Consider the following 72089-nt stretch of genomic DNA (forward strand, 5'->3'; position numbering starts at 1 on the left):
CGGTCAGACATAGGCATGCTCTGCATGCTACAGTATCTGATATGCGGCTTGCGTCCGGAGCTGGGGGAAAAGGTTAGATAGTAACAAAATTAGATTGATTTTTAACTTGTACATTGGCTTTTTGGCTCACTTATATAATAAATAAAACATTGCAATAGTGTTTTAAATTTCAATTTGGGGGCTAACAGTTACTCTTTAAGTGGTTAAAATGTGTTTATTAAAGAGGAACTTTACCCCAACATTGAGCTATATCCCAATCAGAAGCTGATACCCACTTTCCCACAAGAAAACTTTACCTTTTTTCAAATAGATCATCGGGGGAAAAGAGGGGGGAGGGGTCTGTATAGCTGATATTGTGGTTAACCCCCCCCCCACACACACACACACACACAGTGTGATGTCATGACCAAGGTCCTGACAGTTTGCTGTCTGTGAGCCTTGTTGCATTGTGGGAATTTTAGGGGGTATTTTTCCAACTGCCAAGTAAGCAGTATCTCCCTCTGTGTATAGAGCTCTCAATAGCGAACATTCCGTACAGATCACCGGCCAGAACTAAAGATGTCACCACCAGTAATAAATAACAGAATGTGATTTTACAATGGGCAAACACTGACTAAATAATCTATAAATGACTAATGTCAAAAAAACAAAAACAAAACAAAAAACAAGCAATTTTATGAATTATGTTATCTTTTCTACAGTTCCTCTTTAAATGTCTTGCTTAAATCTACATAAACCAAAGTCCACATTAGTCAGTAGGGCGTGTCCCTGAGGTGCAAATACATTTCAGATGACAGAGAATGATGCTAATTTATTATTCTGATACAGAATTATGCTAATTATTATGGGAATCTATTGAGAAATGGACTAGACAAATCTTGCAGTGACGTTTATTTTCACTCTGCGTAGATTTGCAGCTACATTCGCATTACATTCCACATCATCTTAGAATTATTTGTATATTTTAAAGTGGTCTGAAAGTCAGCATTTCTACTTAGCTCTAAAAGATGCCTTACGGCTTTAAAGCTACTACTATCCCAGAAAAAAAACTCTAGCAGAACATCACTGAAATGGTTAAACAAAGCACTTTGTCCTGCTATTCAGCTTCAAATCTGCATCCAAACTGGAGATAACAGTATCTTTTTTTCTTGTTAAATACTAATGTAGCAACACTGGAATGTGAACAAACTCTCTCTGAGAAGCTGTCTCTGCTTCAGGCACACACAGTGTTCAGAATAGCTCATTAGAAGATTTTAATATATAATAAAAAGCAGTTCTAATAGAAAAAGAATGAAATGCAATGGCAGTTTTCAGGGCAAGATAAACTACATTTTGGAAACATGTAATTTGTAGACAGACAATGTTACTTGTGTACAGAAGCAAATATGATAACTGAGTAATACAAAGTAAGAAAACACATTAATTGAATGTTATGTCAGAGTTTCAGACCAGAGGAACTGTAACCAAGGAGTGAACTTCATCCCAATCATGAATAGCTGATACCTCCTTTCCCATGAGAACTCTTTACCTTTTTCAGTCTGCATGGCTGATACTGTATTGTGATGAAACCACTCCCACACTGTGATGTCATGACCAGTTTCCTGTCTGTGAACCTTGTTGCATTGTGGGAAATAACAGCTGTTTCCAACAGCCAAGCAACCAGTATCTCCCTCTGTGCATATGTATATCTGTAATAAATATATATATATATCTTTGTACTTCTGTAATAAACAGGGGCGTCGCTAGTCACAAAAATCAGTGGCACGTGCCACGGATCTAATCTGGGGTGCCCCAGATGTCCCCCAGGCAGAGTCAGCTGTGCTGCCTCATTGGCAGGCATGCTGGGAGCTGTGGTGCTTCAATTGGGATACGCTGAGTGCTGTGGTGCCTCTATGTGGGCATTCTGGGTGCTGTGATGCAATAATGGGGGGTACGCTCGGTGCTGTGGTGCCTCTATGAGGGTTGTTGAGTGCGGTGGTGCCATGCTGGGTGCTGTGGTGCCTCTATGGGGGTTGTTGAGTGCGGTGGTGCCATGCTCGGTGCTGTGGTGCCTCTATGGGGGTTGTTGAGTGCGGTGGTGCCATGCTCGGTGCTGTGGTGCCTCTATGGGGGTTGTTGAGTGCGGTGGTGCCATGCTGGGTGCTGTGGTGCCTATATCGGGGTTGTTGAGTGCGGTGGTGCCATGCTGGGTGCTGTGGTGCCTCTATGGGGGTTGTTGAGTGCGGTGGTGCCATGCTCGGTGCTGTGGTGCCTCTATGGGGGTTGTTGAGTGCGGTGGTGCCATGCTGGGTGCTGTGGTGCCTATATGGGGGTTGTTTAGTGCGGTGGTGCCATGCTGGGTGCTGTGGTGCCTATATGGGGGCATTCAGGGAGCTGTGGTTCTGAAGCAGACGACAAGCAAATGGATCCGGCATCATGCGACCCCCGCTGGTGCTGGACATTGGGGAATCTGCTGTATATACAGTATATATCAGCAGGATGACTAACAGAGAGTCTGTCAGGAGAAATGTGCAGACAGTATCACCCTGGTTTCTCTTATTTACATATCTGGAGCTGTGATCTATTCCAGGAATACACATGCCTCTGTCATTAATTAGCATTCGGGTGGATTATGTTACATAGCTGCAGCTCACAGTCATTGCTCTGTAACTTGGGGAGCAGAGAGAGAGAAGGAGTCTGACTGGAGCTTAAGGGCCCGTTTCCACTTGTGCCGCATGCGTCAGGAAGACGCGCGGCGGCACTTCTGGGTGTGCGGGATCGCAGGCGATTCCCATGAGCCGTGCCATATGGGACTTGCAGCCTCCCCAGCGAATTCTGAGCCGCGGGCAGTACCGGCCGAATCGCCTGTTTCCCGTGCGATTTGTGTGCGGGGAAACTCTGCGGATTCGGAGCGGTTTCCGCTCCAGTGGAAACGGGCCCTCAAGGTTCCTTTAAAGGGAACCTAAACTGAGAAGGATATGGATTTTTTCTTTTAAAATAATACCAGTTGCCTGACTCTCCTGCTGATCCTCTGCCTCTAATGCTTTCAGCCACAGCCCCTCAACAAGCATGCAGATCAGGTGCTCTGACTGAAGTCAGACTGGATTAGCTGCATGCTTGTCTCAGGTGTGTGATTCAGCCACTACTGCAGCCAAAGAGATCAGCAGGGCTGCCAGGTAACTGGTATTGTTTAAAAGGAAACATCCATATCCCTCTCAGTGTAGGTTCCCTTTAAAGGGAATCTGAAGTGAAAATAAACTTATGTGATCATGAATTGTAGGTGTAGTATTGCTAGAACATTAGTAGCACAGATAGGAGTCTCATATTGTTTACAGTACAGGAAGAGTTAAGAAACTTAACTTGTTATCTATGCAAAAGAGCTTCTCTGAGCTCTCTGACTAATTTAGTCAGAGAGCAGTGCTATTTTCAGATGCACTTACATATCAAAGAAAACAACTTAAAGGGAATCTGAAGTGAAAATAAACTTATGAGATTACTGATTTGGTAGGCCAGTGTTCTGTGTCCCCAGTGGAGTTTCTTGCTGCTACCACATTGTCCTGAATAGCCTGAAAGTCCTTCTTAGGCTGGTAAACTGTTTTTCTTCCTTTTGTATTGTTGTCCTGTGTCCAGTTCACAGGTTACCTGTTGGAGACAGATCTGCTGGTCCTAGTAGCGCACTAACCATAACCCAATACTCCTTTACCACCACTACTGGCATCTAGTATCAACTACTTGTATAAGGCCTCGGTGCAGAATCAGTGTTTTTTGGTCTCTTAAAGGGGTTCTGTTTAGCTTTTTAAAAACAAGAACTGCCACTTAACTGGGGCTTCTATTGGCCCCCTGCATCCGGAATGTCCCGCGTCGTCCTCTTCCGATGAGCCGTTCCCCGCCGCCAGCACCGGTGTAATTATTAGTCTAACTAGACGAATAGAAGTACGGCTGCGCGGCGCGTGTGCTCGCTCACGTGCGCGTCAGCAGGAGCTTACTGTGCAGGCGCAGTACAGGAAAACTTCGTACTGCGCCTGTGCAGTAAGCCCCCGCCACGGCCGCGCAGCTGCACTTCTGTTCGTGCCGTCGGTGGGGAACGGCGCATCGGAAGAGGACGGCGCGGGACATTCAGGATGCAGGGGGCCGATAGAAGCCCCAGGTAAGTGTCAGTTTTTGCTTTTAAAAAGCTAAACAGAACCCCTTTAACTGTCAATGAACTACCTCAGCCTGACCATAGAGGCTCGAAAACCTCGATCGCCTGCACTGCCACGAAAGTGCGCACAAGCACGGTGGGCACCACACAAAGACTGCCATGGAGAAGACTAACATTTATGTCCTGGTGAGGTCAACTAGTAAAAACAATGATTTGCCCACCTGACGTTATCACTAAAGCTCTTTGCGGTTGTTTGCGGTGCGTTAAACAGAGAGTTTCGTCTGTCGGGGTGACCCAGGCACCACCCTTACACTACCTCATCACCGTGTACCCACGTCGGAAGTTTTAAAGCACTTAATTCCACAAATTGAGCAATGTAATGTGTTTTCTAATCAAAAGAAGAAAGCAGGTTGGCATTGCGCAGTGCCTCAGAAGACGCTCAGGTAAGCGAAACGTTTGTTAAGCGGTCCATCGCTCCCACCTCACCCCACAGCTTCTGGATTAGGTAGGAATTTTTATTACAAGCATGAACTGTATATAATGCTACAGCCAGGTACAATAAAGCTGCTTTTTATCACTACAAGCTGCAAGTGCCAACCTGCTTTCTCCTTTTGATTATATATTGCTATGTACATTTCTATGGGGGGTACATCCAGGGCCGGCCCGCTCATGAGGCGGGGTGAAACTTTTGCCTCAGGCGGCAAAGTTCTAGGGGCGGCATCCGCCCGTCCGTGGGTGCGGGGGTGCCGGCCGCCGAGCTGGAGGGGTAGCTGGCATGACGGGGGTATTGGGCCTAGCGGTGGGGAGGGGGGTCGGACCCCCCCTCCCTCGCCTGGGTCCCCCGATCTGCGCTCCCCTCCAGCTTTAAATGTAGCGTAAGCAGCCGACAGACAGTAAGAGGCACGGGCGGGGGATCACTCACCTCTTCCTCGTTCCAGCGTGCGTTCCACTGACGTCACTTCCTGCAACGCCGCCCACTGTATTGTACGTGGCCGGTGTTGCAGGAAGTGATGTCAGTGGAGCGCACGTTGGAACGAGGAAGGTGAGTGATCCCCCGCCCGTGCCTCTTACTGTCTGTCGGCTGCTTACGCTACATTTAAAGCTAGGCCCAATACCCCCGTCCTGCCAGCTACTCCTCCAGCTCAGCGGCCCCCCACATGGGGGCGTCAATGTTTTCAAAATTTGCCTCAGGCGGCAAAAAGTCTAGGGCCGGCCCTGGGTACATCAAAAAAGGGCGTCGGGAAAAAAGGGTGCAGTGGGTAAACGATAAGCAGTAATACCGTTTATAAAAATATTGTGCTGTATTTCGTTTACAAATAATGTTTTACAAATTTATAAATCATTAAATAATGTGTATGAATTCGGCAATTGTGAAAACGTTAATTTTCCCTGTTTCAAAAGTGAAACTTATAATTACGTTTGTTAAAAAACGATAATATATGTTTAATCGTTATAATTGTATATTACTGTGAATAACCTTCATTTATTGTTTCTTCTTATAATAAAATCTGAAAATATTGTTTATAATGAGGATATAAATATAACTACGTTCATAATAAGTGTATTAAAACATTAGTAAGTATTACTAAAATTATATTAAAACTATACCTAACCCTACTCTCACACAGAACCCTCCTTGTACCCCTAAGACCCCCCTGGTGGTGCCTACACCTAAGACCCCCCCTGGTGGTGCCTAAACCTAAGACCCCCCTTGTGTTGCCTAAACCTAAGACCCCCCTGGTGGTGCCTAAACCTAAGACCCCCTTGGTGGTGCCTAAACCTAAGACCCCCTGGTGGTGCCTAAACCTAAGACCCCCCTGGTGGTGCCTAAACCTAAGACCCCCCCTGGTGGTGCCTAAACCTAAGACCCCCCTGGTGGTGCCTAACCCTAAGACCCCCTTAGTGGTGCCTAAACCTAAGACGCCCCTGGTGGTGCCTAAACCTAAGACCCCCTTGGTGTTGCCTAACCCTAATACCCCCCTGGTGGTGCCTAAACCTAAGACCCCCCTGGTGGTGCCTAATCCTAAGACCCCCTGGTGGTGCCTAAACCTAAAACCTCCCTGGTGGTGCCTAACCCTAACCACCCCCCTTTAGTGATTACTTTATTATGTGGATAATAATGTTTTACAAATAGTGACTGTAAAAAATATATTACAATTTACGTTACGTACTGATCGCTTTATTTTGTAAATAATAATGTTTTACAAACAGCAAGGGATAAAATTTTAAATAATGTTTTAAATAGTATAAATATGTTTAGTATCTTTATAAACGTTATTTGTCACGGGTGCATTTTCTAAACGTAAATCATCACAAGCTCAGTTATAAAACATTAGAAATCTCCGGGCGCCGTTTGTAAAACTTTATTAATCTCCGGCGCCCTTTTTTCCTGTTCGGCGCACATTACACGATATTTATTATGAGAGTGAATGGCGGCGCCCTTTTTGTCCACTAGCTGCCTGCGCCCTTTTTTCCTGCTTCCTCTATGGGTTTGGGTACGCATCTCTAGTGACATAGTACCTGTTCTAGCCCTTAGTTCCTCCTGTATGAAAATTAAATCTGCAGTGCACTAGCGATTGTAGTGCCTGTTGCTGTGACTTTTTATCTTGTAATGTGATTTCTGCCTTTCAGCGATTGAAACACGACTCTGTGTCAACTCTGTAATTTTTGGTGGGACATTTTGCCATGGATCCCACTCCGGCATGCCACGGTCCAGGTGTTATTAGGCCCCTTGAAACAACTTTTCCATCACTTTTGACTCTAGAAACAGTCCCTACAGGTGTTAAAATTCACCTCCCTATTTAAGGCTATGGCGGTTTGCAGATTCGCTTTTGAGGAAATTCGTGTTTGAAGTTCGCAAACCTAAAATATGATGTTCGGACCATCTCTACTAACTGTCCCTCAGAGGGGCTCACAATCTAATCCCTGCCATAGTCATATGTCTATGTATGTATCATGTAGTGTATGCATCATAGTCTAGGGCCAATTTAGGAGGAAGCCAATAAACTTATCGGTATGTTTTTTGGATGTGGGAGGAAACCGGAGTGCCCGGAGGAAACCCACACAGACACTGGGAGAACATACAAACTCTCTGCAGACAGTGCCCTGCCTGGGATTCGACTAGGGACCCGGCACTGCAAAGTAAGAGTGCTAACCACTATGCCCAGATCACAATATATATATCTGTCTGTTTTTCTCCCCCTTGTCTGTCAGCGGTAAAGATGATGAACAGCAGGCTCATTGTGGATCAAAAAATATGAACAAATTCAGCAATAATGTCTTTGTCTATCTTCCATTTTTTAACTTCTCACTTTATTTCCTCTACTACTATCTTTCAGTAAAGTTCCCCTTTAATGTTATATACAATCTGTGAGCAATCGTTGATTTGAATGAGAGAAGGAAGGAGGATTGTCAATATTGACTCGGAGCGTTAGGTTCCTGCACCAGCCTGGCTAACTATTGTTGACTGTCGGCATCAGCTGAAGAGGCTATGCAAATTTACATAATTGATACCTTGCTCATGTCTTTTCTTTCATTGTGTTTTCTTTATACTCTGCAGTCTGTGTTTTTTAAAGAGAAACTCCGACCAAGAATTGAACTTTATCCCAATCAGTAGCTGATACCCCCTTTTACATGAGAAATCTATTCCTTTTCACAAACAGACCATCAGGGGGGCGCTGTATGGCTGATATTGTGGTGAAACCCCACCCACAAGAAACTCAGCAGCACATTTGCGGTGTGGTTCGTGGGGGGTTTGTAGGTTCATGGAGGATGAAGTCTAGGGTGCCAGGACATCTGTGACTATAGGCTCCTGTGATCTAAATCTGAGCCTGTGGATAGCACGCTTCTCTTGCACCACTGGGGTCTCAGGTTCAAATGTCAAGCAGGGCACTATATACAGAGATGTTGTATGTTCTCTTTGTGTTTGTATGGGTGTACTCCCTTCCCTATCCCATAATTGGATCTAGAGGCTTAACAATTGTGTGTGTGTGTGTGTGTGTGTGTGTGTGCGTGCGTGTGTGACCATGGGCATCCGCAGAAAATTTTCCGGGGGGGGGGGGGGGGGGGCAAAAATGGGGGGTGCACAGAAAAAATGGCCGTAGCCATGAATCACGGTGTGGGTGTGGCCGCGGGTGGGGCCAAATTTACATGAACTTAGAGAGGGGTAACAATGGGCGGGAGGAGGGTGCCAGTGGGTAGGAGGAGGGTGCCCATGTGTGGGGAGGGCAGCAGAAAGGCAGAGAGAGAAAGACTGAAGAGAGACACAGCTGAGAGGGAGAGTGACAGCTGAGAGGCAGAGAGATAGGGAGACAGCAAAGAGAGGGAGAGAGAGAGAGAGAGAGAGAGAGCAGAAAGGCAGAGAGGGACAGAAGGGAGGCAGAGAGAGAGAGCAAGAATGAGAAAAAGAGAGCAGAAAGGCAGAAAAAAAGAGAGACAGCAGAAAGACAGAGAGAGAGAGAGAGAGAGAGAGAGAGAGAGGCAGCAGAAAAGGCAGAGAGAGAGAGTGTGAACAGAAAGGCAGAGAGAGAGAGAGAGAGAGAGAGAGAGAGCAGAAAGGCAGAGAGAGAGAGAGCAGAAAGGCAGAGAGAGAGAGAGAGAGAGAGAGAGAGAGAGAGAGAGAGAGAGAGAGAGAGAGAGAGCAGATAAGCAGAGAGAGAAAGAGCAGAAAGGCAGAGAGAGAGAGAGAGAGAGAGAGAGAGAGAGAGCGAGAGAGAGAGAGAGCGAGAGAGTGAGCAGATAAGCAGAGAGAGAAAGAGCAGAAAGGCAGAGAGAGAGAGAGAGAGAGAGAGAGAGAGAGAGAGAGAGAGAGAGACAGCAGAAAGGCAGAGAGAGAGAGAGACAGCAGAAAGGCAGAGAGAGAGAGTCAGCAGAAAGGCAGAGAGAGAAAGCAGAAAGGCAGAGAGAGATCAGAAAGGCAGATAGAGACAGCAGAGAGCCAGAGAGAGAGCGGAGAGCGATCACAGAAAGGAAGAGAGAGACAGCAGAAAGGCAGAGAGAGCGAGAGACAGCATAAAAGCAGAGAGAGAGCACAGAAAGGGAGAGAGAAAGACAGCAGAAAGGCAGAGAGAGAGAGAGAGAGAGAGAGAGAGAGCAGAAAGGCAGAGAGAGAGAGAGACAGCATAGATGCATAGAGGGAGTGGAGAGAGAGAGAGGCAGCAGGAAAGCAGAGAGAGAGAGAGAGCGCAGAAAGGCAGAGAGAGAGACAGCAGAAAGGCAGAGAGAGAGCAGAAAGGCAGAGAGAAAGAGAGAGCAGAAAGGCAGAGAGAGAGAGAGAGAGAGAGAGAGAGAGAGAGAGAGAGAGAGAGAGAGAGAGAGCAGAAAGGCAGAGAGAAAGAGAGAGACAGCAGAGAGAGAGTTGAGAGGCAGAGAAAGAGAGACAGCAGAAAGGCAGAGAGAAAGAGACAGCAGAAAGGCAGAGAGAAAGAGACAGCAGAAAGAAAGAGACAGTAGAAAGGCAGAGAGAGAGAGAGAGAGTGACAGCAGAAACGGACACCAGAAAGGCAGAATGAATATAGTTGCCCCCAGTATAGCTAGTATAGTTGCCCCCAGTATAGTTTGTATAGTTGCCCCCAGTATAGCTAGTATAGTTGCCCCCAGTATAGCTAGTATAGTTGCCCCCAGTATAGCTATACTATACTATACTTAGTTGCCCCCAGTATAGCTAGTATAGTTGCCCCCAGTATTAGTATAGTTGCCCCCGGTATAACTAGTATCGTTACCCCCAGTGTAGGTAGTATAATCACCCCCAGTATAGCTAGTATAGTTGCCCCCAGTATTCGTTTTGTCACCCCCAGGATAGCTTGAATAGTTGCCCCAGTTTAGTATAGTTGTCCCCAGTATGGGGGAAGCTTGGAAGGAGGAACAGCGGCAGGGAGGGGGGCCAGACCCCCCCACCTTCCTCACATGGGTCCCCTCCTTCTTGTGCTTCCCCCCTCCAAATTAAAAGCAGCAAACAGAAGCGAGCATCAGCGGGCGGAGAGGAACTGCCCACCTTCTTCCTGCATTCCAGGCATTGGCACGCAGCTTCATCGTCACGTGACACTGATCTCTGACTTCTCCACCGCTCACTGTGCTTCCACTAATCAGAAAGCACAGAGCGGTGGAGAAGTCGGTGACCAGTGAGTAATTCCTCTCTGCCGCTGATGCTCGCTTCTGGTTGCCACTTCTAATTTGGAGGGGGGAAGCGCCAGAAAGAGGGGACCCAGGTGAGGAAGTTGGGGGGGTCTAGCCCCCCTACCTGCCGCTGTCCCCACTGCCCCTCTATTTGTGTTACTTCACCTACTTGCTAATTCGGGTGGCTGGGGGGGCAGCAGCTGGCCGGGGGGGGGCATGCCCCATTTTGCCCAACGTGCGGATGCCCATGTGTGTAACTCAGGCTGGGGGGGTTTTCTCCTCCTCTCCTCCCCATCTTAAAGGACACCCGAGGCGAAAATAAACTAATGAAATAAACTATTGTATCTATCTTCCTTATCCTAAAAATGACTTTTTAAGATATTCCACAGTTTTATATTATGTTTAAATCTACTTTTTTTAAGTTTCAACTGTTTTATTGTTTTTGCTTAATGACATGTTCATTAACGTATGCCAGAGCTAAACTATATGAACTATTGACCCTTTTTATCTCTTTCCTGCTCTCAGAAGCCATTTTTCTGCTAGGAAAGTGTTTTATGGCCGGAATTTCTTATCAGTGAGGGTCACACTGTAGTCACTTCCTGTCTGAGTCAGGACTGAGTCAGCCACTTACATGCCTGATATTTAACTCTTTCAGACAGAGAAAGAAAAAAAGGAACACAGCATAGTTATTTGTGTGCTAGGCACTGTACATACCCATGTCTATCTCATCATGTCACATGTCACCTTGGGTATCCTTTAAGGCGCCCCTCCTATGCTGCCCTGTACCTCAAATTGCACCCTGGTGCAGTGGGGCACGGTACCTGCTCCAGCAGTAGTCGGGTCTAAGTTGCTCCTCTTTATTAACTTGAGCTGGATGAACCCTTGTACTCCTTCCGGCTCCCGATGTATGTCACGTGACACCGAGAACCAGGCAACGGTAAGAGACTTAAAGGATACCCGAGGTAACATGTGACATGATGAGATAGACATGGGTATGTACAGTGCCTGGGACACAACTAACTATGCTGCGTTCCTTTTTTTCTTTCTCTGCCTGAAAGAGTTAAATATCAGGCATGAAAGTGGCTGACTCAGTCCTGACTCAGACAGGAAGTGACTACAGTGTGACTCTCACTGATAAGAAATTCCAGCCATAAAACACTTTCCTAGCAGAAAATGGCTTCTGAGAGCAGGAAAGAGATAAAAAGGTTCAATGGTTCATATATTTTAGCTCTGGCATGCTTCAATGAATGTGTCATTGAGCAAAAACAATAAAACAGTTAAAACGTAAAAAGTAGATTTAAACATAATATAAAACTGTGGAATATCTTAAAAGTCATTTTTAGGATAAGGAAGATAGATACAATTGTTTATTTCATTAGTTTATTTTCGCCTCGGGTGTCCTTTAACATCCAGTTATGAGAGGGGAGAAGTGTGGACCAACAGGTTACACTGCTCCCTGCACTACGCTGCATACTCTGCACACTGATACTGGGGAAAATCCTAGTGATGGACGCAAAACTGAAACAATGCACCTTTATTTCCAAATTAAATACTGGCACCATACATTGTGATAGGGACATCATTTAAATGGTGTAATAACCGGGACAAATGAGAAAATAAAATACATAGGTTTTAATCATGGTAGCGTGTATTATTTTAACGCTTTAATGGCCAAAATCTGAGAAATAATGATTTGTTTCTTAATATTCCTAGTGATAAAGTTATTGGCGAATGAATGGGAGGTTAAATTGCTCTGAAGGTGAAAAATCCCCACGGGCTGAAATGGTGAAAGGGAACATGAAGAGAGAGGGATACGGAGGCTGCCATATTTATTTCCTTTTAAACAATACCAGTTGCCTGGCATCCTGCTGCTCTCTTTGACTGCACTAGTGTCTGAATCACACACCTGAATGTTAATCTAGTCACACTTCAGTCAGAAACACCTAACCTGCATACTTGTTTAATAATGGGTACACACTATGATTTTTTAATGTTGATTTACTGTCAGATCAATTATTTACAACATGTCCGATTTTCTTTCCGATAGATTTCCGTCCACTTTAATAGGAAATCGAGCGGAAAATGCTCAGAAATCGATCGGAAAGAAAATCGGACATGTAAGAAATAATTGATCTGACATTAAATAGACCATAAAATCTCATAGTGTGTACCTAGCATAAGGTCTATGGCTAAAAGTATTAGAGGCAGTGGGTCAGCAGGACAGCCAGGCAACATGCACTGATTAAAGGGGCACTATGGCGAAAAATTGTAAAATTTAAAATATGTGCAAACATAGACAAATAAGTATGTTTTTTCCAGAGTAAAATGAGCCATAAATTACTTTTCTCCTATGTTGCTGTCACTTACAGTAGGTAGTAGAAATTTGACAGAAGTGACAGGTTTTGGACTAGTCCATCTCTTCATGGGGGGATTCTGAGGGTTTTGTTTAGTTTCAAAAGCACTTAGTGAATGGCAGTTGCTCCGTCTAACTGCCCAAAAAACTGTGTAGCGAGCAGGGAGGCTGGCCAGCATCATTGTTTAAATGCTTTTTAGGGAATCTATATATATAAAATCGGATGTGTGTATGTGTGTGTGTGTGTATGTATGTGCCACGATCACGCGAAAACGGCTTGACCGATTTGAACGAAACTTGGTACACAGATCCCTTACTACCTGGGATGATATGTTCTGGGGGTCTCGCAGCCCCCCTGCACACGTGGGCGGAGCTACAAACAGCTAATCAGATTTCACCCATTCAAGTCAATGGAAAAAATGTAAAAGGCTGCCATTCTCACAGTAATCAAGCCAGAGTCCCCACACATGGCACTGTTGGTCACTTGGTGACCGAGGTTACAAATCCAGGAAAAGTGGGCGGTGCATAAAACTGCCAATCAAATTTCAGCCATTCATTTTAAATGGGAAAATGTAAACTGCAGCCATTCTTAGACTGTTAATCGCAGGGTTCTCAAACTTGGTACACTTGGTCACTGGGTGAATACGATTACGATTCAAGAAAATGGGTGGAGCCTACAACAGCCAATCAAAATTCACCTATTGATTTTCAAGGGGAATATTTAAACTGCTGCTATTCTTACACTTTTAATGGCAGAGGCTTTAAACCTGCTACAGTCGGTCATTGGGTGACTGGGGTCCAAATTCACTAAAGGGGCGGGGCCACATACAGCCAATCAGATTTCCTTGGTGAATAAACTGCTTCCATTCACATATTTTTTATGCCAGGAACCTGAAAGCTCACAAACTTGGTCATTGAGTGACTGTGTGTGTCAAAGTTACAAAAAGTGGGCGGAGCCAAAAAAACTTTTATTGGGAAAATATAAACTGCAGCCATTTTTACACCGTTAATGGCAGGGTTCTCAAACTTTGCACAGTTGGTCACTGGGTGACTGAGATTAAGATTTTGGAAGGTGGGTGGAGCCTACAACAGCCAATAAAAATTCACCTTTTGATTTTCAAAGGGAATATTTCATCTGCTACCATTCTCTTATACTGTGAAAAGCAGATTCCTCAAACCTGGTACAGTTGGTCGTTGGGTGACTGGGGTCCAAATTCGGAAAGGGGGCGGAGCCACAAACAGCCAGATTTGTTTATTTTTCAATGGGAATATACAAAGTATTGATACCAAGGACCCGAAAGCCGATAAACTTGATAACTGAGTGACTGTATGTCAAGGTTAGAAAAAGTGGGCGGTGCCAACAACTAAATTTTTAACATGGCAGGGTTCCCAAACTTTACACAATTGGCCACTGGTTGACTGGGATGAATATTCAGAAATGTGGGTGGAGCCTACAACAGCCAATCAAAATGTACCTATTGATTTTCAAGGGGAATATTCCCATTGCTACCATTCTTACACTGTTAGTGGCAGAGGCCTCAAACTTGATACAGTCAGTCATTGGGTGACTGGGGTCCAAATTCACTAAAGGGGTGGAGCCACAAACAGCCAATCAGATTTGTTAGATTTATTTCAGCCATTCTGTTATTGGCAGGGTTCTCAAACGTGACACAGTTGGCCTCTGGGTGACTGGGACTAATATTCAGAAAAGTGGGTGGAACCTACAGCAGGCAATCAAAATTCACATTTTGATTTTCAAGGGGAATATTTACATTGCTGCCATTCATGCACTCTTAATGGCAGAGGCCTAAAATCTGCTACAGTCAGTCACTGGGAGACTGGGGTTTAAATTCTGAAGGGATCAGGTCAAAAACAGCCAATTAGATTTGTTTAATTTCAATGGTAAAATGCAAAAATGTTCAAATTCAGTAAAGGTGCGGAGCCAAAAACAGCCAGATTTCTTTGCTGGATAAACTGCTTCCATTAGCACAATTTTGATGCCACGAACCCAAAAGCTCACAAACTTGGTCATTGAGTAGTGACTTTGTGTCCAGGTTACAAAAAGTGGGCGGAGCCAAAAACAAATTTCACTGGGAAAGTGTAAACTGCAGCACTTCTTACACTGGTTATGGCTGGGTTCACAAACTTTGCCCAGATGGTCACTGAGTGACTGAGATTAATATTCAGGGAAGTGGGTGGAGCCTATAATAATATCAAAATTTACCTGTTGATTTTCAAGTGGAATATTTAAATTGCTGCCATTTTTACACTGTTAATAGCAGATGCCTCAAACCTGCTACAGTTGGTCATTGGGTGACTGGGGTTCAAATGCGGGAGAGGGGCGGAGCCACAACGGCCTATCTGATTTGTTTAATTTCTATGGGAATATACAAATTATTGATGCCAAGGGCCCCAAAGCTCACAAACTTAGTCATTGAGTGTTTGTGCGTTAGGGCTAGAAAGTGGGCGGAGCCCACACCAGTCAAATACATACCCGGGCAACGCCGGGTCATCAGTGGGTGGAGACAAATACAAATTTCACTGGGAAAATGTAAACTGCAGCCATTCTTACATTGTTAATGGCAGGGTTTTTAAACTTTGCACAGTTGGTCACTGGGTGACTGGGATTAATATTCAGAAAAGTGGGTGGAGCCTACAAAATTAGGCTTCACCTATTGCTTTTCAAGGGGAATATTTAATTGCTACCATTCTTGAACTGTTAATGGCACAGGTCTCAAACCTGGTACAGTTGGTTATTGGGTGACTGGGGTTCAAATTCAGAAAAGGGTGTGGAGCCACAAACAGCCAATCTGATTTTTTCATTTCAATGCAAATTATTGATACCAAAGACAGCAAAGCTCACAAACTTGGTCATTAAGTAATTGTGTGTTAGGGTTAGAAAAAGTATGCAGAGCCAACACCAGCCAAATACATACCCGGACAACGCCGGGCAATCAGCTAGTATCTTTATAAAGAATACAAGTCTTGCTGAGAATCCCCTATGAAGAAATGAACTAGTCCAAAATTCTGTCAGATTTCTACTACCTACTGTAAGTGACAGCAATATAGGAGAAAAGTCATTTATGGCTCATTTTACTCTGTAAAAAAAAATACTTCTTATTTGTCTATGATTGCACATATTTAAAATTTTTCGCCATAGTGCCCCTTTAAAAGGAAATAAATATGCAGGCCTCTATATCACTGTCTCTTTAAACATTCCCCTTGTCATGCTTTGGCTGCGTGTCGAGCTGCATATTTAATCTGATTTAATACGTCTAGATGACTCGTCACCGGAGATAGTAAAGAGTTTAAATCACTCATCAAGGTGTCACTCCGCCTTTTTCTTCCTCCTGTAATTATTATATTCCCTGTCGCTTCCTATTGGATTCATTCTAATAAAGCTCGGCGGAACGCACAGGTGATCTCGTAAGTACCTTTTATTTTACTACTAGTATAGCTACAAGGTCGCAATTACAAGTGAACATGGTTTATAGAACTGCAGCCAGAACTTCTCACTGATGCTTCCTGGTACCTCTTTTAGGTGAGATACTTTTAAAGAAAATATACATACAGTATATATTTTTTTACATATTATGTTATTTTAAAGGAAACCTGAAGTGAAAGTAAACTGAAGATCATCGATAGTCCTCGTACTAAATATATTTTGTGTTTAAAAACTAAAAATCCAAGTTAAAAGTTTGTATCGACTTTAAAAAAAAATAAATCTGTTTCCTGCACTCAGCATGGGCGGCAGTGGCGTAGCAATAGGGGGTGGAGGTTGCGACCGCAACGGGGCCCCTGGGCCACTAGGGCCCTCCCTCAACTGCAGTATTAGCTCTCTATTGGTCCTGAGCTAGTAATAATCACTTCTATAGATCTTTTAAATAGTAGTAATCATTAAACTGTTCCCCATTCCCTTCTTTCACCTCTGACACTGTGGTTGTCCTTGGCAGATTTTGGTGCGCCGTATCAATTGTTATGTAAAGAATGTCATTGTAAAACTTGCACCAGGGCCCATAGCCCCTTAGCTATGCCACTGATGGGCGGAGCAAAACTGGGGCACTGCCCCTCAGTGGAAATTTACTGTGGACCACTGGGTCCCCCTTCCCCCCTGCTTAGTAACATACAGTTAACTGTTCTAACATTGTCAGTCACCAGGAATAGAGCCTAAAGAAGGCTTACTAGCTGAAAGCTTACTGTTTAGCTATGAAAATTAGCCAATAAACAAGAGCTTGTATTTTACAGACAGGAGGTTTTGAATCAGGATAATAAACCTGATTCAAAATTATCCATCTGTACAATACAGGCTCTAGTCTCCAGCAATGCGTAGCTACTAAGATATGGAGTTACACACGCAGTGTTTCGCTCCCTCCTGCCTACCTTGCTTGTAGAGTTGTGAGACGCAGGTTGGGGGCTGGAATGATTTGTGTGTGATCTGTTCACACAGGAGCAGCTTGCTAGCAAGTAAGGCTTAAGGCCTCGTTCACATCATACGCGCTTCCGTGCGGATATGGAAGCGCATATGATGTGCTGAAACGCAGGAACGGCAGAAGGGCATAGACTGCCCTTCTACTGTTTACATCTACTGCACTGCGCAGCAGTATGATGCGCTGGGAAGCGCTTGCGTACTGCTGCCTGCATTTTGCCCGCACCGCAGAGCTGATCCAATCACTGTTAATGGATGGGATCAGCAGCGCAGCGGCGCAGATGGCGTGCAATCGGATGTGCTGCGTTCGCATCGCACAGCCATCTGCGCTCCTCTGATGTGAACGAGGCCTAAAACATGCCTGCCAACTAGCCAAGTACATCTGTAGGTAACTTTTCCTCACTAATAGCACCATCATTTGGACAATCTGCTTTGTTCAAAATCCTCTAAGTTTGGTTTGTGATGTTTACATTTGGTTCCTATCATTGCTGAACTAGTTAGCCTTAATTTTATCACCTGAGGCAAAAAATATCTAAAGCTCACTATACAAACATCGATTTTGATCACCCAAATGGGCCCTACTAGTCAGCCATTGAGCCCCCTTTGTGCCCCCAAAAATGTGAAGCTGGATTTGCCACTGGCACTCAAAAGCAGGGGGATAGCTACAGGGCAGCAGCCCCTGGGACCCAGAGCTGTAAGATGGCCCCGACTACTACAACACTTCCTCCAATGAAGGGGTCCATTCAGATAATGTTTGTGTGGCTAGTGGCTACGCTTGTTATGGGTGTGAAGAGTATGATGTCCTCACTTGTTTTATGTCCCTTGCAAGATGGAACCCCAAGCTGGGAAAGGGGTAGGCAAGGTGTAAACTGTGGGGGCCCCATCAAAGTTACTTCCCTGCTCAGAAGTGTTTCCCGGCCACTCAGAGTTTTAGTTTGGCGCTAATCAGTTATCAGCAGGCCCGGATTGACCTCACAGGAGCTTATAGGCACAGATGTTCTGGCACCTTAGACTTCACCCTCCATGAACCGAAAAAACCCCGCCGAAGTGCATTGTAAGTGCGCTGGCTGTCCCAGCTCTCAATTCTCCCCTACTTCCCTTGAACATCATTGCTAGCTACAGGTGCCCCTTAGCATAAGGTAGCCAGAGGTACCCTCAGTGAAAGGAGATCTGGTCAGTGGAATGCCAAGAGTTGAGTGAGTAACGTCTCATTTACACTCTGCTCGGGACTCTGCAGAGGGAAGTAAAGAGGGCGGCACTGGGGAGGGGAGTGGGCTGGCTTTCCATCATCAGGCGCCTGTAGGCACGAGCCTATAGACTCTGCAGAGGGAAGTAGAGCGGGAGGCACTGGGGAGGGGAGTGGGCTGGCTTTCCATCATCAGGCGCCTGTAGGCACGAGCCTACAGACTCTGCAGAGGGAAGTAAAGAGGGAGGCACTGGGGAGGGGAGTGGGCTGGCTTTCCATCATCAGGCGCCTGTAGGCACGAGCCTATAGACTCTGCAGAGGGAAGTAAAGCGGGAGGCACTGGGGAGGGGAGTGGGCTGGCTTTCCATCATCAGGCGCCTGTAGGCACGAGCCTATAGACTCTGCAGAGGGAAGTAAAGCGGGAGGCACTGGGGAGGGGAGTGGGCTGGCTTTCCATCATCAGGCGCCTGTAGGCACAAGCCTACAGACTCTGCAGAGGGAAGTAAAGCGGGAGGCACTGGGGAGGGGAGTGGGCTGGCTTTCCATCATCAGGCGCCTGTAGGCACAAGCCTATAGACTCTGCAGAGGGAAGTAAAGCGGGAGGCACTGGGGAGGGGAGTGGGCTGGCTTTCCATCATCAGGCGCCTGTAGGCATGAGCCTATAGACTCTGCAGAGGGAAGTAAAGCGGGAGGCACTGGGGAGGGGAGTGGGCTGGCTTTCCATCATCAGGCGCCTGTAGGCACGAGCCTACAGACTCTGCAGAGGGAAGTAAAGCGGGAGGCACTGGGGAGGGGAGTGGGCTGGCTTTCCATATTCAGGCACCTGTAGGCATGAGCCTATAGACTCTGCAGAGGGAAGTAAAGCGGGAGGCACTGGGGAGGGGAGTGGGCTGGCTTTCCATCATCAGGCGCCTGTAGGCACGAGCCTACAGACTCTGCAGAGGGAAGTAAAGCGGGAGGCACTGGGGAGGGGAGTGGGCTGGCTTTCCATCATCAGGCGCCTGTAGGCACGAGCCTACAGACTCTGCAGAGGGAAGTAAAGCGGGCGGCACTGGGGAGGGGAGTGGGCTGGCTTTCCATATTCAGGCACCTGTAGGCACGAGCCTACAGACTCTGCAGAGGGAAGTAAAGAGGGAGGCACTGGGGAGGGGAGTGGGCTGGCTTTCCATCATCAGGCGCCTGTAGGCACGAGCCTACAGACTCTGCAGAGGGAAGTAAAGCGGGAGGCACTGGGGAGGGGAGTGGGCTGGCTTTCCATCATCAGGCGCCTGTAGGCATGAGCCTACAGACTCTGCAGAGGGAAGTAAAGTGGGAGGCACTGGGGAGGGGAGTGGGCTGGCTTTCCATCATCAGGCGCCTGTAGGCACGAGCCTACAGACTCTGCAGAGGGAAGTAAAGCGGGAGGCACTGGGGAGGGGAGTGGGCTGGTTTTCCATCATCAGGCGCCTGTAGGCACGAGCCTACAGACTCTGCAGAGGGAAGTAAAGAGGGAGGCACTGGGGAGGGGAGTGGGCTGGCTTTCCATATTCAGGCACCTGTAGGCATGAGCCTATAGACTCTGCAGAGGGAAGTAAAGCGGGAGGCACTGGGGAGGGGAGTGGGCTGGCTTTCCATCATCAGGCGCCTGTAGGCACGAGCCTACAGACTCTGCAGAGGGAAGTAAAGCGGGAGGCACTGGGGAGGGGAGTGGGCTGGCTTTCCATCATCAGGCGCCTGTAGGCACGAGCCTACAGACTCTGCAGAGGGAAGTAAAGCGGGAGGCACTGGGGAGGGGAGTGGGCTGGCTTTCCATCATCAGGCGCCTGTAGGCACGAGCCTACAGACTCTGCAGAGGGAAGTAAAGAGGGAGGCACTGGGGAGGGGAGTGGGCTGGCTTTCCATATTCAGGCACCTGTAGGCACAAGCATATAGTGCCGTATGGTAAATGCAGTGCTGGTTATTAGGGAAAGTCGACCTTACAGTGAAAAAAAGAACACAGCCTACGTAGAATTGGGACTGTAGATATGTTACGGCCAGAACCCGATGTCTGGCCACTTCGGGTTGTGGCCGGTCAAAACTAGAAGCGGAATGGATGAAATTAATGGATTGTGGCGGCTCCGTTCCTCTCCCCCGGCTCCGGCTCCAGCTCCTCCCCTTGCCCCACCCCCCCCATTGGCTTCTGGCAGCCGGGGATACACGCAATGCAATCAGGGTCATTCGTTGCAGCAGAAAAGCAGGGATTTGTGCCGTTCGCTCCAGCAGAGCGGGTGCTGGCGGAAGCAATGTCTGCGGCGTTCCCGCTCTGCTTCCCTGCCGCAACGAACCACTCTGGCTGCACTGCATGTGTCCCCGGCTGCCAGAAGTCAATAGGAGCCAGAGCCGAGGGCGAGGCACAGAGCCGCCAGAAGCATTTCATTTCAGACATTGGCCGCAGTAAGATGGCCACTTTCTGGCCAAAGTGGCCAGGCTTCGGGTTCTGGCCGTAACAGATACATGTTTATCTCATGGTATATCACTTCAGCAGGTGCTCTTTACAATACTCTCACATCATTCATATTTTGATAGCATTTATATAAGAACATAAACATAACAGTATCAGGTCAAATTAAATGTACAATTGACCAGTGTGGGATATGGAAGCTGCCATGTTTATTTCCTTTTAAACAATACTAGTTACCTGGCAGTCCTGGTGATCAGATCTAGCCTCAGTAGTGTCTGAATCACACACCTGAAACAAGCATGCGGCTGATCCGGTCACACTTGAAGGACCACAATCCAGAAGAATTGTAAAATGTAAATACATACAAATACATTTGTTTCTACCAGAGTAAATTCAGCTATAAATTACTTTTCTCCTATGTTGCCGTTTTCACTCACAGTAGTTAGTATAAATCTAGTTTTTGACTAGTCCATCTCCTCATGGGGGATTCTCAGTATTTAATTTATTCTTTACAAAAGCAATTCCTAGGAAATGATCTATACAAAGATGCAGACCACTCCTCCTATCTGTTGCACACTATTCAGTCATTTGTACTGAGCAACTGCCTTAAAGTGCATCCGAGGTGAACTTTTACTCATTGCATAATTTTGTTCCTTTCCTATTGTTTATAGGGCATTCCTCAAGCCAAATACTTTTTTGTTTTTGTTTTAATACTCTAATTCCCTATAAACTAAATAAGCCACGCCCACAGGTTTTCAGAGAGCCTTGGCAGTAGCAAGGGCTCATGGGAGCTCAGTCTGGGCAGGGGGAGGAGGAGGTGTTACTAGCCATTGATTTCAGAGGCAAAGGGGAGGAGGGAGGAGGGGGGATTAGGTTTTTTGAGTGCTGATGATGCAGGTAAGCCTGCCTCTGGTTAATGTTTACAAACAACATGGCTGCTGTCATTGTATCACAGGAATAAATAATCATATTCTATTAAGGCTGTTTGCAGCTATATTTGCTGTGTAAACCATCTAAACTTTAGATAAGATATATAGACAAGTTACTTGTTATAGTTAGTTTTTCATCTCGGATCCGCTTTAACTACTGTGTATGCTTTTGAACAACAACAAAAAAAAAACCTCTTGAGAATCCCCCATCAGGAGATGGTCTAGTCCCAATCCTGTCATTTCTGTCAGATTTCTACTACCTACTGTAAGTGTCAGCAAGATAGCAGAAGAGTTATTTATAGCACATTTTCTCTGGAAAAGATATATAAGTTCTATTTATGTGTTTTCATGTATTTTAAATTTTACATTTTGTAATGATAGTGGTCCTTTAACCACTTAAAGGGGAACTGAAGTAAGAGGTATACGGAGGCTGCCATATTTATTTCCTTTTAATCAATACCAGTCTCCTGGCAGCCCTGCTGGTCTATTTCTGTGCAGTAGTATCTGAATAACACCAGAAACAAGCATGCAGCTAGTCTTGTCAGATCTGACATTATGTCAGAAACACCTGATCTGCTGCATGCTTGTTCAGGGGCTATGGCTAATAGTATTAGAGGCAGAGGATCAGCAGGGCTGCCAGGCAACTGGTATTGCTTAAAAGGAAATAAACATGGCAGCCTCCATATACCTCTCTCTTCAGTTCCCCTTTAAGGACCACAGGCTTACACCCTCCTAGTGGCCAGGCTATTTTTTACAACTCAGTACTCTGCAGCTTTAACAGCTGGCTAAGCCAAACAAATTAGCACACAAATACATTTTCCTCCTTTTCTTGCTACCAACAGAGCTTTCTGATGGTGGCATCTGATCGCTGCTGCAGGCTTTTTTTTTATTCATTTTTTTTTAAAATAAATTTTACTATTTTTTTATGTATTTTTCCTCCCCCCGAGAGCCAATCAGAGAGTCTCATAGGCATCAGCCTATGAGAGGGGATCACGTAGAGAGACACTCCAGGGGACAGCCAAGTGACAGGGCTGTCCCCAGTACATCGCTGCAGTAGATCGCAGCGCTGTACAAAGTAAATAAATCGCTGTCTCTTTTGTATACAGTCTGCCAGCGACGATCACCGCTGGCAGACTGCCGTCACTCAAGCGGATCCCCGCTAATCTCCTCCCCAGGATGTGACGCCTTTCAGCGTTAGGCAGTCCTGGGGGAGCCACTCTGTGGCCGCCAATCGGCGTTAGGTGGTCGTAGAGTGGTTAAGTCACACATTTGGGGCCTGATTCACAAAGCGGTGCAAAGTGTTTGCACGCGAGTGAAAACCCCTTTATCACGCCTAAACTCAGTTTAGGCATGATAAGAAGAAACCCGCGCGATTTTTCCTCGCGCAAAGTTTTGCGCGCGCAAGCGCGCAGCACCCGGCACCTCGCGCAAAGCTCCCATTAAGCCCTATGGGACTTTGCGCGCACGTTCGCGCGTACGCGCGGTAGCTTTGCGCGAGTTAGAGCACAAAGCGGTGATAACTTTGCTAGTGCAAAGGTAATCACGCCTAAAGTCTTTTAGGCGTGATAACTGAGTTATCACCGCTTTGTGAGTCGAGCCCTTGATCTGCATGCTTGGTCAGGGTCTATGGTTTAGCGTATTAGAGGCAGAGAATCAGCAGGACAGCCAGGCAATGTGCATTGTTGAAAAGGAAATAAATATGGCAGCCTCCATATGTCTCTTACTTAAAGTGGACCTGAACTCAGAACTTCCTCTCTGCTCTAAAATATACACAACAGCATAATAACCTTTAAACAAAAAAGATGTCTTTGTTACAGCTGATACAAATCCTAAAATAAATCTGCACACTTTCTACTTCCTGGTTCATGGAAGCAGACATATTATTTACAGCCTGTGCTTTCAAATGGGCTTATCTGCCATCTCTGCCATAGGCAGTCATGTGATGTGACACAGGGGAGAGATCAAATTACAACTAGTGATTAGACACAAATGAGGGGGGAATTAGACAGGCTAAACTCTTTAAAGCGGATCCGAGATGAAAAACTAACTATAACAAGTAACCTGTCTATATATCTTATCTAAAGTTTAGATAGTTTACACAGCATATCTAGCTGCAAACAGCTTCAAAAGTTTTTGATTATTTATTCCTGTGATACAATAAGGGCAGCCTTGTTCTGTTTGTCACATTGTCACAGGCTGAGGGCTGGAGATGCTATCAGCTTGCCTGTGTGTATATTCAGTCCCCTCTCCTCCTCCCTCCTCCCTCCTCCCCTCTGCCTCTGAAATCAGTGGCTAGTAACCTCCTCCTCCTCCTGCCCAGACTGAGCTCCCATAAGGCCTTGCTACAGTGCCAAGACACAAAAAGAGCTGTGGGCGTGGCTTGTCTAGTTTATAGGGAATTCGAGCATTAAAACAAAACTAAAAAAGGCATTTGGCTTGAGGAATTCCCTATAAACTATATGAAAGGAACACAATTATGCAATGAGTAAAAGTTTATCTCGGATTCACTTTAAATACATACAGGGTGCATTTCTATTATGTTTTCCTTGTGTCCTGTGCAAGAGTTCAGGTCCCCTTTCAGGTGTGCTTAAGAGATCTTGGGGCTCATATGCTGAGGTTCCATTTCAGTGGAGGAAAAAAAATATTAGAGTGAAAAATGCTCTTGCCCAGATGGCGAACCACAGATCCCTCTACAAAACACATCAGCAGGTTTTTCCATTTTTGTTTGTTTCATTTTATGGCCAAAATTCAGCCATTTCAATCCATGAGCTGCGACTTACCAATAGGTAGTGATGATCGTAACCAGCTAATAACGATTACGCAATTTTTTTGTAAAATTTCGCAATTACGCCTAGACTTAATTACAATTTGTAAATTCAATTGATTACGTACAGTCAATCGTAATTTTGCGTAAAATTTTGTGTAATTTTGTGCCGAATTTAGCAGTAAATAGCAAAGCCCCCATACAGGCCATTGACACCAAAATTGCTACATACTGTATGTTAAAGGAAATAGTGGGTATAAGTCAAAAAAAAAATTCCAAAAAGACCTTGTAGTTTTTGCGAAAATCAATTTCAAATATGCAAAGAAGAAATGGTTTTTAAACTCAGAAAAATGACAGTTTAAACACCATTTATCTTTGCATATTTAAAATCGATTTTCTCAAAAACGACAAAGTGGTAAAGCTTGACAGGTTATATTACTACTCAGTCTCTATGTCCCGATCTATTACTGTGGCTCTGAGCCCGACCCACGTCTTCACCTATACTTTTTCACACCAAAACAAGCGAGCAAGCATCACTAAGTAACTAATGTTACTAAAGTTGCCATAATAGGCTAGGGGACATAGGTCACCGACCTAAACCAATAAGCTATAGCACGTCTTCACCTATAGACACGCCCCCACGTGAACAGGACACACTACTTGTCTCCTGACTACGGTTACCCCCAGGTCTTAGGCCCCATTCACACTTAGAAGCGCAAAACACCGGCGATTTTTGCTGGCGTTTTGCGGGAGTGATTTTTCCGCGATTTTCACGTGGAAAAATCACTGGACAGTGCAGCGATTTCTCCGCGATCTCGTTTAGCGCTTCTATAGCACTGAAACGCGATCACCGGCAAATCGCCTAAAAATGGTGCAGGCTACGCGTTTGCGTTTCGCAATTTTGGGCGATTTGCGGTGAGTAGCGTAAATCGCCCAAGTAAGAACGGGCCCATAGGGTTTTATTACACTAGCGCTTTCAAAAGCGCTAGCTTTTGAGCGTTTTGCCGAAATCGCCGGCAAAACGCCAGTGTGAATGGGCCCTGAGCATGTAGGGCATATAGACTGAAGCAGAAAGATATAACCTGTTAGAGCCCTAATGAGGCTAGTACAGGCATGGGCAAACTTGGCCCTCCAGCTGTTAAGGAACTACAAGTCCCACAATGCATTTGCCTTTATGAGTCATGACTGTGACTGTAAGACTCCTGCAATGCATTGTAGGACTTGTAGTCCCTTAACAGCTGGAGGGCCAATTTTGCCCATGCCTGGGCTAGTACATAGTTCAAATAGTTCAGCAGTATTTCACAGGGTTATTACCTTGGTTCAGAAGGATGAAGCTATCAGCATTGTTTGTCAATGAAAGTGGAGATGATGAGGAAGCATATAAACTCCACATGCAATAAGCAATCTGGAAGCAACAGTTCAGGCAGTCTCATGCAAAGTCATTCAGCAGATATTCCAGATGATATACAGTTTGTGTGAAATGATAGATGATCCAGATGACAGAGTTCAGGGAATATGCATGCAAGATTATTTAGCAGATGATAGTTATTCCAAGTATAATGAAGTTCAGATAAGTTTGTATGCAAAGTAATTCCAATGGCAAAGGATGGCTCTGACAGTATGAGTATAGTTTATATGCAACTGTATTCAAGATTGTAGTTTGGTAAGAGTATACTTATCATCCAGATCAGTAGCATGCAAGAAGTATCCAAAAAACAGGCAGTGGTCGGTCCAGGCAGCAGACAAGGGATATCCAGGAAGCAAGCAAGGGTTAATCACAGCAGACAAGAATAGTCACATATAAGCCAAGGTCAATATCCAATAGTCAATTATCAAGAGTGCGCATGCAAGCAACTAGCTAAAGCTATGCTTATCACGGCAATGACCGGGAGCACTCTGCACATTTAAATATCATTCATCATCCAATCAGTGGCCGGCCACCCTCCGCACATCCAATCACAAAGGAAGGCCCTGTCAAAGTTTAGGTCAGCTGACACCGCCCTAGTCAGCTGAGCGGGTCAGCTATTGTTTACCTTTGCGGAGGGCGTACTGAGAACGTGCCCTTTGCCCATCAGCATTAGAAATGGCCTGAACCTCCAATTTTCAGTTCGCGAACCTCCGCAAACGTTCGCGAACATGCGAACTTCCGTGAACCGCAATTGACTTCAATGGGGAGGCAAACTTTGAAAACTAGAAACATTTATGTTGGCCACAAAAGTGATGGAAAAGATGTTTCAAGGGGTCTAACACCTGAGATTTTGCATAGATGAGTGGGATACATGCCAAAAGTCCCGGGGAAAAATCTGGATTTGACGCAAAGCAGCGTTTTAAGGGCAGAAATCACATTGCATGCTAAATTGGAGGCCTAAAGTGCTTTAAAACATCTTGCATGTGTATACATCAATCAGGGAGTGTAATTAGAGTTCTGCTTCACACTGACACACCAAACTCACTGTGTAACGCACCGCAAATAGCTGTTTGTGTAGTGACGGCCGTGCTGGACTGGTGCGCACCACGAGCGTGCAGGCCATGGTACACGTACCAGAAAAATTATTATAGCGGCCGCTGCTAGCAGCAGCCTTAAAAATTCATGAATCCGTCTGGAGTCCTGGACCCTGTTGGTGGTGGCGGAGAAGGCAATCAAGCGGCCTGCAGGCAGAGATGCTGTGTGTGGGGACCGACTTAGTCATGGGGCGGGCAGTAGCCCTCCGGGATCCATTCCTCATTCATTTTGATAAAAGTGAGGTACTGAACACTTTTTTGACTTAGGCACCTTCTCTTCTCAGTGACAATGCCTCCAGCTGCGCTGAAGGTCCTTTCTAGGACACTTGAGGCAGGGCAAGACAGAAGTTGAATGGCAAATTGGGACAGCTCTGGCCACAGGTCAAGCCTGCGCACCCAGTAGTCCAGGGGTTCATTGCTGCTCACAGTGTCTACATCCACACTTAAGGCCAGGTAGTCGGCTACCTGCCGGTGGAGGCATTGGTGGAGGGTGGATCCGGAAGCGCTAAGGCGAGGAGTTAGACTAAAGAATCATCGCATATCCGACATTACCATGAGATCGCTGGAGCGTCCTGTCCTTGCCTGCCTGGACATGGGAGAAGGAATTACTGGCAGTGGTACCTTTATTCCGTTGTGCTGTGACATCACCCTTAAATGCATTGTAAAGCATAGTTGCCAGCTTACTCTGCAAGTGTTGCATCTGTTCTGCCTTCTGGTGATTTGGAAACATCTCCACCACTTTGTGCTTATACCGAGGGTCTAGTAGCATGGCAACCCAGTACAGCTCATTCCCCTTGAATTTTTTCATACGGGGGTCCCTCAACAGGCTGGACAGCATGAAAGACGCCATCTGCACAAAGTTGGATGCAGATGTACTATCCATCTCCTCTTGCTCTTCCTCAGTGATGTTAGCTAAGTTCTCCTCCTCCCCCCAGCCACAAACAATAGCACAGGAAAGTTGAGCAGCACAAGCCCCCTGCGACACCTGCTGTGGTTGTTCTTCCGCCTCCTCCTCCAAAACAACACCTTCCTCATCATCTGACTCCTCTTCCCCACACGACTCTTCCTCCTCCTCCTCCTCCCCCCTCTGTGCTGCCGCAGGTGTTGAGGAAACATCTGCTTCTGCTGAGAATTGATCCCACAACTCTTCCTCCTGTTCCTGTTCATGCTCCTCCACAGCTTGATCCACCACTCTACGCACGGCACGCTCCAGGAAGAAAGCATATGGGATCAAGTCGCTGATAGCGCCTTCACTGCGACTCACCAGGTTTGTCACCTCCTCAAACGGACGCATGAGTGTCCAGTACTTTGGCCAGAACATCCCCATCTCCTCAGACTGTGTCCTTTGACTGTAGTTGTAGAGATATTGACGGCTTTCGCCCGTTGTAGCAGGGGGTTGAACATCAGGAGGGTCGAATTGCAGCGAGTCGGGCTATCGCAAATCAAGAGTCTCACCGGCAAGTTGTTTCTCCGCTGAATATCGGCAAAGCATGCCATGGCCGTGTTAAACCGCCTGATATGCACACCAGGGCCGGGCCGAGGCAGAGGCTGAAGAGGCTCCAGCCTCAGGGCGCAGTGTAGGAAGGGGCGCACAATTCATTCAGCTGTCATTCCCAATTGTGTTTGAAGCACAAAGAAGTAAGAAATGGGCATACATAGCAATGACTGCAAGCCAGATAACTAGAGATTAAGGTGTTGGGGGCCCTGGGGCGCCTCTTAGTTTAATAGCAATTAGTGTGTGCCCGCTGGGGTGGGAGGGATGGAGGGGCGCACTTTGCTGTCTCAGCCTTGGGTGCTGAAGAACCTTGTCCCGCCTCTGATGCACACACACCTTCCTGGACTGCTTTAGAACGTCCTGTACGCCTGGGTACTTAGACGCAAATCTCTGAATTACGAGATTCAGCACATGTTCCATGCAGGGTACATGTGTCACCTTTACCAAATTCAAAGCTGAAATGAGATTGCTGCCGTTGTCACACACCATGTTGCCGATCTCCAGTAAGTGCGGGATCAGCCACTGATCCACCTGTTTGTTAAGAGCAGCCAGGAGAGCTGCTCCAGTGTGACTCTCCGCTTTGAGGCAAGACATGTCTAAGATGGCGTGACAACGTCGTACCTGGCATGCAGCATAGGTAATGAGGAGCTGGGGCTGTGTAGCTGGAGAGGAGATCACAGCACTAGTAGAGTTGAACTGCCACTCAGCCAAGGAGGAGGAGGAGGATGACAGCGAAGAGGATGTAGCAGGAGGAGAGGAGGTGGCAGAAGGCCTGCTTGCAAGCCGTGGAAGTTTTAACTAGGTCCGCTGCACAGCCACGTACTCCCTGCTTGCCAGCGGTAACCAGGTTGACCCAATGGGCTGTGTAAGTAATGTACCTGCCCTAACCGTGCTTGGCAGACCAGGCATCTGTGGTCAGATGGACCCTTGACCCAACGCTGTGTGCCAGAGATGACACCACTTGCCTCTCAACTTCATGGTACAGTTTGGGTATCACCTTTTTGGAGAAATAATTGCATGGCGCCGGCGGACACTGCCACCAGCTGTTTCACGTAGGTAGGTAGGTGCACTGCACAGTGAACAGGTGCAGTGATTAGGATTTACAAATGTGCAGCTGCCTGTCACACACACAGGTAGTCACTGAATGTGCTGGGCATGGCAGTGGCACAGTAGGAATTACCACCAAGGGGCCAAAGGCTGACTGGGCTGTATATAATGCAAGTGGGCCACACAAAACAAAACAAAAAAAAAAATAGATCACAAAAACAAGATTCGCTCTCAAAAGAGCTGTTGAGGAGTGCTTTTTTAAGCAATAAGAATCAGCAAGGAGCAAGCTAAGAAGCCTACAAGAGCCTAACTAAGCTTTCCCTATGAGAGTCTGCAGCAGCTCCCCCTTCTCTAATTACTGCAGGCACACGAGTGAGTGAAAAGCCTGACGCTGCCTGCCTTTTATAAGGGGGGTGGGGCTCCAGGAGGGAGTGTAGCCTGATTGGCTACAATGTGCCTGCTGACTGTGATGTAGAGGGTCAAAGTTGACCCTAATGATGTAGTATGGGGGCGAATCGAACTTCCGGAAAAGTTCCCGGTTCTCCGCGGTCACGAACCCTGGAAGTTTGCCGGCGAACCGTTCAGGCCATCTCTAATCAGCATCTTCGGCCTGTTAGCCACCGGCAGGGTCACCAGCGGGGAACAAGCGCCGAGACCTGGAAGTGACAGATTCTGCCCGGGTCTCGGCAGCGCTCTCTGAGTTCACAGGTGGATTCCTTATAAAGGTCTATGTATATGGGCTTTGCTATTAACTGCTAAAGTCGGCACAAAATTATGCAAAATTGTTTAAAAAATTACAAGAAAAATTATGCTAAATTATGAAATATTACTATTACATACAAAATTAATTACGATTTTACCCAAAATTTCACATTACGATTATAATGTGTGTGATGTGTATTTTCTGCACATCACTACCAATAGGGGCTGCAGAGGCAGCAACCACACCAAGAGCCCCTGGACCAGAAGGGCCCTGTGGGGGCCCTCCTTCAACTGCTTTATTAGATCTTTATGAGTGCTAAACTGGTGAATATAACCTCTATAGACTTTAATAGACTGTTCTCCTCCAGTCCCCTGCTTACACCTCTCTGACACTGCTGCTGTCCCCTCCCCTGCTTACACTTCTCTGACACTGCAGCTGTCCCCTCCCCTGCTTACACCCCTCTGACACTGTAGCTGTTCCCTCCCCTGCTTACACCCCTTTCACACTGCAGCTGTCCCCTCCCCTGCTTACACCCCTCTGACACTGTAGCTGTTCCCTCCCCTGCTTACACCCCTTTCACACTGCAGCTGTCCCCTCCCCTGCTTGCATCTCTCTGACACTGCAGCTGTCCCCTCCACTGCTTACACTTCTCTGACACTGCAGCTGTCCCCTCCCCTGCTTACAAATCTCTGACACTGCAGCTGTTCCCTCCCCTGCTTACACCCCTTTGACACTGCAGCTGTCCCCTTCCCTGCTTACACCTCTCTGACACTGCAGCTGTCCCCTCCCCTGCTTAAACCTCTCTGACACTACAGCTGTCCTTGGCAGGTTTTGGTGCTCCATATCAATTGTTATGTAAAGCGCACTTGAGGGGGCCCAATGTAAGACTCACACTGGGGCCCAGAGCTCCTAAGCTATGCTACTGTCCCTGAGGATCATGGGAATGAAAGGAAGGCCCATGGAGGAAAGTGGGAGAGACAGTGCCTGGCATCTTGTTTGTCTGGAAAGTATTGTACACATAGGACCTTAGTTCCTGGCTCTCCCATTTGCATGTTGTGAGGTTTTTAGTGCATTTGTCATGCTGTATTTGGGAAGGTTGAATGCCGGTTTTACGACCTACATTCACTGCCACTGGTAATTACAACTTGGAGACCAATAAAATGTTCTTTTTTTATAGAGTTGTAATTAGCTCTATATAATATTACTACTTTCCTAAATGCATATTGTGTGCTCTGCAGACAAGGCTCAGCGCTGCTCAATGCCTGATCTAGTGTGCTAGTAGTGTACGCACCATAACACAAAACAATGATAAGGATGATGAACAGTAAAAGGTAGAATAGGGGTATACTTTGAAGATAATTAGCAGTATTTCTCAGGGGGGAGGGGGAGGCATACCATTTTTGCATTCTTTCAGCGGTTTTGGAGAGCCACAACTTGACAACCATAAGGTCCTATCCAGATATCCTTTTGCAGGGCCGGATTTACCATAAGGCACTGTAGGCACATGCCTACAGGCACCTGATGATTGAAAGGTGGCTCATTCCCCTCCCCTAGCACATCCTTACCTATGCAGAGTCCTGAGCAGAGCGTAAATGAGAGGTAACTCACCCAGCTCTCTGAATTCCACTGACGAGATCTCCCTTCAGTTTACCCTTTCGGGGGAACCTCAAGCTACTTCATATTGAGGGTTCCCCTGACTACCTAATGCTAAGACACACCTGTAGCTACCTATGACGGGCAAGGGAAGTAAGGGGGGGGGGGTGACAGCTGGGACAGCTTCCGATGAAGTTTGGCAGGGTTTTTAGGTTCATGGAGGGCAAAGTCTAGGGGGCCAGGACACCTCTGCCTATAGGCTCCTGTGAGCTAAATCTGGGCCTGTCCTTTTGTCAAAGAAGTGCACCCCCCCCCAAGCACATCCACACCTATGCATGAAAGGGACTGTGGCCCAGACCTTAAATCCGGTAAGCTCTTGTTGGATTACTTTTTGGGGTCCACAAGCAAAAGTTGGGGTCCCAAGGCAAAAGTTGGGGGCCTCCAGCACAGCCCCATTCACCCACACAAAATTCCCCACCTTGAGCAACCGAGCTGGCTGCCGGGCCCAATCCCACTCCCACAGTCACACAATATCATTGGTGTCCATTGTATGTCTCCGAAAGCATTGTTGGGGGCCTCATTATCCCCCTTCTCTTTTACGCTACAAATGCAGAGTGTACACATAGCAGGGTCTTATCTAAACCAGGCAGGACACAGGAGGCAGCACCACACTATGCTACACACAGCGGAGTGTTACCTAATCCAGGCAGGACACAGGAGGCAGCACCACACTCTACGCTACACACAGCGGGGTCTCACCTAATCCAGGCAGGACACAGGAGGCAGCACCACACTCTATGCTACACACAGCGGAGTCTTACCTAATCCAGGCAGGACACAGGAGGCAGCACCACCCAGTCTATGCTTCACACACAGGAGTCTCACCTAATCCAGGCAGGACACAGGAGGCAGCACCACGCTCTATGCTACACACAGCAGAGTCTTACCTAATCCAGGCAGGACACAGGAGGCAGCACCACACTCTATGCTACACACAGCGGAGTCTCACCTAATCCAGGCAGGACAGAGGAAGCAGCACCACACTCTATGCTACACACAGCGGAGTCTCACCTAATCCAGGCAGGACACAGGAGGCAGCACCACACTATGCTACACACAGCGGAGTCTTACCTAATCCAGGCAGGACACAGGAGGCAGCACCACGCTCTATGCTACACACAGCGGAGTCTCACCTAATCCAGGCAGGACACAGGAGGCAGCACCACTCTCTATGCTACACACAGCGGGGTGTTACCTAATCCAGGCAGGACACAGGAGGCAGCACCACACTCTATGCTACACACAGCGGGGTCTCACCTAATCCAGGCAGGACACAGGAGACAGCACCGCACTCTATACTACACACAGCGGAGTCTCACCTAATCCAGGCAGGACACAGGAGCAGCACCGCACTCTATGCTACACACAGCGGAGTCTCACCTAATCCAGGCAGGACACAGGAGGCAGCACCGCACTCTATACTACACACAGCGGAGTCTCACCTAATCCAGGCAGGACACAGGAGGCAGCACCACACTCTATACTACACACAGCAGTTTTACCTAATCCAGGCAGGACACAGGGGGCAGCACCACTATCTATGCTACACACAGCAGAGTCTTTCCTAATCCAGGCAGGACACAGGAGGCAGCACCACACTCTATACTACACACAGCGGAGTCTCACCTAATCCAGGCAGGACACAGGAGGCAGCACCACACTCTATGCTACACACAGCAGAGTCTTACCTAATCCAGCCAGGACACAGGAGGCAGCACCACAGTCTATGCTACACACAGCGGAGTCTCACCTAATCCAGGCAGGACACAGGAGGCAGCACTGCACTCTATGCTACACACAGCGGAGTCTCACCTAATCCAGGCAGGACACAGGAGGCAGCACCACACTCTATACTACACACAGCGGAGTCTCACCTAATCCAGGCAGGACACAGGAGGCAGCATCACACTCTATGCTACACACAGCAGAGTCTTACCTAATCCAGCCAGGACACAGGAGGCAGCACCACAGTCTATGCTACACACAGCGGAGTCTCACCTAATTCAGGCAGACCACAGGAGGCAGCACCGCACTCTATGCTACACACAGCGGGGTCTTACCTAATCCAGGCAGGACACAGGAGGCAGCACTACACTCTATGCTACACACAGCAGAGTCTCACCTAATCCAGGCAGGACACAGGAGGCAGCACCGCACTCTATGCTACACACAGCAGAGTCTTACCTAATCCAGGCAGGACACAGGAGGCAGCACCGCACTCTATGCTACACACAGTGGAGTCTTACCTAATCCAGGGAGGACACAGGAGGCAGCACCGCACTCTATGCTACACACAGCAGAGTCTTACCAACAGAGCAGGGACAAGGTCCTCCAGCACCCAAAGCTGAGACACCAAAGTGCGCCCCTCCATCCCTCCCACTCCAGCCGTCACACACTGATTGCTATTAGACTAAGAGGGCCACAGGGCCCACAACATCCCCAACACCTTAATATCTAGTTATCTGGCTTGCAATCACTGCTATGTATCCCCTTTTCTTATTTCTTTCTGCTTCATACACAATTAGGAATGACAGCTGATTGAATTGTGCGCCCCCTCCTACACTGCGCCCTGAGGCTGGAGCCTCTCCAGCCTATGCCTCGGCCCGGCCCTGCTTACCAAATCCAGCCAGGACACAGGAGGCAGCACGGCACTCTATGCTGCACAGTGCACACAGCAGAGTCTTACCAAATCCAGGCAGGACACAGAAGGCAGCACCACACTCTATGCTACGCACAGCGGAGTCTCACCTAATCCAGGCAGGACACAGGAGGCAGCACCGCACTCTATGCTACACACAGCGGAGTCTCACCTAATCCAGGCAGGACACAGGAGGCAGCACCACACTCTATTTTACACACAGCGGTGTCTCACCTAATCCAGGCAGGACACAGGAGGCAGCACCGCACTCTATACAACACACAGCGGAGTCTTACCTAATCCAGGCAGGACACAGGAGGCAGCACCGCACTCTATGCTACACACAGCGGTGTCTCACCTAATCCAGGCAGGACACAGGAGGCAGCACCACACTCTATTTTACACACAGCGGAGTGTTACCTAATCCAGGCAGGACACAGGAGGCAGCACCACCCTCCATGCTACACACAGCGGAGTCTTACCTAATCCAGGCAGGACACAGGAGGCAGCACCACACTCTATGCTACACACAGCGGTGTCTCACCTAATCCAGGCAGGACACAGGAGGCAGCACCACACTCTATGCTAGACACAGCGGAGTGTTACCTAATCCAGCCAGGACAAAGGAGGCAGCACCACTATCTATGCTACACACAGCAGAGTCTCACCTAATCCAGGCAGGACACAGGAGGCAGCACCACACTCTATACTGCACACAGCAGAGTCTTACCTAATCCAGGCAGGACACAGGAGGCAGCACCACGCTCTATGCTACACACAGCGGTGTCTCACCTAATCCAGGCAGGACACAGGAGGCAGCACCACACTCTATGCTACACACAGCGGAGTCTTACCTAATCCAGGCAGGACACAGGAGGCAGCACCACACTCTATGCTACACACAGCGGTGTCTCACCTAATCCAGGCAGGACACAGGTGGCAGTACCGTGCTCTACACTCTGGACTCCATCTCTCCCTCATTACCTGCAGGCATGAATAGGGTCACCATAGCTGGAGAAGAGAGGGGGAAGACACCTTAGGGGCCCCTACAGGTTCTGGGGCCCTGAGGCACTTTCTCCCTTTGCCTCTATGAAAGTTTCAGCCCTAGCGCTCAGGAACGGTGCTCTGGAGGACAGAGTGGGAAGCCTCTACAGGATCCAATGGCTACTATCTTCTTAGTTAAGTATCCATTTTTTGACCCGACATTTACCACGGGTGGCGATCTAGGGCATGTACAGCACTTCCAACATTGCCTAAAGATCCTGCATGCAGGATTTTTAGCCATCTGACACCAGAGTGAACCCCAAATGTATCGCTCTCTCCACTCACCCCACCCGCTGGAAACCCATCCCATTGCGTAGATCGGGGGGTTGGCCCTAGAGCTGCGCAGCCGCACTTGCGGCAGGTGCAGACTGCACAGCCGCGGCCAGCTCCGGCGGCCATATTGGCAAAGGCAGGAGAGCCCGACCCGGGCCCTGCGGTCGTGACAGGCCGGGGGGTCTATTGAGCGGCGGGGACCCGGCGGAATGACACGGAGGGAGCGGATGGCGTCCTCCGTGTCTTTTAAAGAGATGCAGGTACTTACCTTTTTTAACTTTTTTTTTAATAATTTGGCCTCGTAAGTCCTTTAAAGAAGTATTTTAAATATAAAATAAAACTGTGGGATATCTTTAAAAAAGTCATTTTTAGAAGGGAGATAGATACAACTGTTTATCTCATTATTTTATTTTCACCACGGATGTCCTTTAGGGTAGGAAAACGCCAGGCAGAATCACATATGTGTTTTCCATAGCACCTAGTGGAAAATGCATAGTATTATTATTATTATTATTATTATTATTATTATTATTATTATTATTATTGACTTTATATTCCGTGGCGCTGCACAAAGTAAGAAAGGGTACACAATTATACAGACAATAGTGTATGCCAATATTCAAGATACATAATTAGTGACAAAACAAAAAAATGATACAAAATACAGAATACTAAATACAGAATAAATGACAGTGATAAAAGTAACATGATAAATAAAGACACAAAAGGGGTAGAGAGCCCTGCCCTTGTGAGCTAACAATCTAAAGGGAATGGGGGGGGGGGGGGACAAGAGGAGGGGTAGCATACAACAAATCTACAGAGGCAGTGTGTTTTAGGACATAGGTTCTCAACATGTGGTACGCGTACCCCAAGGGGTACTTCTCATGGTTCCAGGGGGTACTCAGGCTTCATATACTTAACGAAGAATAACAAATTAAGAGTTTTAGAAAATGATGAATCTTATTTAAATAACACCAAATTAGTGTTTTAGCTAATTAAAAGTAACATTAACTGCTTGGAAATGGTTTAGAACCAATTATCATGTATTATGATTAAATATATATTTGTCAAGGGGTACTTGTGATAATGTTTACGATGCTACTTGGTGAGTACAGGGTTTTAAAAGGGGTACATGACAATAAAATGTTGAGAATCACTGTTTTAGGATACCTAATAGGAGTGCAATTTGGTCTTAGTACAAAGGGAAGTGGCCTAAGGTAGAGCATATGCTTGTCGGAACAAATGACTTTTTAGAGAGCATTTCAAGGCAACAAAGGTTGGCGAGTGACGGATGTGTTGTGGGAGGGCATTCCAGAGGAGGGGTGAAGTGCGTGCAAAATCTTGTAAACCTGAATGTGAGGAGGTGATTCTAGAGGAGGACAACAGAAGATCATGTGCAGATCTGAGATTGCGATTGGGTTGGTATCTAAAAATCTGGATATTAGTGAGGATAAGTACCGGGGAGACAGATTGTGGAGAGCTTTGTAGATTAGGGTTAGGAGTTTAAACTGGATCCTCTGGTTAATTGGCAGCCAGTGAAGAGCTTGACAGGGAGGGGCAGCAGAGGAAGATTGAGAAGAAAGATGAATGAGACGAGCAGCTGAATTCAGTACCGACTGGAGCACGGCCAGTCTGTTAGACGGTAGTCCACTAAATAGTATGTTACAGTAGTCCAGACGGGATATTATAAAAGCATGTATTAACATTTTAGTTGTGTCTTGAGTGAGAAAAAGTCTGATGCAAGATATTTTTTTGAGTTGAAGATGGCAGGAGCTGGTTAGGGAGTGAACATGAGGAATAAAAGAGAGAGATGAGTTGAATATTACCCCCAAGCACCGTGCTTTGGGAACTATGCATGTGCGATTATGCCTAGTGTGTTCCTACCCTTAAACAGTTGCTCGAGGTATCAAGCCCTCATACCTGCTGACGACAGTAATTTTAAGCCTTTAATCCACGACTGACCTCTCTGTATATGTGAAGAGGAAAGGAGCCTAAACCCCTTTGTTGGACAGAGGGAGCGATCTTGACAATACTGTGCAAGTCTGTGTAGTTGTCATCAGATGGTGCTGCTCTCTTGGGTGCCACTCTAGGTAGTATATAATCTGCAGTAGACAGTGGGATGTGAGGGATGGGTGGAAAAACAAGGCGTGGGGGGAGAGCGCACTCAGGTTGTCATTCAATAAAAATGGCCAGCTGGCCATGGAATATTCTCACCTGGATCTGTGGCTGACTGTCCCATACGGGGAGGCCAACAGAAAGGCTTTGTCCCACTTGGACCGGGGACCAAGTCTTGGCAGAAGTCCTCCTCCACAGACGATAGCCTCCTTCAGAGCTGTAGTAGCAGGCCGCTGCTCTGGTATATTTTCCACCTAGCCTGAGTGCTGTGATGCCGCTATAGGCGGCTGCACTGTCAGGCAGTCGTGGGTGGGTTGAGAAATGTAGGTTTAAGCAATTTGCCAGTGCAAGTGTATGCAAGTAGGAAATAGACGGCGGCTGCCGTGTGAATCAAAAGTAAAAACTTTTATTGTAGCTAAGCAACGTGTTTCAGATTGCTCAAACCTTTCATCAGGCTAGGTGGAGAATATACCAGAGCAGCGGCCTGCTACTACAGCTCTGAAGGAGGCTATCAACTGCACGCCTTGTGGAGGAGGACTTCTGCCAAGACTTGGTCCCCGGTCCAAGTGGGACAAAGCCTTTCTGCTGGCCACCCCGTATGGGACAGTCAGCCACAGATCCAGGTGAGAATATTCCACGGCCGGCAGGCCATTTTTATTGAATGACAACCTGAGTGCGCTCTCCCCCCACCCCTTGTTTTTCCACCCATCCCCCACATCCCACTCTCTGTATAGGTGTCATCTTTTAAATGATCTTGCTTTTTACCTTATCATAAATTATCTTATCTTATCTGCTGATGTCATGAGTCAGGAATTCTCTTTCTCTATCGTTGAGGTCAACCATGAGTAATACGAGAGGATTCTGGAGATAAGACTTGCTCTATGTAAATTTACCGTCTTAAAACAGAAGCTATTTGCAATTAGTCAGCTTTATGTACGCAGGCAGAAACTCCCAGGATGCATCACTTCTGCACATGAACAAGGGTTGACACGCATTGGTGGGACGTAGTCACAGAAACAGGCCATTTGGGCACAATTTGGGCGCTGCGATTGGCACTAACGATAATTAGCATCCAGGGTCGGTTCTAGAATCTTTGCTGCCTGAGGCAAGCTTTTGAGGATGCGTCCCCCCCCCACCCCCGAGCTGCAATGATCACACAGCACCCAAATATTTGCAACGTTATAGCTGTGGTAAGCCCCCCAAAAAACACCCTCAGTATAGGTAGGTAGCCAGGTATAGGTGCCCCCAGTATTGGTAGTTAGGTACAGTTGCCCTTAGTATGACCCACACAGTAGAGAGGCTGGGTGCACAGGACCGGCTATCAGATATCTATGGAGTGCTCAAAGCCCAATATAGTCCAACAATGTAAAGCTTAAAGAGCAAAGTGGCTGGGCATTTGTAGATATAACTCACATTTATTGAAAAAATCCATAAAATAGCATATACATCATACAGACCACAGCAGCATAGGAGAGAGAGTACAGCATGTACGGAGGTCGACAGCTGTTTCGCACCCACTCAAATGGGGCGTTTCATCAGGACCAATGATTAAGCGCTCCATTTGAGTGGGTTCAAAACAGCTGTCGATCTCCCTACATGCTGTACTCTCTCTCTCTCGTATGCTGCTGTGGTCTGTAAGATGTATATGCTATTTTATGGATTTTTTCAATAAATGTGAGTTTTATCTGGAAGTGCCCAGCCACGTTGCTCTTTGAAATTTACAGTTGCCCTCAGTATAGGTTAGCCAGGTATAGGTGCCCCCAGTATAGGTTAGCCAGGTACAGTTGCCCCCAGTATAGGTTGGCCAGGCACTCTCTTCACTTCCTGTTTCTGCCTGGTATATAGAGCTATGATTAAAGAGAACCTGTACTGAGGAAACATATTTAAAATAAACACATGAGGTAACTTCAAATGAACATTACATAGTTACCTTGCCATCAGTTCCTCTCAGAAGCTCACCATTTTCTTCTGACAACGATCACTTCCAGTTCTGACAACATTTTGTCAGATCTGAAATATATCAGTGGCTGTCAGTAAAATATCAGTTGCTGTCAGTTATAGCTGAGAGGAAAACAGATGTACCAGGTAATGTCCATGTTTCCCTATGGCTCAAGTGGACGATGTTACAGTTTAACTGTGTGCTGACCAGAAAGCTGTTATGGGTAATGGTCATTTTCAAAATGGAGGACGGAAAATCCCCTTGATCACAGTGAACAAACAGGATGCGGGACAGGAGAAAGACACTGAGGAGTAGACTACTTGGAAGGTTAGTATGACTTGTGTATGCTTATTTTGACTTTTAATTTTCAGTTCAGGTTTTCTTTAAGGACCAGCAGGTCCGAAACATGTCAGCTTGAGATTCGATGTTTTAATATTGGATATGTCCTAACAATAAAGAGGGTTCGTGGTGAATTGGTGCGGACCTTTCTTCTGTTGAAATGTTCCTGAGGTCTTGCTAACCTGGTCCAGCACAACCCTCCACTGGTGGGGTAGAGCGGTGTTCCTTCTACAAATGTTCTGCCTGGTGCTGTCCCCAGACTTCTGCCCCCTCACTTGGCATGATGGGCGGACCAGGTCTGTTAGCAGCAGCCAGGCAATTTGGGCGCCGGGTAAAATGTATTGTTAATATTATAGTTTATCGTTTATATCACATTTGTCGAACTCCAGGCCTGGAGGGCCAGATCCATGCCAGTGTTTAGGATGGACTGAGAAAGAGAGGAATGTGTTTTACCTGATGGACCACAACCTTTTCTGATCCAAACCCATCAATTCATTTGAGCTGTATCAAAAATGTGTGAGGATCTCGGCCCTCGTAGGACCGGTTTGACATACCTGGTTTATATCATTGCTTATGTAGTATTTAGCAATGGCAGGAACTGTTCGCTGGCAAAGAGTCCCTGTGTAGTGACCCTGGGGCTACCTCAGGGTCTGCAAGGTCCGTGAATAGTGCCCATGCGCTGGCCGGGTGGCACACATCCTTGATTGCATGGCCAGGAGCGCTCTCAGTGATGTTGTGCACTTGCGCAGAGTACTCCCAGCCACAGGCACAGCGTCGGCTTTTTCTTGGATCGATGTTATATAGTCCCACCGATACAAGACAGGACTCAGAGCAGACTCAAAGTTTGAGCCACTAGATTGCACTCTATAGGCAGTAGCCGTGTTAGGGAGTCTTGCCCAAGGACACCTTACTGGAACGGTGCTGGCTTACTGAACAGGAAAAGTCGAGATTGAAATCCTGGTCTCCTGTGACAGAGTAACCAGTACACTATCCAGCCACTACATGGGGCTGCTTCTTGGCACACTCCGAACACCATGGCAATTGAGCGCCGCTCTACTCCATCTGGCTTGTACGTATGTTTTGCGATTCAATATGGAGTTGAATAAATTGTGAACAGTACATATGTGTGTGTGCGTTCCCATCTTCTGATCACTTCAAGAAGCACAATAAACATTTAAAAAGGGAAACGAACATTCCGCAGAGATCACCTGCCAGCACTAAAGAGGTCACCACCTGTGATAAATTTCATAACGTAAACCAGGGAGAAGAGAGATTTCAGGTCTCGTTTCCATCTGCGTGTTTCTAGCCGTGCTTTTGGAAACACAACTAATACGCGATCGCAGGGGCATCAGAAAGTGCAAAGACTGCAGGGTTTGATGTTTCCATACATGCGTTGTAATTCACAGTGGAATCGTAATGCATGTTTGTACGCTTTTTGGTGCATTTGCGCAGGGCCAGTTCTAGACTGTTTGCTGCCTGAGGTAAACTTGTGAGGATGAACCCCCTCCCCTCGATTTGTAATGATCGCACGGCACCCTAAAATTTACTCTGCTTTATTAATGTTCTCACATGACATGCTGCAGCTCAACATACTAGCACACTTGCTGGCTGTGAGTCTGTGACAAACAAACTGCTCATCCTCAGCTACTCCATTGCTCCTCAGTCAGGACAGCAGTGCCACCTCCTCCCTTCTGCTGTGCAAGTCAAATGAAACACTGCTGCCTCCTGCCTCCCCCCTCCTCACTCACTATCAGACTCCATACACAGCACAACAAGCTGCTTTTCCCCAATGATGACCTCCTGCCTCCCCCCTCCTCACTTACTGTCAGACTCCTCACACAGCACAACAAGCTGCTGTTCTCCAATGATGACCTCTTTACCTCGCTCTCCTCTCACTCCTCCTCCTACTCTGACTGCATGCTGTAAGTGTAAACACAGTACAAACATGCCGTCCCTGTAATCGCTGTGCCTGATGCAAGGTTTTCACCTTGCTTCATGAGAGAACCAGCCCTGCATTTGCGCAGTGAACCCATCCATTATAATTGAACGGAATCGCAAGGGAGAATCGTGAGAGGGGAAACGAGGCCTAACCATGGGAAAACACTGACTAAATATTTTATAAAATAATATTGTAAAGTAAATAAATAAACAGCTTCATTCATTCTATTATTTTGACTACAGATTATCTTTAACCTTCCTACCTATTAGTATGCCAGCCTAACCTGAATCAGGAACCAGTCGGACCAGATTCCCATCCCTCAGTTATCAGCCAGTTGGCAAATTTAGCTTTGTTTTGGGTGCTGCCTGAGCCAGCATCCAAACAGGACGAAGATGATTAACATCAGTAAAGAAAAACAACCGTCTGCCTACAGGCCCGTACACACATGCAACTTTTTCACCCAACTATTGTCTAAATTTAGTCTGTTGGACGATAGGTAGGAGTGTGTACGACAAGATAACTGATAACAAGCCAATTGCCCGATCTATCCGGTGGATCAACCTGCCCAACTATCGTGCAGGTTGGCCGCGTGTGTACAAGTTGTTTAACCACTTTGTCTTCCCCGGGACGAGAACCTACGTCCCTGCAAAATCGCATATCTCCTTGCAGGGACGTGGCTACTACGTTCCTTCCCGCCGCACGCTCCCGCTCACCGATCGTTAGCCGGGAGATCAATGAATGGAAACACAGTTCTCATTCATTGTTCTAAGACCCCATGTGTATTTATTTATTTAATTTATTTATTTAATTTATAAAGCGCCAACATATTATGCAGCGCTGAATGACCGCCACCATCGATGAAACGGCGCCGTGATTCACAAAAGACGTTATGTACACGTCCTTGCATTACTTTCGGTTTGCGTAGTAATGCTACCGTTGCTACGCATAGGGAAGTTATGCGCAAGAACATTTTGTGGCCAAATAGTAAAACTACATCTAAAAACCTTGTTTTATTTTACTAACAGACTTTTATTCAGATTTAAAATTAACCCTATTACCTCCCTCACCCCCCAATAGTCCCCCCCCAAATTTTTTTGGTAAAACAAAAAAAATACAATTAATAAAAAAATACATAAATAGTTACCTTAAGGTCTGAACTTTTTTCTAATATGTATGTTAACAGGGTATATTACTGTTACTTTACAAATCATGGGCTTGTAATTAGTGAAAGACGCAAAACTGAAAAAATGCACCTTTATTTACAACTAAAATATCGGCTCCATACATTGTACTGGAGAAAAATTTTAAACGTTGCAATAACTGGGACAAATGGGAAATTAAAATGTGTGGGTTTTAATTACGGCAGCATGTATTATTTTAAAGTTATAATGGCCGAAAACTGAGAAATAATGATTTTATGCCTGACAGTTACTCTCTAACAATGAGTCTCAAGCAACCAGAAAGCCCACTTATACTGCATCAGCTGATCCCTATTGGGGCCAGATAACAGAGACTCTACTGTATATCAATCTGTCACAGGCAAACTATAGGGGTTTTAATAACTTCCTGTTGAAGGTGCACAATTTTCATATGTTTTTAGACTTCATCTAAAAGTACACACGCACATCCAATTTTGATTGGCCAAAGCTTGGCCAGTTTTACCATTTCCATGGTGCAGTAGGAGGGCCAACAGATTTTGAATTCCATGAACAGATTGTATGGTTAAGGAAGATACATGGAAGTGTATGAAATGGCCAAACATTGGCCAATCAAAATTGGCTGTGAGTGCATCTGAGCACATGCTAGCTCACTGTCTGACCCTGAAGATCGATTAAAGGACACCTGAAATGAGAGGGATATGGAGGCTGCCATATTTACGTCTCTAATACCGGTTGCCTGGCTGTCCTGCTGATCCTCTGCCTCTAATACTTTCAGCCATGGCCCCTGAACAAGCATGCAGCAGATCAGGTGTTTCTGACATAACTGTCAGATCTGACAGGATTAGCAACTGGTATTGTTTAGAAATAAATATGGCAGCCTCCATATTCTTCTCACTTCACTTGTCCTAAGTCCTTAAAGGAATACTGAGCAGGTTTTAAAAACACAATTTGGGTTTCAGGTGCGGATTTACCATAAGGCACTGTAGGCATGTGCCTACAGGCGCCTGATGAAGGAAAGTCGGCTCATTCCCCTCCCTGAGTGCCTCCCTCTTTCCCTATGCAGATTTCTGATGTGAGTGTAAATAAGGTTGCCCACTCAGCTCTCTGTATTCCACTGATGAGATCTCCCTTCAGTCAGAGGCACCTCCAGCTACTTAATGCTGAAGTTTCTCTAGCTACCTAATATTTGGGGTTACCGCTAGATATTGAGGGTACTTCTGGCTACCTAATACTAAGGGACACCTGTAGCTACCTATGATGACAGGCAAGGGAAGTAAGGGAGAAGTGACAGCGGGCCAGCCAGCACACTTGCGGTGCAGTTGGGCGGGGATCTGTAGGTTCATGGAGGGCAATGTCTAAGGTGCCAGGACATCTGTGCCTATAGGCTCCTGTGAGGTAAAATCCAGGCCTGTCGGGCCTTTAGCCCACTGTAGTCCGCGAGGTCCCCTAGTGTCCTCCTGGCTCCCCCGGTGTCCTCCTGGCTCCTCCTCCCCCTGAACCTTTCCGCAGGTCCGTTGACCTCCCCTGACCCTGTCCGCAGGTCCGGTGACCTCCCCTGACCCTGTCCGCAGGTTCGGTGACCTCCCCTTGACCCTGTCCGCAGGTCCGGTGACCTCCCACTGACCCTGTCCACAGGTACAGTCATCGGATAAATATAGTTTTGTTTTGTTTTTCGTGTGCCCAGGAGAAAGTCTAGCTGCCCTCCCCCCAAAGTAAATAAATCGTATATATTTATTTCTACCATTTAGTTGTCATAAGTACACAGCTAAGGCTACTTTCACATTAAAAGCGGTGTGGTACTCTTCCCTGCTGCAGCTCATCACGAGGGCAATGTACATCTATGGAAACTCTGCAGTGCGTTGTTGTATGATCCGTGCATACTGCACAGATTATGCAGCAATGCAAGTCTATGGCGATGCATGGTGAAGCGGTAAGCGTAAGCTTGCGATTACGGCAGTGTTGCGCATGTCCAGAACAACAGTAATCCAGTGACGTACTTCCTGTCCAAGAAGCAGTACATCACTGAGCGAGGGTTGGCGCTACGCATATTACACAGTCGGCAGTGGCGTAGCTAAGGAGCTATGGACCCCGATGCAAGTTTTACATGGGGCCCCCCAAGCACTCTATACATAACACTTGATACGGCGCATCAAAATCTGCCAATGGCAACTACAGTGTTATAGGTGCAAGAAGGGGACGGGGAACAGTTTGTTAATGATTACTACTATTCAAAGTATCTATAGAAGTGATTATTATGAGCACAGGACCAATAGAGAGCTAATACTGTAGTTGAAGGAGAGCCCTTCGGGGCCCCTCTGGCCCAAGGGCCCTGATGTGGTTGAAACCTCTGCAACCCCTATTGCTACTACACCCCTGACTGTCGGCACACACTGCCGCAGGGTAATGTGCAAAGGGAAATTGTGCAGTGCAATCGTTCTGCCCAGGGCTCTCCTGCCACAGGACGATCACACACCGCTAAACGTGTGAAACCAGCCTTAAAGGATACCAGGGCAGAAGTAAATAGGAGGAACAGGAGGAGCAGGCATGCATGGGGAGCCGTCATGATGCCCACCGCTTCCCCTGTTCTCCTTTCCACCCGTCCGATCCTACTAACTTCCCTCTGGCACGCTCTTCCGGGTCTCTGGAGTCGGGCATCACTGTGCCTGCCCTGGCTTGGCTGTGCGCGTCCTACAGCGCGCTTACGTCATACGCAGTCGCACGTTGTAGGATGCGGGGCAGTGGTGGGCATCAGGACGGCTCCCTATACATGCCTTTCTCCTATTTACTTTGCCTCTGCTCTGGTATCCTTTAAGCATCATAACTGTAGTAATCGATGAAACGGACGTGCTGGGGTTAAAGGAAACCAGAGATCAAATTATAGCAAAAATCGATACTTACCTGGGGCTTCCTCTCGCCCCACAAACAAGTGTGAGTCCCAAAGCGTCCTCTGGCGGTTTGCCGTTCAGCCCCGATCAGCCCTGGTAACAGGCTCAGTCGGGTCCAATCCGGGTCTTCTGCGCCGTAGACCCAGACTGAAGTCACTGAGCAAGTAACTGGGGCTGACCGCAGCTGAGCGGCAGACCGCCGGAGGACGGCGTGGAACTCACACGTGTTTATGGGGCGGGCAGGGCCGGCGCTACCATAGAGGCAAAGGAGGCAAGTGCCCCAGGGCCCCAGAGCTTGTAGAGGCCCCCAGTGGCTACAAGAGGAAAACATTTTTTTTCAAAAAGACCTTATAGTTTTTGAGAAAATCAATTTTAAAATTTCAAAGGAAAAAAAATACACATTTAAAAACCCGCCGACTTTAAGGGTTAATAGCAAATCCACCTTAAATGCTACAAACCCTAAATGTACAGGATATGTTAAGGAGATCATTGGGAATAAGAGGAAAAACAATTTTTCAAAAAGACCTTATAGTATACTTTTAAATGCGGTAAATGTCACTTTTAGTAGCAAACCTAACGGTAGTGTAATTTTACATGTATCAAAAGAAAGAGCAATACATTTCCTGACGGGGTTTCCAGGGGGTCCATACGCAGCCGCAGCGCTTTGTCCAGGGGTCGCTATACAGCCGCAATATGGCTGTATGAAGATCCCTGGCATTTTTTCCTATTTTCCCAATTTTTTATTTTATGTTTAGAGTGTGGGAAATGCTTTTTTTTTTTAATTATGTGGGGTCCCCCTCCTGAAACTTTTTAACCCCTTGTCCCCCATGCAGGCTGGGATAGCCAGAATGTGGAGCTCCGACCGATTGGGGCTTCTCACCCTGACTATACCAGCTGCAAAAAAGGTCCCTAGATGCCTATTTTTGTTCTGGGGTCTCTGTTGCCCCCCCCCCCCCCCCGGGATTATTTTGCCCTATGGCCCCATTGTTGCCTAAACCGGCCCTGGGGGCGGGAGGAAGTCCCAGGTAAGTATCGATTTTTCTATATCACTGGTACACTTTAAAGGGAACCTAAACTGAGGATATTTCTTTTAAAATAATACCAGTTCCCTGACTCTCCTGCTGATCATGTGTTTCTAATACTTTTAGCCACAGCCCCTGAACAAGCATGCAGATCAGGTGCTCTGACTGAAGTCAGACTGGATTAGCTGCATGCTTGTTTCAGGTGTGTGATTCAGTCACCACTGCAGCCAACGAGATCAGCAGGACTGCCAGGCAACTGGTCAGTGGCGTAGCTAAGGAGTTGTGGGCCCCGATGCAAGTTTTACAATGGGGCCCCCCAAGCACTCTATACATAACAATTGATATGGCACACCAAAACCTGCCAATGGCAACTACGGTGTCAGAGGTGCAAGAAGGGGTTGGGGAGCAGTTTGTTAATAATTACCACTATTCAAAGTATCTATAAAAGTGATTATTATGAGCACAGGGCCAATAGAGAGCTAATACAGTAGTTGAGGGAGGGCCCTCCGGGGCCCCTCTGGCCCAAGGGCCCCGATGCGGTCGCAACCTCTGCAACCCCTTTTGCTACGCCCCTGCAACTGGTATTGTTTACAAGGAAACATCCATCTCTCTCAGTTAGGTTTCCTTTAAAGTAATCACAGTCAAACTTACAAGGTATTGCAATTATGCCGTTGAACTGTTACTTCTGAATTAAAGTTACTGGGAACTTCTTACTTCACAACTAGTTCCAGGATAATATATCCTGCGTCATGATTGATGGAGTGTTGTCACACATCCTCATGTTTTTTGTTTGGCACTGTTCGAATTTTCCAGCATACTGTAAACAGTTACTATCTCTCAGCGATATCTAGAAGAGTGACGTGGGTTTTTAATCAAGTCTGGGCGTGGCTGGCATGTAGCGACTTGGCAAAAGTAGATTTTCAAGACATATCGCTCATTCAATCTTTAGTCTAGAACCAACATCTGATCTACAGGATTCAGCTAGTAACAGCCCTAAGAAATGAGCACATGTATAACTTCAACAGACTTACAGAATAATAAATGTATTATTGCATTAAATCCAGTATCCAGGGGATCTTACCATATTATTATTACGCATTTACTGTATATAGCACAGAGACAATCTTACCCCTACCATAGTCATAGTCTATTGTCCTATTATATTATTATTATTATGTATTTATATAGCACACTGACATCTTGTGCAGCACTTTACAGAATACATAGTCATGTCACTGTCCTCAGAGGAGCTCACAATCGAACCCTACCGCAGTCATAGTCTTTTGTCCTATTATATTATTATTATTATGTATTTATATAGCACTGACATCTTGTGCATCACTTTACAGAGTACATAGCCATGTCACTGACTGTCCTCAGAGGAACTCACAATCTAATCCTACCATAGCCATAGTCTTTTTTCCTATTATATTATTATTATGTATTTATATAGCGCTGACATCTTGTGCAATACATTACAGAGTACATAGTCATGTCACTTGACTGTACTTAGATGAGCTTACAATCCAATCCTTGCCATAGTCATAGTCTAATGTCCTACCCTATTATTATTATATGTTTAGCACTGACATCTTTTGCAGCACTGTACAGAGTACATAGTCATGTCACTGACTGTCCTCAGAGGCGCTCACAATCTTTTCCCTACGATAGTCATAGTATATTGTCATATTATATTATTATTATGTATTTATATAGCACTGACATCTACAACACCTTATCTTACTCTGGGAGGAAGGGTGGCCTGTCAGTTAAGTTATTAGTATGTTTTTGGAGTGTAGGGCAAAAGTGGAGAGCCTGGAGGAAACACATACACACACTTGGAGTATCACATGTGCTACTCTATAATGCATCATGGGAAATATGTAAATCATTTGGCCCTCTTGTGGTGGTGGATTTCAGAGACATCACTGGGTGAAATCTCTTCCTATTGGTCAGCCTTCCTGGCCAATTTATCAAGGGAAAAAAAAGAGTATTTATCATTTCCCAAAACATTGCTTTCATTTTGGGCACCTTTCCCACATCATCTCCTGCGCAACAATGAGGTGTCCTCCTGTGTGAGTTATCTGCGTGACTATAATTAGCTACAGGTATGCTGTGATGTCACATGACACACGTCACACCCTGGTTATGTCTCGCATTCCCCGATCCACTCAGCCCCAGTTTCGAGCTTTATATAGGAATAGATACATAGTATTAGTGATGTAAGGCATATGCTTGCGCAATCATTGCAGTGTGTCACATATCGCGTTTTACCAATAGTTGTTCTTTAAGGAGTGGTTCGAATGCATTATCATATTAATGAGGCAGAAGAAACAATGCCTTTTCATCAAGGGTAACAAAGAAAGGTGTGCACATCCTGGATTACTCTCCTTAAAGTGACACTGAAGCAAAAAAAAACATGATATAATAAAATTTATGTGTAGCACTGATAATGAAAGTGGCACTGAAGCGAGAAAAAAACAATTATGTAATAAATTGGTTGTGTATTACGAATAATTAATAGAACATTAGGAGCAAAGAAAATAACATTTTTATTTTCAGTTATATAATGCTTTTTATAACTGCATCATTCTCTAATATTTGCAGTTTACACACTACTCAGCATTCTAAATGATTTCGCAGAGCAAGCTAATGACCTGTTGAACTTTCCTCTGCAGAAAAAAAACAAAATACAGTGACAGACAGTTGAGATGATACAGTACATACACATGTCTATCTCATCATGTCACGTCACCTCGGTTGTCCTTTAACCAGCTTGGCGGTATGGACGAGCTCAGCTCGTCTATGACCGCTGCGCTGGTTTGCTCAGGACCTGGTGAGCCGATTTTCACTATTTTTTTTTTTTTTAAAACACGCAGCTAGCACTTTGCTAGCTGCGTGTTGTTATCGATCGCCGCCGCTCGCTGCCGATGCGCCGCATTACAGGCTCCCCCCCCCCCCCCCCCGAGACCCCTGCGCAGCCTGGCCAATCAGCGCCAGGCAGCGCTAAGGGGTGGATCGGGACTCCCTCCAACGCCATGACGTGGATGACGTCTTCCCGATCGTCGCCATGGCGACGGGGGAAGCCAAACAGGAAATCCCATTCTGAACGGGATTTCCTGTTTGCTCTGATTGCCGAAGGTGATCGGAAGGGGCGGGGGGATGCCGCTGCACAGCGGCTATCATATAGCTAGCGCTCGGCTAGCTACATGATTTAACCCAAAAAAATTTAAAAAAATGTGCTGCGCCGCCGCCCTGGCCGTTCTAACAGAACGTCAGGGTGGTTAAACAAACAAGAAACAGGAGAGAAAGGTTGAGATAAGTGCTTCCGAAAATATCATTGCTCTCTGACTAATTCAGCTCAGAGAAGCTCTTTTGCATAGATAACAACTGAAGTTTCTGAACTCTTCCTGTACTGGAAACAATATGAGACTCATATCTGTGCTAATAATGTTCTATTTTTTAACTGTACTACACATATACATTATCTCACAAGTTTATTTTCACTTGAGATTCCCGTTTACTAGTTCACATTCCATGTATTTTACCCTTTCAAGAGGAGCTGTCAGAAGAAAAAAACACATATATAAGTAGATAAATACTTGCTCTACTTACATAACATACGTATTGCACTGTCCACATTTTGATTTTAGAGATTTGTCTATAGTAAAAAAAAAAAGAGAAAATCCTTCTTATGGTTTTCCATTTTGACTATGTCTATCTTGAAGCCAATCTTGACATAATTTCCTCCCTTACTCTGTCTGTGTATCACTGCCTGCCCTCCTCCCAGTCTTCAGACACTCCCACCCAGCTCTGCAGTAGAAAGTGCATTGTCTCAGCATGAGAAATATTGGCCAATCAGAGAGGAACAGAGGTGTGGGAGGGGAAAACAGGAAGGACAGAGGCGTCAGCCAATCAGGCTGCATTAGCTATGTCTGAGGGGAAAGTAAAAAAGGAACAATGAACCAGAATAGAAAGGACTTATAAAACAACACATTTTTCTTTTGAAATCTTTATGGTATGCATGACTAGGGGTGTGCAGGGTGTGTGGTTAGGGGTGTGGTTTAAGTGTCCCTCTTTCTTATTTCAAAAAGTTGGGAGGTATGGTAATTGCACTTTTAACCACTTGTCGACCGCGTCAAGGCGATGGGCTTGGCCGCGGCGGCAGCCCCAGGACTGCCTAATGCCGATTAGCGTAAAGTCTTTATCAGAGGAAGTGAAGTAGTAGTTGAAGCCCCCTTACTGCTCTGGACTCCCCCTGCAGCCGCAATGGCTGCCCCCTGTAGCTACGGGGCGTAGCTACAGGGGGAACGATCTTCAGCAAAAATGACAAAGCATTACTTAATATGTTTAGGATTACCTTTTTTCTCTAACAATATTTCATATGTTTCAGAGCCATCATCCAAGAAATGAAGACATTGCCAACATGCCAAGAGAAAATAATATTTTAGCAGCAGTTCTATGAAGATCCCGTGAAGAGCTCATCATCATGCCTTCAATGAAAGGAGCCTGCAATCCCTGTGGAGCTAAAAATATGCTAAAACTTTTCCTGGCTCTTCTGACATTGACTTTGCTAAGCTTTACCTTTCATGTTATCTTTCCAAGTTTGGTTAGCACTGATCTCCAAAACAGCAATATATTTTCTGTGCTTGCTAAAAATATTCAAGTAAAGCAGTCAATCAGTTCTTCCCTTAATTCAGCATCTCAACCGGAGACTAAATCTACGGGACCAACAATCAATGTATACGATTACATCATCAACGAGCCTGATAAATGTCAAGGAGATGGACCTTTTCTGGTCTTACTTATCGCTGGAGAGAGATGGCAGAAAGAAGCTCGGCAAGCCATTAGGCAAACTTGGGGGAAGGAGGACTTTATACCTGGGGTGAAGATACTACGGCTGTTTATCTTAGGAAAGGATGACAAGCGGTCTGAGGACGCCCAACAGGGTCTGCTGAAAGAAAGTCAGGAACATCATGATATTATTCAGCAGGATTATTTGGATACCTATAGAAATCTGACTCTTAAGGTCCTCATGGGATTTTACTGGGTAGCTACATATTGTCCAAAAGCCTTGTATGTGATGAAAACTGACACTGACATGTTTGTCAATACTGAATATTTAATAAAGACAATCCTGAAACCAGACCAACCACCAAGACAGGACTATTTCACGGGTCATCTAATGAGAAATGCTGCACCTATCCGTGATCCAAACAGTAAGTGGAGTGTATCACAAGAAGAGTACCCAAGAAACAGCTATCCCTTATTTTGTTCTGGGACTGGCTATGTGTTCTCAGCAAACCTGGCCTCTAAGATAGTCAATATCTCTCCAACCGTTAGGTGGCTTCCCCTAGAGGATGTCTATGTGGGCCTTTGCCTGGAGAAACTGGGAGTTAAACCAGCGGCACCACCAAAGACCAGCGACTTCAATAACTGGAGTGTTCATTTCTCAAACTGTACATACAACCATATTGTTACCGCTCATTACGTGAACCCAGGGCAGATTATACGTTTTTGGAACATGGTACAGAAAAACAAACATACTTGTAACAAAAGCTACAATTTTACTTGGAACAGGTAAAACCATTGCAAGCCATCGTCCATCTTGGGTGCCTGTTCTACTGACATTCTGTTCTGCTACCTCTAGTGTCAGGGCCATTTTTAAACATGGACAAACCAGGGAGATACCTGGAGTGAGCTGCTTGAGCGGACACAAATGAGCTATTCTTGTTGTCAGATTGTTTAATGGAATTCCTATTACGAACTTCTAGTTCCATTCAGAAAGGGATGAATGGTAATTGTAACGCATAAATGTTCCACACACCTCTCAACATTTATAGGAAGGATTTGTTATGTGGGTTGAGCGAGTTTGAGCCAGTGAGGTGTATCTGGCCTGCTAATTATATCCTTATTGACTTGTTTTGAGGAACAATATTTTTGTACCTAACCTTTTTAAATGTCATTGCTGTCTGCAAAGACAACTAATGTAGACTATTGACTTCCTATTCATAGACTACAGACATCCTATTCATAAGTTTAGGGGTTGGAGGAAGGAAACAGCTGCCCTGCTTTGGGCACCAAAAGGGCCAGAAACGGCCCTGCCTAGTATTGGTGTACGAATTCAGGTGACCATCAGGTTTGACCCAAACGTTCGTCATTTGAAGAACATTTGAATATTGCTATTTTGCTATATTTGCTATTGCTTACAAATTAGGGCTCTGCAGCTTTAAGTGCTCACTGCAGAGCCATACTTCTTAGCACACAAGTGATTATTACCTCCCTTTTCTGCCCACCAACAGAGAATTCTGTTGGTGGGCTCTGATCCCTGCTGGCATGTTTGTATGTTTATTTATTTGTTTGTTTTTTATTACATTTTACTATTTTTTCTTTCTTTATTTTTTAACCCATCCCTTCCCCCACCAGCCAATCAGGGCCTTCCTCTCTCATAGGCTTCAGCCTATGAGAGGGGATCACTCTGTGAGCCTCTCCAGGGCACAGCCGAGTGACATGGCTGTCCCCAGTACAGCGCTGCCATAGATCGCAGCACAGTACAGACTAAATAGACAGCGATTTTTCCATCTAACAGTCTCCTAGCAGCGATCGCCACTGGGAGACTGATGGCGGAGCGGAGCTCTGTCATCCAAACGGTGATGTGCACGCATCAGCGCACGCAATCTTCTGTAAAACCCCACCCCAGGACTTGGCACCGTTAGGCGGTCCCGGGGCTGCCACCCTCTCGATGCTGATTGGCGTTAGGCGGGCTGGAGGGGGTTAATGTGAAATTTCTTGTAAAATCGTAATTCATTTTATTTGTAACCATAATCAGGATGCGGGAACAGTAATTCTACAATTTTACGTCATCTTTGCGTAATTTTGTGACAAATTTAGCCCCCATACATGCTATCATCACCAAAAATTGCTATGTATGTTAGGAGAATAGTGGGAACAAGGCAAACAAAAAAAAAGACCTTGTAGTTTTTGGGAAAATCGATTTTAAAAATCCAAAGGAAAAATGTTTTTTAAAAGGACAACCAAGCTCTGATACTTACCCGTGGCTTCCTTCTGCCCCATAAACACGTCAGTCCCACGCCGTCTTCCCGCTGTTTGCCAGTCAGCTGTCAGTGACGTCATCCAGGTCTACTGCGCATGTGTGAGAGGTCTGCGCATGCGCAGTAGCCCCTGACTGGCATCAACTGAGCCCGGTGATGGAGCTCACTGCGGCTCAACGGCAGACTGCAGGAGGACGGCGTGGGACTTAGACGTGTTTATGGGGCGGGAGGAAGCCCCGGGTAAGTATCAGAGCTGGGCTGTCTGTCGTCTCGGAGTCATTTTTTCTCAGTTTAAAAACCTTTTCCTTTGCATTTTTAAAATCGATTTTCTCAAAAACTACGAGGTCTCTTTGAAAAATTATTTTTTACCCACCCTTCTTAACACACGTAGCAATTTTGGTGACAATAACATTTATGGGGGCTTTGCTATTAACCTCTTAGGTCAGCACTAAATTATGAAAAAGTTACGCAAAATCAGGACTGTATTACACAACATTAGTAGAATGTCCAAATCGTAATTATGTATGGCCATTGTTGCAAAAATTAGCAGATTAAGGTCATCACTAACCATCAGACACAAATTAACAGCCCAGGAAATTCCTCTAGAGATGGTCGCAATTGGCAAATTCCATATCTGCAGAAACTTTGCATGGAATTCCAAACAAATTCCGATTTCACGGCTTGCAAGTTTGTTTTGTGAAATTGTAAAATTGCCCTGTGATTGTAGTTGATTGCTATTGTTCAGTGTGACGTCCCTCAAGCACACGCGGTAGACATGTCGCTTGCTTATGACGGTCCACAATTGTTTTTTGCTTACGGCGCTCCACAAATCTGTTTTTCTCTTGTTTTGGGTTTTTTTCACACTTTTTGAGTGAAGAAAAACATTTGTGCATTACACAAATTCCATTTTTAACCCTTTCTAATCCTTTTTTGGATCACCCACATCCCCCAGCACATAATTTATTCCAGCCAGGGTGCTGGGTGATCCGTAAAAAAAGATTGGTGGCAACTATCTAAAGGCTTCATAACTCCTTGCTCTAGAACAGGGATGTACATTTTTGACACAGCTCAAATTAATTGATGGGTTTGAATCAGGAAAGGTGTGGTCCATAAGGTAGAACACATTCCTCTCTTTCTCAGTTCATCCTAAACACTGGCATGGATCTGGCCCTCCAGGCCTGGAGTTCAACACCTGTGCTCTAGAGTAATGTCTTTATTAAGTGGCGATCAGTGCTCCTCGATGGGATCAAAGAGTCTGACTTTGTCTATCACTTTGGTCCACATAGGGGGTTCCGCATGGGACCCAGTCCAGCAGCAGAGCCCCTACTATGAAATGGCGGGGGTGATGGCCGGCAGAGATCAGAGTAACGGACATAGTTCAACACTCTCCTCTGTACAGGATAGTGCTGTCCCAAATGTTATTTGGCAAAACCGCCAACTAGCGATAGCAAGTTTTATTTTTTTTGAACAATGTCCCACATACAATAGAAGCCATGCAGGAAAATGGCAATGTCGGACAAAGTCCAACAAAGGAGTGGAAAGGGTTAACTGGAAGGTGCACAATTCTGGTGCACAAGGCGGAATTCTGCTAAATCTGTGCACTCATCCAATACCCTTAAAGGGGAACTGAAGAGAGAGGTATATGGAGGCTGTCATGTTTATTTCCTTTTAGGCAATACCAGTTGCCTGGCAGCCCTGCTGATCCTCTGCCTCTAATACTATTAGCCATAGCCCCTGAACAAGCATGCAGCAGATCAGGTGTTTCAGTGGTTCAGACTTATAAGTCTGATCTGACAAGACTAGCTGCATGCTTGTTTCTGGTTTTAATCAGATACTACTGCAGAGAAATAGACCAGCAGGACTGCCAGGCAACTGGTATTGATTAAAAGGAAATAAACAAGACAGCCTCCATATACCTCTCTCTTCAGTTCCCCTTTAAGCAGTCAATTGGAATCCAAATTCAGCTCCTAAATTAACCAGGGACTAATTTGACAGAACTGAAAACTATCTGTGTGTAATTCAACCAACACTAGTCTGCTCCTCTTGTATACTCTGATCCTTTGTGTTTACCTAGAGAAATACATCTTTTTTGGGTCACAGCCTGGGGCGTAACTAGAGGGCAGCAGTTCCTGCAATTGAAGGGGGTCAGAGCTGTGGGCGGCACCCAACTACTAACCTTCCCTTCCTCTGATACAGGGGACTATACTTCAGATTGGGTGTTTTTGTGCCAACACCTGTTATGGGTGACGATCATGATGGCCACACTTGTTAGATGGGCTCCAAGGCCATGAGGGCAACAAGGGGAAGCAAGGGAAGGGGTGTGAGCATGGGGGGGGGGGGGGCATCAAGTAATACCTATGAACCTCTTATTATTATTCTCCCCTTATGGGTCAGTGCAGTGCATATATTATTTTTTTTTTCCTCAGCACAAATTTAACGTTCTTTGTGTATCTTTTTTCAAGATAGACAGTATATATTATATATTTGTTTTTTATTTTTTATGCATTTTATAAGGAAAAGGAAGTTTGAAAAAATGAAGAAGTTCAATATTTCTCTCTTTTCACCCATTAAAATCTTAAAATGAAAAGTGTTACCGTAGATAAACTGTATTTAGATATTTCTCCTGTTTATGATAAAATGTGAAGTATGTTGCTGGTACAATATTTGGTGATGATGATATTTAACTTTAAATTAAAGGTTTATTTTTTACTGCATTGCGTACATTTTTTTTTTTTACATGACCTGTTAAAATATCGTAATTAAAACATTTTAAGAGATAGTAAGTGATAATTTTATAATGCAAGAGGCGTGGTCTCAACGTCGGGTGTGGGTTATCCATAGTTACATTAGTTACTTGTTTTGGTTTTTCTTTTGTTGTTATCCCACTGTTAAAGAGGAACTTTAACCCTCCTGGCGGTCTATTAAAAACCGCCAGGGGCAGCGCAGCCATTTTTTTGTAATTTTTTTTTTTTTAAATCATGATAGCCGCTGAGCAGCAGCATCCCCCTACCCTCTTCGATCGCCTCCGGCGATCAGGAGATCCCGTTCAAAGAAAGGGATTTCCTGGAGGGCTTCCCCCGTTGCCATGGGCGGGGTGGGATGACGTCATCGACGTCGTGACATCATCGGGAGTCCCGATCCACCCCTCAGCGCCGCCTGGCGCTGATAGACCAGGCAGCGCAAGGGGTCTAGGGGGGCGGCGCGGCGGATAGCGGAAAATTGGCGTGGGGCGGCGGCGATCGGTGTGCTCACGCAGCTAGCAAAGTGCTAGCTGCATGCTGCAAAAAAAAAAAATTGTGTAAATCGGCCAAGCAGGGCCTGAGAAAACCTCCTGCGCGGCTTACCCTACGTTCGGGGTTACCGCCAGGAAGGTTAACCGAGGATTGAACTTCATTCCAATCAGTAGCTGACACCCTCTTTCCAACAAGTAATCTTTTCCTTTCCTCAAATAGATCATCAGTGGGTGGGGGTTGATCTGTATGGTGGATACTGTGGTGAAACCCCTCCCACAGTGTGATGTCATGACCATGGTCCTGACAGTTTTCTGTCTGTGGACCTTATTGCATTGTGGGAAATAGCGATAGATTGATTGGGGCCCCTTTTTCAAATGTTGCATCACCCCCTTGAGGGTCCTCTGCACAGCCTTGAAGGGAATGCTACCACACAGAGCAACTCTTCCTGTTCCTTCAGATTCAACAGTCGATAAATTACCAGCACAATCTCCAGGTGTAATCTTCTCAATATCAACGGAGACCCTGATGAAGCAAAAGCGAAACCTGTGACAGCCGATGTGATATTTGTGTCTTTTGTCTTGATGCTCTGGTAGAGATTAAGGTTCATGAACTACATGGACCCGTTATGCAAGTCTGTGTATAATTGTGCAGAATAAAGCATGGTTTGGAGTTTTGAGCAGTCTATACTTAACCACTTCACCACTGAGGGGTTTTACCCCCTGAGCACCAGAGCAATTTTCACCTTCCAGCGCTCCTTCCATTCATTCGTCTATAACTTTATCATTACTTATCACAATGAAATGAACTATATCTTGTTTTTTTCACCACCAATTAGGCTTTCTTTAGGTGGGACAGTATGCAAAGAAGTATCTTATTCTAAATGTGTTTTAATGGGAAAATAGGAAAAAATGTGGGAAAAAATGTATTATGTTTCAGTTTTCGTCCTTTATAGTTTTTAAATAATGCGTGCTACTGTAATTAAAACCCATGACATTTATTTGCCCATTTGTCCCGGTTATAAAACCATTTAAATTATGTCCCTATCACAGTGTTTGGCGCCAATATTTTATTTGGAAATAAAGGTGCATTTTTTTCAGTTTTGCGTCCATCCCTAATTACAAGCCCATAGTTTATAAAGTAACAGTGTTATACCCTCTTGACATAAATATTTAAAAAGTTCAGTCCCTAAGGTAACCATTTATGTATTTTTTTAAAAAAAATAAAAAATTGGGGAGTGTGGGAGGTAATGAGTTAATTTTTAGTGTATAACGAATGTGTGTGTATATGAAAAATGCTTTAGGGTGTAGTTTTACTATTTAGCCAGAAGATGGCCACATTTGTTTATGCGACATGGAAGCGTCCGGAAGGACGCTTGCAGGAAGTGTTATGAGGCTGGGAAACTTTTTTTTTTTTTTCACAATGATCGCACTGTTTCTCGTAGAAGCAGCTGATCATTGCGGGGGCTTGGATCAATGAACGGGAACGTTTTTTTACCCTTCATTGATCTCCGGGCGGCGGCGTGCACAAGCGCGGGGGCACGCGGACGAGTGAGCGGGAGTGCGGACAGAGGCGGGAGCGGTGTCAGGTGCGGATTTCTCCGTCCCTGGTGTTAACAGGGTGGAAAAAGGGATGGAGAAATCCACACCGCTGGAGGTAAAGTGGTTAAAGAGGAAGTTTAGTGAAAAGGGGGGACAAAATCAATACATTGCAACATGAGAAGGTAAAATATAGAAGCGAGATCAAGAAATGATTGATATTCACCATGTAATCTGTTCATGTTGTTTGATGCACAATGAGCCTGCTAGTCATCATCTTTACTACTGGCAGGCATGAAAAAAACTAGATAGCAAGAACTGCCATTATCTATAACCACACCCCTAATAATAAAAGGTTTTTTTTGGTGGCTTGGCAGTTGGAAACAGCTGTTATTTCCCACAATGCAACAAGGCTCACAGACAGGAAACTGTCAGGACCATGGTCATGACATCACACTGTGGGAGGGTGTTTCACCACAATATCAGTCATGTCCCTCCTGATCTATTCGAGAAAAGGTAAAGATTTCTCGTGGGAAACGGGGTATCAGCTACTGAATGAGGTTGAATCCTTGATTACAGTTCCTCTTTGAAATGCTGCTTATTTTTCATGTGTATTTGATGAGAGACACCTGTCACTGAAATTGTTGGGTGAGCTTTGCCCATTTGGATGGGAATGACTGCTGGGGTGTTAAAGAGACTCTGTAACAAATTTTTCAGCCTTATTTCTTCTATCCTATAAGTTCCTATGCCTGTTCTAATGTGCTCTGGCTTACTGCAGCCTTTCCTAATTGCACTGTCTCTGTAATAAATCTTATCTCCTTTCCTCTGTCGTGTCTGTCGGGCTAAAGCTTGATTGTGTGGAATGTGCAGGGCTGCTTGTGATTGGTAGAAGCGATACACACCCTCTGCAGGCCCCCTGCATACTCTGAATGACTCATACACTATGCTTAGCTGAGCCTATTAGAAGCTGGTTAGTTTGTTTGTAAACACTGCCTAAAACTGTTAATTACAAGCCAGGATTGCAGCAGAGAGTGGCAGAAACAGCACAGAGGGGCACAGAAGAAAAAAATGAATAGAATGGTATGCTTTTTATTGTAAGAATATTAGAGTACAGATTCTCTTTAAATCCTAAAAAAGTGACTGATGCTCTAATGGCCTTGTAGTTTGGGTTGCTACAGTTAGGGTGAAAGTCCACTTATGTGTTGGTGAATATATCTACTGTTCTCTTGACTACGGTGAGATTGATATGATTGTACCTGGAGGTTTTTGTTTTACTGCAATAGATTTAGGCAGCAAATAGTGGAAGTCAAAGGTCAAAAAGCAGTGTCCAAGATAGAGGCCAATACAGCTATTGCTATCTGTATTATTACTATTTAGTATTTAAATAAGAGGAGCTAATCCCTCCCATAGTCATAGGCCTATGTATGTATCGTGTAGTGTTGTAGTTATTGTAGTCTAGAGCCAATTTTAGGGGGAAGCCAATTAACTTATCTGTATGTTTTTGGGATGTGGAAGTGCAGTCATCAAAGCAACAAACGTTGGCTAACTGTACATGGTTTATTGCAAGCTTTCCAGTTCTGTATATTGCCTGAAGAAGAAACTTAAAGGGATGCTTAAGTCATTAAAAAAATGGGTTTTACTCACCTGGGGCTTCCACCAGCCCCCTGCAGCCATCCTGTGCCCTCGTAGTCTCAATCAGATGCTCCAGTCCCCCGATGGCAGCCACTTCCTTTTTCGACGACAGGCCCAACATGCCTGGGAACGCGAGTGATTCTTCACGTTCCTGGCCGCAATAGCGCCCTCTATACTGCTATTGTGCACAGGAAAACGAAGAATCAGACGCGTGGCCAGGCCTGTCGCCGAAAATGGAAGTGGCTGCCGGCGGGGGACATTGGGTGCCGAGCGAGACTACGAGGGCACAGGATGGCTGCAGGGGGCTGGTAGAAGCTCCAGGTGAATAAAGCTCATTTTTTGGGCTGACTTAAGGGTCCCTTTAAAATTAACCTCCGGACTAAAAATCGACTTAGCAGAACTGAAAAGGCTTGTTGTTTCTTTAACAGTTTCACGGCATCAGAACTTTGTTTCTCTTATACAAGCCTCATTTTTAGCTGCACAGAAGAAAACTGCCCGGGCAAAGCATGATGGGATTGCTGTGCAAAGCATGATGGGATTTCTGATGTTGTTGTTCTCGTTCTGCTGTTTTGGTGCAATATTTTTTTTTTTTACACTTTGAATTTGACATTTGAAGCCTAGCGTGTGCAGCTGGGAGGGGTAATCAGGACACAGGATAGTTGGAACTGTGTCTCCTGCTCCTTGTCACCTCCTTTCAACCAAAAAGATGGCTGCCCCCTTGACAAAGATGGCAGCCCCCATGAATCACAAACATTTGCCTGTTCTTTTAAAACAGGGTGGGTCAAAAATTATACTACCTATCTATTCTAATTAACATAACTAATGTAACTTAATGACAGTATGTTTGTTTAGGCTGAAGTTCCCCTTTAACATTTTTAAAGCTTGCAATTAATCATGTACAGCTAGTTATTAAAGGTATCACCAGAATCAATCTTTGTTGGTTTGATGTCTACATTTCAGCTTAGGGATGTGGGAGGAAACCGGAGTGCCCAGAGGAAACCCACACAGACACGGGGAGAACATATAAACTCCTTGCAGATGCTGACCTGGCTGGGATTCGAATCAGAGACCCAGCGCTGCAAGGCGAAAGTGCTATCCACTATGCCACCGCGCTGCCCCATCTGTGTTCTTGTTGTAACAATAATAGTTCATAGGAATTGGTTATATGGTTTACTTAAAGAAGAACTGTCGCAAAAAATCTTAAAATTTAAAACTCATACAACTAAGAAGTACACTTCTCCCAGAGTAAAATGAGCCATACATTACTTTTCTACTATGTTGCTGTCACTTACAGTAAGTAGTAGAAATCTGACATTACCGACAGATTTTGGACTAGCCCATCTTCTCACAGGTGAGTTCTCAAGGTTTTTCTTTATTAGAAAGCACTTAGTGAATGGCAGTTGCTCCATTCAACTGCCAAAATAGTGTACAGCTAGCAGGGAGGCTGGCCAGCATCTTTGTATTAATTATTTCAGGGAATGTCTTTATAATGAACTAGCTGATTGCCCGGCGTTGTCTAGGTATGTCTTTGGCTGGTGTTGGCTCCACCCACTTTTTCTAATACTAACACACAATTACTCAATGACCAAGTTTGTGAGCTTTGTGGTCTTTGGCATCAATAATTTGCATTGAAATGAAAAAATCTGATGGGCTGTTTGTAGCTCCACCCCCTTTTCTGAATTTGAACCCCAGTCACCCAATGACCAACTGTACCAGGTTTGAGGCCTTTGCCATTAACAGGGCAAGAATGGTAGCAATTAAATATTCCCTTGAAAAGCAATAGGTGAAGCTTTATTCACTTTTGTAGGCTCCACCCATTTTTCTGAATATTAATCCCAGTCACACAGTGACCAACTGTGCAAAGTTTAAGAACCCTGCCATTAACAGTGTAAGAATGGCCGCAGTTTACATTTTTCCAGTGAAATTTGTATTTGTCTCCACCTACTGATGACCCGGCGTTGCCCTGTATGTATTTGACTGGTGTTGGTGCTGTCAGCTTTTTCTAACCCTAACGCACAAACACTCAACAACCAAGTTTGTGAGCTTTGGGGTCTTTAGCATAAATAATTTGTATATTCCCATAGAAATTCAACAAATCAGATTGGCTGTTTGTGGCTCTGCCCCTCTTCAGCATTTGAACCCCAGTCACCCAATGACCAACTGTAGCAGGTTTGAGGCATCTGCTATTACCAGTGTAAAAATGGCAGCAATTTAAATATTCCCCTTGAAAATCAACAGGTGAATTTTGATTGGCTATTATAGGCCCCACCCACTTCCCTGAATATTAATCCCAGTCACCCAGTGACCATCTGGGCAAAGTTTGGGAACCCTACCATTAACAGTGTAAGAAGGCCTGCAGTCTACATTTTCCCAGTGAAATTTGTTTTTGGCCTTTGCTCACTTTTTGTAACCTGGACATACAGTCACTCAATGGCCAAGTGTGTGATCTTTGGGGTCCTTGGCATCAATAATCTGTATTTTCCCAAGAAATGAAACTGTTTGTGGCTCTGTCCCCTTTTCTGAATTTGAACCCCAATTACCAACTATACCAGGTTTGAGGCTTTTTCCATTAACAGTGCAAGAATGGCAGCAATTTTAATATTCCCCTTGAAAATCAACAGGTGATTTTGATTGACTTTTTTAGGCTCTGCCCACTTTTCTGAATATTAATCCCAGCCACCCAGTGACCAACTGTGCAAAGTTTGAGAACCCTGCCATTAACAGTGAAGAAGGGCTGCAGTTTAAAATTTCCCAGAAAAATCTGTTTTTGACTTCACCCACTTTTTGTAACCTTGACACACAGTCACTACTCAATGACCAAGTTTGTGAGCTTTTGGGTTTCTGGCATCAAAATTGTGTGCATGGAAGCAGTTTATCCAAAAAAGCAAATCTGATTGGTTGTTTGTGGCACCGCCCCTTTAGTGAATTTGAACCCCAGTCACTTGATGACCGACTGTAGCAGGTTTGAGGCCTCTGCCATTAACAGTGTAAAAATGACAGCAGTTTCAATATTCCACTTGAAAATCAATAGGTGAATTTTGATTGGCTCTTGTAGGCTCCACCTACTTTTCCGAATATTAATCCTAGTACCCCAGTGACCAACTGTGTCAAGTTTGAGAACCCTGCTATTAACAGTGTAAGAATAGCTGCAATTTATATTTTCCCATGTAAAAAGTTAGTTGTTTTTGGCTCTGCCCACTATTTCTAACCTTGACATACAGTCACTCATTGGCCAAGTTTATGAGCTTTGGGGTCCTTGGCATCAATAAGTTGCATTTTACCATTGAAATGAAACAAATCTGATTGGCTGTTTTTGGCCTGCACCCTTTTCAGAATTTAAACCCCAGTCTCCCAGTGACTGACTGTACCGGATTTGAGGCCTTCGCCATTAAGAGTGTATGAATGGCAGCAATGTCAATATTCCCCTTGAAAATCAAAAGGTGAATTTTGATTGGCTGCTGTAGGCTCCACCCACTTTCCTGAATATTAGTCCCAGTCACCCAGTGACCAACTGTGTCAAGTTCGAGAACCCTGCCATTAACAGAATGGCTGAAATCAATCTAAAAAATCTGATTGGCTGTTTGTAGCTCCACTCCCTTTAGTGAATTTGGACCCTAGTCACCCAATAACTGACTGTATCAAGTTTGAGGCCTCTGCCACTAACAGTGTAAGAATGGTAGCAATGTAAATATTCTCCTTGAAAATCAATAGGTGAATTTTGATTGGCAGTTTTAGGCTCCACCCACATTTCTGAATATTAATCCCAGTCACCCAGTGGCCAATTGTGTCAAGTTTGGGAACCCTGCCATATAAAAAATTAAGTTGTTGGCGCCGCCCACTTTTTCTAACCTTGACATAAAATCAGTCAATTATAAAGTTTATCAGCTTTGTGGTCCTTGGTATCAATACTTTGTATATTCCCATTGAAAAATAAAAAATCTGATTGGCTGTTTGTGGCTCCGCCCCTTTTCTGAATTTAATCACCCAGTGACCAACTGTACCAGGTTTGAGGCATCTGCTATTAACAGTGTAAAGCTGGCCACTAACAGTCCAATTTCTAGCGAAAAATCGTTCGAGCGATCAGAAATTCTGATCGGATTGGTTGTAAATAATCTCCATTGATGGACACAATCGATTATGAATGAGTGAAAAAAATGTCGCCCAAATGAATTTTCGTCGAACGAAAATTTGGATTTTCTTGGTGGTCGTGATAGATAGGAAGCAATGATTGGTTAGTTGATGGTATAGTGAACGATTTTTCGTCCGATCAGAATTTCTGATCGCTCGAACGATTTTTCGCTAGAAATTGGACCGTTAATGGCCAGCTTTAAAATGGTAACAGCTTAAATATTCCCTTATTATTGAAAGGTGAATTTTTATTGGCTGTTGTAGGCTCCACCTACCTTCCAAAATCTTAATCTCATTCACCCAGTAACCAACTGTGCAACATTTGAGAACTCTGCCATTAACGGTGTAAGAATGGCTGCAGTTTATATTTTCCCAGTAAAATTTGTTTTTGCCTCCGCCCACGTTTTGTAACCTGGACACACAGTCACTCAATGACCAAGTTTTTGAGCTTTCAGGTTCCTGGCAGGGGCGTAACTAGACATCACTGGGCCCCCCTGCGAAACTTTGGATGGGCCCCCCCCCCGCAAAACTTTGGATGGGGCCACCCCCCTCGCTTTCTGCACAGGAAAACTGAGGACCAATGTGTTTTCCCCATGCAGATAAAAACACTTAGACTCAGAAGAGAGAGGTATATGGAGGCTGCCATTTTTATTTCCTTTTAAGCAATACCAGTTGCCTGGCAGCCCTGCTGATCCTCTGCCTCTAATACTATTAGCCATAGCCCCTGAACAAGCATGCAGCAGATCAGGAGTTTCAGACTTCAAAGTCAGATCTGACAAGACTAGCTGCATGCTTGTTTCTGGTGTTATTCAGATACTACTTGTAACGATCTGCTCAGCTGTCTGCAAGGGCAGACAGCTGTTTGTCCATTCTTTAGGTCTGAATGCTGCAGGTCTCTGGAAAAGAGACCTGTCTTCGCTTTGCAAGTTTCAGAGTTGCTCTGCTGAGGAATTTGCATACACTTGTCATGCAGATTGCCTAGCTGCCTCCTTTGAAGGCTTGCAGTATAAATACCATGTTCTCCCAGAGTCCTTGGCTGGTCATGATAGTTTGTTCCTGCAAACACTCCGAGAGTGTCAGCCTTGCTGTCGTTTGCTAAGATTATCTTAGAGTAATTCCTGGGGACTGCACTAGGCATCCCTTCTAGTGCAGTCAGGTTGTATTATCTGTATTGTCTTGTTCTGTCTCTCTGTCTCGATTGTCTTGTCGCCAGCGGTGGTCGACAGGAAATTGTTCTGTCTGTCTGGGAGTGTAGGCCAGAGCTGCGGTTGTTACTGGCTGCTCCATCTGTCTGGATTGCATTAGCCCTAATGGTAGTGGCAGTGCTTCCTTCTGTATTCTGCCTTAGGGGCGCTAACCAGAGCAGCGGTTGCTACTGGTAGCCCCATCTGTTTGTCTGTCTGGATCGCATTCGCTCTAGCGGTAGCAGCTGTGGTTCCTTCTGAACTCTGTTTGGGAGTGTAGGCCAGAGCTGCGGTTGCTGCTGGCTGCTCCTTCTCGCTGTCTTGTTTTGTACGAACGCTTGCTGTAGGCTTGGTGAGGTAACCGTTTGGCAAGCGTTCGCGTTCTCTATTTCGTGTTTGTGTGTCATTGGTTAGTTAGGGTGGCACGCTTATCACTGGGCGCCTAACGCGCGGTGATCATGCTTAAACGCGTTCGCTGTTGCGAATGAGTGCGGTGTTCGCGTTTAGTTAGCGTTTGTTATTTTCCTTATTGTTCTTGTTTGCTGTGCCTTTGCTACTCTCGTGCTCTGTCCTGCTTGGTCTTGTGTCACTTCTGGCAATCGCCTCTCTTGCGATTGCATTCCCACTTTGGTTCTGTTGTTGTGTGTTCACCGTCGCTGGGTGGCGACTAGATTGGTGGACACACATTTATTCTGTCTCTGTGCTCTCTCTCTTTTAGGGCTATCCAGCCCTACATTGCTTCAACTCGTGCAATTCCCATCTGGCATCTGTGGCAGTACAGAGGCTGAGTCCGTCTGTACTCCACAGCTCCATCTGCCGGTGGGAATCTCCCTCTACAGGTGCATAGCACCATAGCTGGGTTACATATATTACACGCTTGTGGAGGATTTCCGTAGTGTCGGCGCGCGTCCTGTGCGCTGACCACGGAAATAAATCCTGCAATAATACACTACTGCAGAGAAATAGACCAGCAGGGCTGCCAGGCAACTGGTATTGCTTAAAAGGAAATAAACATGGCAGTCTACATATACCTCTCTCTTCAGTTCCCCTTTAAAGGAAAGTTAGACAATCTATGCTACCCCTAGATCTACTTGCCCAGGGCTTCCTCCAGCCCCTTGCAGCCGACAAGTCCCTTCCTGCTCCCAGTACATACATACACACACACAGCCTTATTATTTTACTACATGAGAGCACATGCTATATGGAGGGACAACAATGACAAGCTGAACATAAGATACAGGGCCTGATTCACAAAGTGGTGCAAAGTGTTTGCACGCCTGTGAAAAGCCCTTTATCACGCCTAAAATCGCGCGGCACGTGGTGCGGTGTGCGCGATGCGCCCATTAAACCCTATGGGCGCTGTGCACGGAATTTCGCGATTGCATGCGCAAAACTTTGCACGCGGTACTTTGCGCACGATAACCAGCACACAGCGGTGCTAACTCAGCAGTGCAAAGGTTATCACGCCTAAAGTCTTTTAGGCGTGATAACTGAGTTATCACCGCTTTGTGAATCAGGCCCATAGTATCAATGTAACTTTGGCAAAACATTCAGAATGTCACTGATTGATACTGTTATTAGGGGATCTTATGAGACAACAAGCTCTCAATGAGGCAGTGACAGTCAGACATCAATCTCCACTCCATTGCCTTGTAAAAGTATTCAGAGGCCATAAAGTCATTAGCCAGTGTGATAAGAATCTATGAATCCTTTTGCTGAAAAGGGAAAGTGGTACAACTTACAAACAAAGGAGTCACATTTTGAAAAAAAGTTGTAAAGTCTTTGTCAAGTCTTTAGAACTTTGCAGCAGTGAGAGACATATGTTTTTTTACGAACCCTAGGGAGCAGGGACAGTGTACAAATTCCAAAGTGTGTGTGAGTCCTTATCTGTGTGGTGGACACATGCAGTCAATATAAGAATGGTGTGAGAGCAGAATACGTTTTTTTTCTCCATGCCCTTAGCTGTCAGTCTCTCAAACTTTTCCCCCCACGGGCCCCCTGTGGCGTCTGGGCCCCCGTGTGGAGGCATCCCTTGCAGGGTCTATTGTTACGCCCCTGGTTCCTGGCATCAAAAAAATGGAAATGGTGTGAATGGAAGCAGTTTATCCACCAAGGAAATCTAATTGGCTGTTTGTGGCCCCGCCCCTTTAGTGAATTTGGACCCCAGTCACCCAATGACCGACTGTAGCAAGTTTGAAGCCTCTGCCATTAACAGTGTAAGAATGGCAGCAGTTTAAATATTCCCCTTGAAAATAATTAGGTGAATTTTGATTGGCTGCTGTAGGCTCCACCCAATTTCCTGAATATTAATTCCAGTCACCCAGTGACCAAGTGTGCCAAGTTTGAGAACCCTGCGATTAACAGAGTAAGAATGGCTGCAGTTTACATATTCCCATTCAAAATGAATGGCTGAAATTTAATTGGCTGTGTTATGCTCCTCCCACTTTTCCTGGATTTGTAACCTCGGTCACCAAGTGACCAACTGTGCCAAGTGTGGGGACTCTGGCTTGATTACTGTGAGAATGGCAGCCTTTTACATTATTTTCCATTGACATGAATGGGTGAAATCTGAATTGCTGTTTGTAGCTCCGCCCAGGTGTGCAGGGGGACCGCGAGATCCCAAGAACCTATCATCCCAGGTAGTAAGAGATCTGTATACCAAGTTTCATTCAAATCGGTCAAGCCGTTTTTGCGTGATCGCTGCACGCACGCACGCACACAATTTTATATACAGTATATAGATAAAGGCCATGCTGAGAATCCCCCATGGAGAGATAGACTAGCCCAAAACTTGTCGGTAATGTCAGATTTGTACTACCTACTGTGAGTGACAGCAACATAGGAGAAATGTCATTTATGGCTCATTTTACTCTGGGAGAAATGTACTTTTCATTGGTATGTGTTTTAAATTTTTAGATTTTCGTGACAGCTCCTCTATAAAAAACAACTGAAGTGAGAAGAATATGGAGGCTGCCATGTTTATTTCCTTTTAAACAATACCAGTTCCCTGGCAGCCCCGCTGGCCTATTTGGCTGCACTACCGTTTCAATCACACCAGCAACAAACATGCAGATAATCTTGTCAGATCTGACAATAATGTCAGAAACACCTGCATGCTTGTTCAGGGTCTAGGGCAATAAGTATTAGAGGCAGAGGATCAGCAGGGCAGCCAGGCAACTGGTATTGCTTAGAAGGGAATATCAAGCAAATCGTGCCTCCGCATGATATACTCACCCGGCAGCATACTTACATGTAGCGCCCAAGATGAGACGAGATGATGGGATCGAGCGCAGCATTTACGCAAACAACAGGAAAAGCCAGTGCCGGTACAGTTATTTAAAAAGCGATGTCCATTTGAATTGACAGCATTTGAGCGTCAAGAGCCAGGACTGCACTTTTAACTCCCTTGTGAATCAGCCCTAAATCGAAGCCTAAAAACCTGAGCAGGGCCGGCTTAAGGGGTTTCGGGGCCCTGGGGCAAATTGAATGGGGGGCCCCTACCCGAACACCCCCTCCCCCTTTCCGGCGATTATCTTTGCTGCTCCCCGGGGCCCTTTCTAACAAACTGCAGCAGAAATTACTCACCTTTTCCAGCAGACGGCACAGTTCGGGGCACTCTTGCCATGTTGTCCTCCACCTTCTCTATGATCCGACGAGCGTGATTTGTAAACCGGATCATAGAGGAGGTGGAGGACAGCATGGCAAGAGTGCCCGGACTGTGCTGTCCGCCAGAAGAGGTGAGTAATTGCTCCTGCAGCTTTTTAGCAAGGGCCCCGGGAAGCAGAGTGAGCGGGGGAGCAGGCAGCTTTAAGCAGGGCCGGCGGAGCGGGGCCTCTGCAGAGGTCGGGGGCCCTAGGGCAAATGCCCCCTTTACCTCTATGGGAGCGCCGGCCCTGAACCTGAGAACGAGTGAGAGAAGGCTTCTGATAAGGTGTTAGTGCCAGAAAGGAGTAGCCCATCTCCTCATGGGGGGTTCTCAGGGTTTTCTTTATTTTCAAAAGCACTTAGCAAATAGCAGTTGCTCCGTCCAACTGCCGAAAAACTGTGCAGCAAGCAGGGAGGCTGGCCAGTATCTTTGTGCAAATCCTTTTCAGGGAGTGTCTAAATAAAGAATAAAGGCCATGCTGAGAATCCCCTATGGAGAGATGGACTAGCCCAAAACCGGTCGGTTCTGTCAGATTTCTACTACCTACTGTAAGTGACAGAAACAAAGGAGAAAAGTAATTTATGGCTCATTTTTCTCTGGAAGAAATGTAATTCTTATTTGTATGTGTTTACATGTATTTTAAATTTTTCACGATAGTGGTCCTTTAAGAAACTTCAGTTGTTATCTATGCAAAAGAGCTTCTCTGAGCTCCTCAACTCAACTTGGGTGGAGGCAGTCCTCTTTGCTGAAGCACTTCAACAGCAAAGAAACAGTGAGAGACATCTTGAAATAAGGTTTTACCACATAAAATATTCAAAGGGTCATTATTTCTGCTTTGTTTTATAGCTTAAAAGACAGAGTGTGGTTTAAAGCTCAAACTGTGACAAAATGATGCAATGTTATAAAAAAAACAAAACAAAAGAGGTTTTCGTTTAACCACTTTAAGACCACGTCTCGCTGATGGGCGTCCCCCAGGATCGCCTAATGCCGACGTAAAGTCCTGGGGGCGTGTTTTACACGAGATCGTGTGCGCTCTGCTCCTCCATTAGTCTCCCAGTGGTGATCGCCGCTAGGAGACTGTTAGACGGCGAAACCGCTGTCTATTTACGGAGTCTACGGCAGCGCTGTACTGGGGACAGCCGTGTGACCCCCTGGGTGGCAAGACAGCAATCCGCTGTCATAGGTTGAAGCCTATGACAGCCGATCGCACTGATTGGCTGGCGGGGAGAGGGTTAAAATAAATAAATAACAAATTGGAAAATGTATTACTAATATAAAGTAATAAATATTTGGCAAAAATAAATAAACATTGGGGGAGCAATCACAGAAAAGGGGGAGGAATCATTTGTGTGCTGAGTTGTACGGCCCTACCTTAACCACTTGCCGACCGCGCACTCATACCGCGCGTCGGCAAAGTGGTAGCTGCAGGACCAGCGACGCACATCTGCATCGCCGGCTGCAGGCTAATTAATCAGGAAGCAGCCGCTCGCGCGAGCGGCTGCTTCCTGTCAATTCACGGCAGGGGGCTCCATGAATACCCTGTGGGCCGCCGATCGCGGCTCGTAGGCTAAATGTAAACACAAGCGGAAATAATCTGCTTTGTTTACATTTGTACAACGCTGCTAACAGTAGCAGCGTTGTACCAGATCAGCGATCCCCGGCCAATCAGCGGCCGGGGATCACTGTCACATGACAGGCAGGAGCCTGTTAGAGGCTGCACAGGACAGATCCGTTCTTTGAGGTGCCCCCCCCCCCCCCCCCCCCGCAACACCCAGGCAGGCAGGAGCGATCAGACCCCCCCAGCACATCATCCCCCTAGTGGGGAAAAAAGGGGGGCGATCTGGTCGCTCTGCCTGGTGTTTGATCTGTGCTGGGGGCTGCACAGCCCACCCAGCACAGATCAGCTAAAACAGCGCTGGTCCTTAAGGGGGGGTAAAGGCTGGGTCATTAAGTGGTTAAAGGATACCCGAACTGACATGTGACATGATGAGATAGACATGGGTATGTACAGTGCCTAGCACACAAATATCTATGCTGTGTTGCTTTTTTTCTTTCTCTGCCTGAAAGAGTTAAATATCAGGTATGTAAGTGGCTGACTCAGTCCTGACTCAGACAGGAAGTGACTACAGTGTGACCCTCACTGATAAGAAATTCCAACTATAAAACACTTTCCTAGCAGAAAATGGCTTCGGAGAGAAAGAAAGAGTAAAAAAAGGGGAATTTCTTATCAGTGAGGGTCACACTGTAGTCACTTCCTGTCTGAGTCAGGACTGAGTCAGCCACTTACATACCTGATCTTTAACTCTTTTAGGCAGAGAAATAAAAAAAGGAACATAGCCTAGTTATTTGTGTGCCAGGCACTGTACATACCCATGTCTATCTCATCATGTCACATGTCAGTTCGGGTATCCTTTAAAGAAAACCTGAACTGAAAATTAAAAGTCAAAATAAACATACACAGGTCATACTTACCTCCTGCGTTGTCTACTCCTCAATCACTTTCTCCTCTCCTACGTTCCATTTGTCCACTGTGATCAGTGGAATTCTCCATTCTCCATTTAAAAAATGGCCATTACCCCATAACAGCTTTCTGGTCAGCACACTGTTCAATTGT

At 45.8% G+C, this 72089-nt stretch overlaps 1 protein-coding gene across 2 annotated transcripts; it reads left to right on the forward strand.

Moving 5' to 3' along the window:
- Positions 1–15930: 15930 nt before the first annotated feature.
- LOC137521901 (beta-1,3-galactosyltransferase 2-like) lies at positions 15931–56759 on the forward strand. Of its 2 annotated transcripts, none has more exons than XM_068241768.1 (2): positions 15931–16013; positions 51459–56759. In XM_068241768.1, the coding sequence occupies exon 2, from the start codon at positions 51555–51557 to the stop codon at positions 52647–52649; it is 1095 nt and encodes a 364-aa protein (XP_068097869.1). In that variant the 5' UTR covers positions 15931–16013; positions 51459–51554; the 3' UTR covers positions 52650–56759. The 2 variants fall into 2 exon arrangements, with proteins under 2 accessions (XP_068097869.1, XP_068097870.1); XM_068241769.1 differs by lacking the exon at positions 15931–16013 and adding an exon at positions 38319–38404.
- The last annotated feature ends 15330 nt before the right edge of the window (positions 56760–72089 follow it).

This window comes from Hyperolius riggenbachi, chromosome 6 (assembly GCF_040937935.1).
Source record: "Hyperolius riggenbachi isolate aHypRig1 chromosome 6, aHypRig1.pri, whole genome shotgun sequence".
In the NCBI taxonomy this organism is placed as follows: domain Eukaryota; kingdom Metazoa; phylum Chordata; class Amphibia; order Anura; family Hyperoliidae; genus Hyperolius; species Hyperolius riggenbachi.

What these genes read in the sequence shown, in the direction of transcription:
- LOC137521901 (XM_068241768.1), top strand. Translation starts at nt 51,555, where the DNA reads ATGCCTTCAATGAAAGGAGCCTGCAATCCCTGTGGAGCTAAAAATATG.